Source organism: Liolophura sinensis, chromosome 1 (assembly GCF_032854445.1).
Source record: "Liolophura sinensis isolate JHLJ2023 chromosome 1, CUHK_Ljap_v2, whole genome shotgun sequence".
In the NCBI taxonomy this organism is placed as follows: Eukaryota; Metazoa; Mollusca; class Polyplacophora; order Chitonida; family Chitonidae; genus Liolophura; species Liolophura sinensis.
The window spans coordinates 77,094,305-77,153,635 of NC_088295.1; the positions used below are offsets into that span (position 1 = coordinate 77,094,305).

Genomic DNA, 59,331 nt, shown 5'->3' on the forward strand with positions numbered 1-59,331 from the left:
ATAGACAAAGCGAACTTTTGGAAGTTAAGAATGTGTCTGAGCTAAGTTGTTCCTAGTGATGTGGCACTTACATTTAGCATAGTGATGTGCATGTATGTATAGTCTTGGCATTCTTCATCCTACTTAAACATTTTTCAGTCATATGGCACCAAAGTGTCATTATGTGTGAGTGCTACCAAAGTGCCGCCTCATAGTATCTCGTCAAAAACACCAAACATAACCTCAAACCCAGTCACATTATACTGACACCAGGCCAACCTGTCCTGTTTCCTTGACCTAACCTCTCAGTGCTGAGTGCCAAGTGAAGCCTTTTGTATGACCCGGCCCTTATTTGCTTTTCACAGAAATTTTTATTCAACCTTAAAGGTGAAGAAAACACGAACATAAAGTATTCTCAGATGAAAGACCATTAAACACTGTCCAGGAAAATAGCTTTAATTATTGTTTTACAATTTTTCAAAGCAACTAAAATGCATTTAAAAGCTAGGATTCTATGGTGATTTGTTGGGATCCAGAGCATATCAATGATGTCACAGCCCCAATATTTTTGGTTTGAAATTTTTTGTTTCAACGTCCATTTGTTGAATGCAGAGAATCCAAAGTTTTAAAGGCATTTTACTATGTTGAAAATTATTCTAAAAAAATGAATCAAACTATTTTCCCAGACAATACATGATGGTCTTTGATTTGACGTACTTCGTGTGTAGCCTGTTCTTTGCCTTTAAATCTGGTTGCTATAGTGACAGATTAGTCAAGTAAATGTACTTACATTTTAGTCTGTGATGTGTAATTATAAAGTCCTCCTGCAAATACACTGTTTGGCTTTGAGCTGGCCTTCGTTTTATTCATGTAACACCACACCCTTATGACACACATGTAGGCCTAGATCAAGGACTGTACCCTATCTTATAGTATAGGCACTCTCTCACTTCTGTGCGTATAGTTGTTGTTGTATACTGAAATGTTTCAAATGCAATTATGGCATTGACTTCAATGCTCACAGTTACTGCAAACTTTAAGGAATTCACTTCAATGCTCACAGTTACTCCAAACTTGAAGGCATGCAGTTCAATGCTCACAGTAATCCTCTGATGTACAATACAGTACAATATATGCACGACCAACCACTAAGACTAGCCCCCTTGTCCAGCTGTTTCAAATCAGCCTGTGCTTTAATGTGACTTGATAACTGTAGTATGTAAGCAAAATGAAATCCCAGCCACTAGCATCTCACTGTAAAGTATTGACGTTGGACACAGTGACATCCATGCTGATTTTTCAGCAAACTGCTTGCATGTCATAAATATTACCTATTTAGCAGTTGAGAAACAGATCCCAATACATAACTTCTTCCACATATTTTCAAATCCAAAAGCAGATATGATTTCACTATTAACAATACTTACAATTTACAATAAGATTTTAGTGTAGGTTTATGTACTTTTTCATACGTTCCATTTTCCATGAAGACTTATACACCAAACTCATGAGTATTTCACTTAGATGACATGCATTATGAGTGGAGGAAACCATCACCTGGTAGAGATCCTCCCAAGTACGACTGGAGAAGCTCACATCAGGCCCCTGTGTTATTGTGCTGCATCAACATGTACCTAGTGGTTAGAAAAAAAAAAAGATTCTTAACATGTATTAAATGGCCATTGATATTTTTGATTGGTTATGTATTTACTTATTTGATTTGTGTGTTTGTGCCGTGCTCACTTACATGATGGGGGTCAGCATTATGGTGGAAGGAAACCGGGCAGAGGGGAGAAACCCACAAACACCTCCACAGGTTTTTATTTATCTGGTGTAACAATAATTGCGGTCAAGTTTGAAAGTGGCCAGAGGGAGGGGGTGGGTGGTTGGGGTTGGTCAGGGTACTTTATACTTCTCAGTATTAAAGGAGAGCAATATTAAAGGGTTTTAAAGTATTGTCATGCACATGTATCACCTAGATATTCACAAGAACACAGGCCCTGCAGCCCTTAGTCTAATAATACAACGAACACTATATATCACTTCGCAGTCAGAGAGATTGGAGTTCAACAGTGGCATATCGAGTAGGAATTGGCAGAGTTCTGTTACACACAATTGACGTCAAATCACAGTTTACGTGCTCCACCCAGTAAACACAAACAGAATGGGGCATACCATTCCAACAGGGCTGAAAAACATATTGGCCACAAATAACTGGAAATGTGTAAGACAATCCCCAAGGACATTTTTCAAAGTCATATAATTATTTTGGATCTCATTGTTCATGGGGCTGTTTGTTCAACTTCTTTCAACCCTGTCTGCCAGTGTGGCGTGTACAAGCCTGTAGGTCATGCAGGAGGAGAATTCCCAGGTCAGTGTTTTACCCTGGGCATTTAGGTTTTCTCCACGATACTCATAAAGCTCATCATTACATATATGATTCAAAAGTTTGAAAAGTCATCAGGCGACCTGCATTGTAAATGATGATGCTAATATTTTTGAATGGCAATTATTTGCGCTATTCTAAAACAATAGCACTAGATTGGATTTGCACTGATCAAATTTTTGGCCAAAAGTCTCTGGTATGGTCTTCTCTAAAAAACAAAACAACAAAATAAATACGTGACATGTGACACATACTGTACGGTGGATAAAATGATCCAAAATTAATACCTGCATTATTAATACAGTTAATTTATTGAACAAACTTCCTAAACATATGTAGCACTGTAACAGTAAGTCAAAGTAAGAGTATATAAATGAACAATTCTGAGTTGACTGCACATATAGAAGTACATGTTGTAATAAGTGTTTGTCAGGGGGAAAGATAATCTTTTCAGCTACAGCTGAGGACGAGAGCAGATGGAGCAGACTGGAAAACAAGAATGCTTTGTAAAAATCCACATAGACCTCAACACAAGAAAATACTGATGAGATGATTATTAAAGCAGTAAAGCCACATACAATTACATTGCTCTAAAATGTTGAAAACCAAATTCTAAAAGTGTATGCAGCAGTTGTACATGACCTTTTATGCTTATTTAAACAAGTTTCACTATCTTCACTGTTCAGTTCTAGCATTGTGGTGATCCCAAATACATTCATCAGTAAAGCTGTGACTCTTAGCTTACGCCTTAGGCCTTTTCTGTGACAAGGCACTGAGCTGCATAATTCTTACACAGAAATCAGTGGCACACCACAGAAACAAATTCATTCTGGATAAACCAGCAAATTAACAAAGTTTACCACCTGAAATTCAGAAACATACATCTTTCAATATCCTTCAACACTGTAATATTAACCATCAACATTTGTTTATATTACTGGTATGTATTAAATTACATGTGCATCTATGCCCATAACTGAGGAATGATATACTGGTATGTCCATCACAGTTCATGCTGTTGCTGGTAGGCCTATACATGTACTGGATGTACTGGTATGTCTCAACTTAGCTGAAAAAATAAGGCGTTATTTTTCTGAATAATCTTGTAGAATGTCCTGTAAATGCTCATTGTGCTTTTTGAAATTGTTGTTCCGCTTTTTCCGATTAGCTTTCCTTCTTTTCTGTACGGGAGCAGTTTTCAGGCCAATGTCCTGCATGGATTTGATCCCTTGCTTCTCCAGATAGTCATCTATTTTCCCATCATCAACGCCTTCAACTGTTACACTTCTCCACAGCTTCTTAAACTCATCGTCCACTGTGAACTGACAGTCTGCGTCATTATAGAATATAATTTTCTTTTTGTCAATGGGACGTGTTATGAATGTTATTTTGCTCCCTAAAGCCTTCACAACACTATCACAACGAGGAAGGGCCTCTTCGATGTCCTCAAGCAATATTCCACCAAGTCCCTTCAAATCATGTGTTCGTAAAAGCTTCAACAAACTGACCTTGTCCCGGACTCGATTATATTTGGGTTTAAAAGCAAATTTAAATCCATCTGTGACCTCCACCTTGGGGTTATTGAGAAGAGCCTCTGTGGAGAGCCAGTGTTTTTGACGCGCACCGATGTCCAGCTGGTTGGTTTCATCCAGGATTTCATCAATAGTCAATGGATGATAATCACCAGCTTGGTGACGCTTTTTCAAATATTTCACTATCTTTGCCAATATGCTGAACTTGTACTGGGAGCTACCCTGCATTGATTTATAGTCAACTCGGTCGCTAGCTGGCTTTGGTGGAGGAAGTTTTGATTTCTTTTTCTCTGGCCTGTCATCTCGATCTTTGTTCTTCCTCTTCTCGGGCTTTCTTTCTACGACTGGGCGAGAAAGAGCTCTCTGAATGAAGGCATTGCGGTCCTTTAACAACTCAGGATCCATTCCTACCTTTCTTCTGCCAAAAAACAAACAAACAAAGAATTATTTGAATATTTCACGAATACCATGACAGTAACAGCATTAGCATTATTTGGCATTACTCTTTTAGATAACAATGATAATACAGTTACTTAAATATCCACCTGCTAAATGACAGATCTACCAATCTGATATACGATGATAGTTTTATGAGTGAAGGAAAGCACACTATAATAAGCTCTACAAAACAGCTTAAATTCGCAACACATGCATTTTCCATAAAAATTAAAAATACATCACCCAGTGCAAACTGGTTTAATTTAACATGAACATGAACCAGGACAGAAGAAGCTGTTTTACCCCCACCAACAGCAAGTTCATTAATTCTAACAAATTAAGTCTCATATTATAATTAATGCAATCTTTGCCAAATTAAAGTCAATTTTAGACCAAATTCAAAATTTTTCATTTTTCTCTTGATTTATCTTCAAGGGTATTCATAGGTGACATTTGTCAGAAAATCTAATATCTTTGTCCCTCCTCTGCACAGCACCCCACCTTCCCCCACTCCCCCTAAAAAAAAACACCAAAAAAAAAACCCCACTAAGATTTTTCTAATATGGGAGTTCGAATTCGAGCTCTTTGGTCATTAAAGGTACAAATATTCCGACTGTATCATGTGAGCTGTGAAAAATGTTTCCCAATCAGTTAACTTACTGAACAGCTATCTTAGTAGGTTCCAGAGCCACAAATTACACCTCTTTCCTTTAGAAACTTCTCCAGTTCACATATATTTAGCTCCTCAGTTTTTTACATCACTTGTCTACTATATTTTACTTTCCATGACACTTTTTCCATACCCCATATTATAGTAAATGTGATCAAGAATAGTTGTCTAACATTTCTGACAGCAGACCATTTTTACCTTTAGCGCTAAAAGAGTTCAAACTTGAAACTCCCTTTTTCTGTCTGATCATCTTGTAAGACAATGGCTTGAGCACACATGTACATGTACTTAACTTTTTAGATATATGTCACTTAACAAGCAAGCCTTCTACTTTGTCCCTATACATGAAGGCCACTCTATCCACGTTTCTGGAAATGTGTGTCAAAAGCACTAGCAGATCAATCATTCAAAATTTACTGTTTATACTAGGTATATATCTTAAGTTGTCTAACGGTATAAATTATGACATTTTCATTAAAAGAAAAGAATGGTTTCCGGATGGACACATGAGAATTGTTGTACATGAGAATTTGTACATATATATATGGGGAATAGAAACAGATCTGCATGTTTTCATTCATGTCACTATCATATTAGGTTGACTGCCTGTTTTAAAGATAAGGTTATTGCATGTGTATGTATGTAAGTATGCTTTGAGGGGCCTCCGTGGCTCAGTCGGTTAGCGCGCTAGCACAGCGTAATGACCCAGGAGTCTCTCACCAATGCGGTCGCTGTGAGTTCAAATCCAGCTCGTGCTGGCTTCCTCTCCGGTCGTACGTGGGAAGGTTTGTCAGCAACCTGCGGATGGTCATGGGTTTCCCCCGGGCTGTACACGGTTTCCACCCACCATAATGCTGGCCGCCGTTGTATAAGTGAAATATTCTTGAGTACGGCGTAAGACACCAATCAAATAAATAAATAAATAAGTATGCTCTGGGTTTAACACCAAAATTTTTCAGTCATATAACAACAACAAGCCCTTGGGTGTGTGTGTATATACTGCATAATGGAAGTTGAACTTGTTGATGTATGAATGGATATGGCTGCGGAGGATAGTAATCGACTGCTTTCCACAACTTCACAATGCATCCTTCCGGGGTGAATATGTCATGAACATGAGAGCATCGCCCAAATATAAAAAGCGAACATAGACATTCAGGGGCAATTAAGACGATACACTAATTGAATCCTGGTGAAGCAATGACATAAACAAGAAGTAGAACAGGAGAACTTTTTTTAATTTTCCATTTAAACACCCAAACCATGACATAAATCAAGCTTTTTATGATCTGACCATACGGTTAAATTGAGGTAGATATTGTGGTCTCACTATAGCTCTGAGGTTTCATTCACATGCTTCGTGACGTAAGTCAAATTTCTCGTACCGGGTAATTCTTTTTCAATAGACCGAAAATTTCTCACCATTATAGGCCTTCGGCTTTCACCATTCACTTAAGACAATTTACCAACTTTTTCGGTGTATCCACCATAAAATCATGCATTTAGCACTGTTTCGGGAACTTTGAGTTCATGACCTGACCTAAAAATGTGAAATACCTACATGTAAGCTTCTGTTGACTACCCAACGCTGCAAAAGCCAAAAACTGTCAAGAAAATTTCCATCGGTAATGAAAAATAAGCGTAATTTGTTAAAGAAGTATTGTAAAGAAGTGTATTGTAAAGTGAACGTTGTTGAACGGTTTGGGGAAGTGTCTATTGTGCCATTTCACATATGCTGATTTTCTAATAAAAATACACCGTGAATACCGAAGGTTACCCAATATTTCCGATGCACTTCTTTGTGCGCTACCCTTCTCCACCGTGCTGAGGAAATCAAACAGGGCCTGACCTTTTATCACCTCCAGCGTTGAAGAGTATTCAAGCGAGATAACTCAGGATGAGACCTATTATCCGAATTGTTTTTGACTGATTGTCCAAATCGGTTACTTCTAAATCAAAGAAGAGCTAATCAATCGAGGTGTAGTAAAGCCTTCGATACATTTCCATATATGGCGATGAGGAGAGGAGGGGAGGGGTGGTGTTAGTGGATCACAACCGAGTGACGAGGTTCCACGTAGGCCTACGTGTTCTATAGACATACAGTGTACTGTATTATCTGAACCGGCGTTGGAGTTCGAGACTCGTATTCGCACTCAGATTAGTAGGACCTATAAGTGTTTACTATGCTCAAACTGAACTGAGCACAACACTGTCCTCTTGTTGGACCTACTTGTAAGCCTTTATTATCGCCAGGTATGCTACTTTTACATTTACAGGTAAAGTATAGCTGACCTACAGACAAGCAAATATAATATTTAAGAATGATTTAACTTCAGCAATTGCACATGTATACGTTTTATGTGAACATTATATTTCCCTAGCAATAAAGTTCTTAAAACACTTGAAATCATGACGGATAAAATATGGAAACTACATCAATGTTTCCAATATCCACTGTAAGGCATACAAATCCATGCATGCATCCCTTTTACACGATGTCTCTTCATAAGAAATAAAAATACACCCGCACCCCTCCTTGCGCTTATTATTCATGTCTCATGGAACCTATATGGTGTCAACCATGCATGACAATACTTATTGCCCAGTATATATATATATATTCTAGAAAGAACTCTATTCCCCTTGTTTCTTGCCAGCTCCAGGGCGTAACACGAGCCATCAAATCTTATTTCTGATATTTACACGAAATAACCCTATACATGTTTAAACGCGTCCTTTCAAATTTTCTTAACCTTGGGCATATGGTCACGATTGTACAGTATCTTGCACGTTGTTCACGTGAAGTGTTTGGGCCTGTCAGTTTTTTGCTTTGTTTGAATCATTTCGGCTGTGGTAATTTTGAAAGAAATATTGCTTATAGCAAACGTGGTATCATGTTTCTAATTATACAGACCAACGCGATGTCTTAGTGACTTATATGCCTGTGACTGTGATTAGAATTCTGCCAGCCAGACGCTAGCCAATCCCTCTTTTAAACGTTCCAATCAAAGTGTTCTGCGTGTAGATTGAGTTACTCCATTCTTCAACTGATATTAAGAATTTGTAAGTGGTCTGGTCCAGTATTCCGTTGTCATTTTACTTCTTTATTTTACCACCGATATAGGCCTACCTTATAACTTTTTTTTATGTTATACTGAACTGGCTTCTGAAAAAAGAGAACAAATATATTAAAACTTCAATGCCAGGTATAGAATGAGCCGTGCTAAAGAAAAGATCCATACATTTTATGGTTGTTATGGTTGTTGCATTCGTTAAATTCATTGAAAGGGAATGTCAACATTTAACTCTTGCAACATAAACATGGCTGGTGATGTTTTGTACCCTAGACACGTACCATATATATACATAGCAGCTTGACATTGACCCTTATCATTTGTCAGGTATGTAATTGTTACAAATATGATGCCATGTAACACTATATATAGCATGGCATATCATGCAACACAACCTTCTATAATTTTAATACTTCAGCATATATTAACATAAAAGAACCCAGACCATACACTTAAAAAGATCATCCTTTTTGTATGTAGTATTATACTTTTGCTTGAAATCCATGAGGTCACTAGTGTTAATCTGTACATATATGATTTTCTTTTGATGTATTGTCTTTTCACCGATCCGTGCACAGTATCATCCAGTCCTACAAAGCCATGATAGATCACAGAGTAGTAAACCATCGACCTTTAACAAGTTACTAACGAACTTCCTCACAATTGACGTTCAGATACATGTGCTCACCAACTGGTGGAAAAATGCTGATATTCAGCGAAGGTTAGACTGCACAAAGGGCCACACGAGCGTCGCCAACGGCTTTTTATACCCAAGGTTCCACAAGTGGCGACATTCGGGTATAATTATTGCGTTGAATGCATCCAATGGCGAAATATATTGCGAAAAATGTAATGGCGTCATTGAGTACAACGTGATACCCAAGCCATTGAGTAATTTTGCACACATTGAAGTATATAACTCATATAATATATGAGCGGTCTTATCGTACCGGTAATTTACTTCTTTCACAACTACATATGACCACTATTTCAACACTTCAAATGACATTGCTTTACAAGTACATTGTTCCTCTCCGGCCGTAAGTGGGAAGGTGTGCCAGCAACCTGCGGATGGTCGTGGGTTTCGCCCTGGCTCAGCCAGGCTTCCACCCACCATAATGCTGGCCGCCGTCGTATAAGTGAAATATTCTTGAGTACGGCGTAAACACCAATCAAATAAATAAATAAATAAATAAATAAATAAATAAATACAGTACATTGCGGGTACATCTGAAACTGTCATCAAAACATAGGACATCTGAAACTTAGCTTTGTATGCTGTTTACCATGAGCTGGGTGTTCCATGCCAAGTATTGGGTGTTCCATTATGATGTTCTGTCATGGACTGAATGCTGTGTACCATGGCTTGGGTGTTCCATGCTAAGTATTGGGTGTTCGATTGTAGTCTTCTGTCATGGACTGAATGCTGTGTGCCATGGGTTGGGTGTTCAATGTCAAGTATTGGGTGTTCCATTATGGTGCACGATCCAGGATGGTTCGATCCTGGATTCCATGCTGTGTATCTTGGGTTGGGAGCTTTATGTCCCATTTGAGGTGGATTGGGTGTTCTATACCGTGTAATTATGTGTTACATGTCATAAGCCTGGACAAAAATCTCTTTAGTTCCACAAAAATGGACAAAACTTTGGCATTGAAGCGTATCGAGTATCATGGTGAATTTTTTTTCTCTCCGGTCCAATTGGAAACCTATCGAGTTTGGTAAATGTTGGACTATGTTTTTCCTATCTAAGCTATGGTGAGCAGAGTGTGTCGAACATGTATATATTTGTGCCTAATGGACATTATTGTGAAGAGCTCCAGAGCCGAAGGGCTTTGGTTACCGCAGTTTCATGCTCACTGATATATGATTGTTGTCTGTTTCGTGACTGAGAACTGGACTAAACCACAAAACATTGGGCGAATCACTGACAGACTTTCCCATGTGTGACGTACAGACTTGCATGTCATATAGTTTGGCTTCCGTAAGATGCACTCCGTATAGAAGCAGAACGACCGTTTTATCTGGCAAAGTTCAATCCCGTGACTGTCTAAACCTCTGACCCTAAATCAACCACTTCTCCGTTTGGTGTGCGACATATGACACTAAACTCTTGTCAGTCCGATATTATTTAATCATTTGATTGGTGTCTTACGCCGTTCTCAAGAATATTTCACTTATTAAGTCCAATATTAGTGTATTATGATTAGGCACTTACAAATATACTTTCATTATTTCCATACGACACCGTCATGTGCAGCAATGTACATGGTGTATAAAGAAGCGTAATACCCGCAGCTAAACTTCTTTATGTGAAAGTATTAACTGCAAAAAGTAAATTAAAACTTGGGAAACAATGTTTGCGCCTCCCAGAGGCAAACTATGTTTCTGCCTTAAGGCAAATGGGAATTTAGTCGAAAGTCCAAGCCTCCCTATAGACTATAAGCTTCTCTTATGGGTATACCTGGAATGCCTCACTAAGGTGGATTCACAATATGTGCATAAGTTGACAATGTAGTTTTGGTCAGTTTCAAAACAAAAGGAAAACCAAATAACTGAGTTATAACTTGTTTTCTCTGTTTTCTCGGTTGGGTAAGAAAGAAGTATATTTTTTCAACAAATGTATGAAGTTGAATATTTATACGGGGAACATTTTCAACATGTTATGCTGTTACACAGAAGAGAAAAATAAATGGATTTCCCCCAGGTTCCAATGAAATAAATGAATAGAATCAAAGCTTTTGAAATTTTGCATGGATCGGTATTTTTTTCCAAGATGACATTTTGATTTATTTATTTATTTGATTGGTGTTTTACGCCGTACTCAAGAATATTTCACTTATACGACGGCGGTCAGCATTATTGTGGGTCGAAACCGGGCACAGCCCGGGGGAAACCCAAGACCATCCGCAGGTTGCTGCCTTCCCACACACGGCCGGAGAGGAAGCCAGCATGTGCAAGACTTGAACTCACAGCGACCGCATTGGTGAGAGACTCCTGGGTCATTACGCTGTGCTATCGCGCTAACCAACTGAGCCAAGATGACATTTTGACAGCTAATACTTCTGTATACAATGGTTAATACGTTCGTCTTTCTGGTATGTGGTAAGTGCAACACTTCAGGTTTGGCCAAACCTGAAGACATATAACCTCTATAATATATATTGAAATGAATTAATAAATAAATAAAACTTCATTAAGGTTGCACATCTTTGTCTTCCCTTGTGAGACAACTTACAGAAAGACTGTGCAAAGGGAAACAGGATTTATGCAGAAATGCAGTCTTTATTTCTAAAAGGTCCGTCAGCAACCTGCGGATGGTCGTGGGTTTCCCCCGGGCTGTGCCCGGTTTCCACCCACCATAATGCTGGCCGCTGTCGTATAAGTGAAATATTCTTGAGTACAGCATAAAACACGAATCAAATAAATAAATAAATATTTCTAAAAAGTTTCATATCAGGGCAACAGGGCAGCAGGCCAAATATCGTGGTATTATAGAGACGCAGAAGATCTGTAATTCTATACAAGATGTTTGCGTTGGTAACAAGCGCTTAGCTGTTATTTTGGCTGCTCCCTGACAACACTACCAAACATAAGGGCGGAACAGACAGGTGGCAAGCATACGGACAACAAGACGCGGTTAGACGAGCAGGAAGGACAAGCGCTGAGCCCACAGAGGTCAGCCAGAACGTCAGGTAAGGCATTGGCTCGTTTGAAAGAACTGTGTATAGAGGTAAGGAGGTGAGGAATGTACACCATCACCTCGTGTCTTACGGCGATTAGAAAACAAAAAAACACAACTAAGTGCACAAATATGTCTCGCAATTACCTAGAATATTTTTTTTTCAATTCAGTGTGTGCCAAAGTAGTGAAAGTTTCTAAATGAGCCATTACTAACTGCAAAAAATCCTTATCTGACGTTGACATTTGCTTACGGCAGCAGACAAGATATTTAGAATTTAGTCGGATCACGTGTTCATGTGTTCAAACTCATTTCCTGCTGTCTCAATGGCGCCTTTACATCGAACCTGTTTTCGGGTACTTTGTGAAACATACGTTGGTTTCTTCAGGGTTTTGAAAGGTTTCCTTCAGTCATGAAACTAACCACCATCATCGGATTGAAATACCATGCATGGGGACGAAGTGTAACACTAGTTAAAATAGATCACTAACTAAAGTAAATACCAAAATTAAATAAAAAACTAAAATAAATAAATATTTATTTGATTAGTGTTTTACGCCGTACTCAAAAATATTTCACTGAAAATAAATAAATAGCCCAATACATACAAAAAACACTTGTTTTGAAGTCTAACGCAACAATTTATGTTGTTTGCGCTCATCTCGGAAATGTGTTACCCAACACAAACTTGTGTTAAATAAATGTGAGGCACACATGTTTGTGTTACATAAAAATAAAACACAAACTTGTGTTGACTCAAAGTGAGTTAATTTATGCATACGGCCATTTACAAGGGTGTCCCGGATTTCCCACCCGAACACTTTGTATAACATCCAATGTTCAATTTTCAATTCTTTCAAGACAAGATCTTGTGTTAATTCAACACAAGATGGAGTTATTCAAATATGACTCAAGGCTCGTTTGAAAGAACAGAAGCTTGTGCTCACACAACACAGGTGTTTTTTGTGTGTATGTATATGGCATGTTTGCTGAAAGAAGTGTTTCCTAACGAGCTTTTATAAGGCCATAAAATCGTATGACCAATGCACCGAGAACTGTGTATAGAGGTAAGGAGGTGAGGCATGTATACCATCACCTCGTGTCTTACGGCGATTAGAAAACAAAAAACATAAGTAAGTAGCATAGATATGTCTCGCAAATTTACCAATACACCCTTTTAAAATAATAACCCCAAGAGGTGACGTTTTTCTGGGTAAGTGCGACAACGGAAGTGTCTATTTGATCCAAGATAAAATTGCAAATAAAACGATATATATTTTAAATAGCCCAAAATCCTGTTGAGATACACCATTATCAAAACCTTTCATGTGTCCGCCTATAGCGGATCTTTTAATCCGAGTGTTAAATGTAAATATATGATGGTATCGCTTTATCCGATTAATATATACCTCTGTGTCGTTTTTGGTTTTGTCAATCGATTTTTTTTATTTACTTCACAATAATTTTTATTAGTGTATACGGTGATAGCTTCATCTTTTAACTGGATTTATTAAACCACTGCTTCATTAGTTGTGGAGCATTTGAATGGATGACTTGTAGGCTCTATAATTTTCATGTCGAGTTTACATTTATTACATTGGCTTTATTTCAGTCAGAAAATCTAATTAGTAAATATTAGTCGATACTGAGTTTTTGACTGTGACATACTGCTATAAATATGAATTTCAATACATGTTTTGATGTGAAATGAGGTTTATAACGCGAGAGTGTCTATATATTTTGGGTTTGACCAATACTGTAATCAGTGCCCAGGACCTGGTTATTCAAAAGTGTATACCGCTTGTGCCGGTATTAAGTCGTGTTCTATATTCATGATTTAGCAAAACCCAGCAAGCAGAGGCTAAATAGAACAGGATCAGACGTAGTTTATATCTAATATACTTTTATACGATTATTTTGGGGCCAAGTACAAAACTGAAGCCTTTGTTTAAAGTTAAATCTATAGTATTGTCTTAAGATACTTTTGAATAACCGGGCCCATTAAAGGTGGTGAAAACATAAAAATGACATAAAGTTCAGATGAACGAGTGCGAAAAGTTATTCCTAAATGTGGTCCGATTTTTCCTTAAAGAGAAAAAGACGCTTGAAAATAATTTTTTGTATAGTGAGTGTATGGGACCACCTTTTGGTATTTATAGTCTTTGTTTAATAGTGTCATAAATGAGGATGTAACACAGGTTTAATAAATATTTTTGCACTAGAATTTGTTCTTTTCGGCTATAAATGTATTAAACTTCAATTTGGATGATCCAAATTGAGGTTTAATATTTACATTAAAATTTCAATTAAATTTATATTTTAATATGCTCATAAATATTATCATAATTTAGGTTAAATTCATATGTTTCGATCTAAACAACAAATTTACATTCATCACATCCTTATTTAGAACATTATTATGCAACGACGATAAATACCAAAAGTTGTTCTCAAATACCCACCATAAAGAACTATTTTCAAATACCCCTTTCTCTTGAAAAAAATGCCAAAAAATATTAAAGATCATATTTGCAAATAAGTTTTGATGCTCTTTCATCTGATTTTGGCGTCATTTTTATGTTTTCTTCTCCTTTAAACTCTATGCTGATGTGTTCATTACTGCCATGAGAGCGGCTATTGGGCCTGTCATTGGGTAACCTGATCGTTCTACGCAAAATGCATTTATGACAACGCTTTGTAGTCAACTGTCCAGACATTCCTGTATGGATTATTTGTGGAGTTATATCTTATAGTTATTGACAGAATCTAATAGTGACATATCACGACGCAGCACGTTTATTGTGATGCAATGCCTCGAAGAGAATCGTATCATTTAATAATTTATCTGGGATGTGTTGAGTAGTTTACTCACTCTTTCTGCACTTTTTCAGGCCAACAGAGATGGCGTCCAGGTCGTTGGGGATGGGTATTGCTGTGTTAGGTAAGATACATGGATCTGTTTTCTCTTTTTTCGCATGAATGATTTGTTATAGTTATTATTCTGAAATGTGTACATTAATGTATTGTTCCTCTCTGACCTTCAGCAGATGATATTAATGGCAAAGATTGACATTATGTGAATATTAAGCATGAAGAAAGACTACATGTAATGGTTGCCTTTCAATTGGTATATATAACATATAAGGTGCGTGTTCAAACCCGGCCTGGGACGTGGAATTTGTAGACAATTTCTTAACCCTAATGGCCGCGACTATACTGTCTTAACTCTAAAATGCACAAGTGTATCTATAGAACCAGAAAAACTCTTCTGAATGAGAACGACCAGCATTATGTTCCTATACAACCTGTAATGACCCTGCATCAAACACGACACGCGTGTGATCGTGGGTTTCTCCCGGGCTCTAGCCTGTTTCCTCCCACCATTATGCTGGCCGCCGTCGTATAAGTGAAATATCTTTGGGTGCGGTGTAAACACCAATCAAATAAAATGAAATCAAACAAGCTATGTCACACTGATGGCGTTATAAGAGTATCTTTTTCGCGCAGAATAGCGACTCGGATCCAACGTGAATTCACCAGAGTTGTCTTTCGATGCAAATGCTGTATTCAACAGCAAATCAATTCATCGCAAAGCTGGGGCCTCCGTGGCTCAGTTGGTTAGCGCGTTAGCGCAGCGTAATGACCCAGGAACCTCTCACCAATGCGGTCGCTGTGAGTTCAAGTTCAGCTCGTGCTGGATTCGGTTGTATCCAAGAATTTTCAAACGATTTTTTTTACCCTTGCGAGATACGACACATATGCAAATCACTGTCCCTATCTTGGTAGTGGGTGATTGTGCATTTAGCTGTTGTGGAAATTTACGCTCCTTTGCCCAGGAAGTTTTTAAAGATACTTCACCCTTGATTGCCAGATGAAAAGATATTATGCCCGGGATTTTGGCTTACATTGGATAACAAACATTTTACTTACCTGCTGAAGAGAGAAGTGATTTATATATCGCAGAAAAACTAAAGAAGATGGCCTTTAATAAGTTTATTTCACTATTTTAATGCGCTCTCGCATGTCATTCAATGTGTCGGTGATGTTAATAGAGATTCGTATACCACTCGTGCATTACAATGACTCAGGAGCCTCTCAGGATCGCTGTGAGTTCAATCCAGCTCGTACTGCCTTACTCTCTGGTCGTAAGTGGGAATGCGGATGGTCGTGGGTTCCCCTAGGCTCAACCCTGAGGCCCCACTGTAAGAATGGGGTACCGTGGGTAAACAGAATATGGATATAGATTTGTGAATGCATATATATTAGTAGAGAGTCACCCTGTCTATTTTCTAAATAATAATTGTACATTTAACTTAGGCGCACATCATTCGGTAGCATGAAGCGGCCTTCAAAAGAAATCATCCTCACCATATTTTTGGCCGTCATCGTAAGTGAAATATTCTTGAGCACGGTGTAAAATTCTCAATCAAATAAATAAATATACCACTAGTGGGTCACAGAAAGGCGTTTGAAGCCGATAATCGTAAGACCCATTCCAAATCACCAGATTCCCAAATAATGTAGACGAAATAATATATAAATATCAAATACAACTGGTAACATGTAAGGAATAATACATTTAAAACTCGTAGTACGTGAATGTTATTTCCTAGTCAAATTCATATATAGGTATCTCAGTCTCGAACGATCTGAACATCATCTGTAATTTCTCGGCGGTAACACAAAAAGATATGTGACACCCAAATTAAGTATTATTTGGAAACTAGCGAAAAGAGTTGTTTGTCTGCTAGACTGTGCTATTTTGTGTACAAGCCGGTAATGTCAAACGTTTATTCAACCCTGTATCTCTTCGGACAATGTTCATCTGGATTTAGTTAGTCATTTGATGTTTTACAGCCGTACTGATCCTTGGGCAAATTACAATAAACACTGAGGCGACTACAACGACAGATTCAGTCACGTTAACAAACATGACAACTACAACAGAGGAGTCGTCAACTGTCCAGACAGCCCCAGGGGAGAACACGACAGTTTCTGGTAATAGTTCAGTGAGCGGAACGACTGATTCAGTCACTGTAACAAACATGGCAACTACCACAGAGAAGTCGCCAACTGTCCAGACAGCCCCAGGGGAGAACACGACAGTTTCAAATGATAGTTCAGTGAGCGGAACGACTGATTCAGTCACTGTAACAAACATGGCAACTACCACAGAGGAGTCGCCAACTGTCCAGACAAATCAAGGGGAGAACACGACAGTTTCTGGTAATAGTTCAGTGAGCGGAACGACTGATTCAGTCACTGTAACAAACATGGCAACTACCACAGAGGAGTCGCCAACTGTCCAGACAGCCCCAGGGGAGAACACGACAGTTTCTGGTAATAGTTCAGTGAGCGGAACGACTGATTCAGTCACTGTAACAAACATGGCAACTACCACAGAGGAGTCGCCAACTATCCAGACAAATCAAGGGGAGAACACGACAGTTTCTGGTGATAGTTCAGTGAGCGGAACGACTGATTCAGTCACTGTAACAAACATGGCAACTACCACAGAGGAGTCGCCAACTGTCCAGACAGCCCCAGGGGAGAACACGACAGTTTCAAATGATAGTTCAGTGAGCGGAACGACTGATTCAGTCACTGTAACAAACATGGCAACTACCACAGAGGAGTCGCCAACTGTCCAGACAAATCAAGGGGAGAACACGACAGTTTCTGGTGATAGTTCAGTGAGCGGAACGACTGATTCAGTCACTGTAACAAACATGGCAACTACCACAGAGGAGTCGCCAACTATCCAGACAGCCCCAGGGGAGAACACGACAGTTTCAAATGATAGTTCAGTGAGCGGAACGACTGATTCAGTCACTGTAACAAACATGGCAACTACCACAGAGGAGTCGCCAACTGTCCAGACAAATCAAGGGGAGAACACGACAGTTTCTGGTAATAGTTCAGTGAGCGGAACGACTGATTCAGTCACTGTAACAAACATGGCAACTACAACAGAGGCGCCGCCAACTGTCCAGACAGCCCCAGATTCAGTCACTGTAACAAACACGACAGCTACAACAACTGTCCAGACAACCCCTGCCGCTCTGATATCTGAAGGTAAACCCGAAGGTTTCACAATAAAACTCCACAGAAAAGTTGTGTTTCCAAGAGAATATCTGATGAAGTACAAAATATCACAAGGAATCCATCGTTTAGACGGTATCTTATTAAAGGCTTAGATATTTTTCTATTAGACAAAAACAAATCCATCAGACCACAATAATTGTTATTTTCTAACTCTATATTTATCTGCATGTTGTTCTTTAATTGGTTAATTTGTCAAAACAGTTAAACCTTTGCTTCACAGTATGAACAAGACTACAAGTTCCTCGGTGCACATACTAAACATGGAACTATACGTTAGTAATGCTGCATAAAATGGCTAATTGGAGAAAGTAAAATTTCGAATGTTTTGGAATAATGTTTAAAAGATCTAAATGCCATAAAACAATGCAAGAAATAAAAACATGAATGTGGGGCCACTACACCACGGCAGTAAAGAAGGTGACAATCCCATACATTGGAGAGATTTTCTGTCCTTGTTGTAGCCCTCTTTGATTACGGATTTGAGAAAGGGGACAGTGCTTTCTATGGCGATGATATCTTGCGCTATATTTACATGAGTCGAGGATTCCCCACGGACTCCAGTCGGGAATTCTACCTTTACGTAAGTATATGTGTACCAGTAAGTGACCAATACTACTGAAGTTTGATTATGGGCCATCCGGGAAGCATGCATGAACATGTACGTATGACCACCGTATTGGCATAACCCTGCGTAACGTTAACGTACGCTTTTCTATGGTCACGATTTTTTGTTAAAATACATGCAAATATGAGACCGAAATATTCTTCACTGACAACTGTCATTTCACTCACTTGCTCGGGAATTAATGATGTCACTGCCTAATAACGTTAGTGAGATTAATATTTGTGCCAAGCAGGATGGCCAAAACGTAATTTTTATGGTAAAAATGTACACCCAAAAATTAATATGTTCATTTTAACAGAAAGTCTGTTGTCTGAGTGATGCTAGAATATATCTTGCTATTGCAACAAATTATTCTGTTAAATATAACATACATTATTCAACATTACTTCTGTTACTGACAGGATATTATGTTGAATAAGGCACAGTACTATGTTAAAGGCTGTCACAATACGTACCTGATGAACACGATTTTCCGCCATTTTTGGACCAGAACGAGGCATTTGGTATAACGTTTCCACCTGAGTGAAAAGGTTTCCACCTGGATGAAAAAAGTCTGCTACGGCACAAAAACGTTTTCACCAAGTGGAAACCTAGGGAAAAGTTACAAAAGTTAAGAAAAATGGAAAATGTCGTATATGGGCCACCTTACTCATGTATCATAAGTGCCCGAATAGATTTTGGTCTCTGGGGCAGATCGACTGTCACGGCAAATCCCCGCAGAAGGTCCATCGGCCGCCTAGACCCCTGAAGCCGCACACTTTTAGGTCGCCAGAGAGAACCTGTGGCCAATTCAGGCCAATGTATCGAACAACTGAAAAAGTTTTATATGTTTTGTACCAATGGATTGTGTATTAATTAGGTTACATAAAAGAATTCGGTCAACTCAACTCATTTCATCTAGGAGACGAAAAGATTGACTGCTTTATATTCAATACTCCAGTGTATACAATAATATACAATAGTTTAATCATTTTAAACAATTCTCCACGGCCAAACAGGGATGGAGCGGAAAGACATCACTCTGCATCTATCACCACCGCCACAACCCTCTCCGCAACCCTAATTTCCACACAGGGTATGTTTGTTTCATCTTGTGTACAGTACAATAATCTGAACTCTTGTTTCGTCTTCAGATTTCCACAAATGGGTACATTGTTTTCGGACGTTACTACAACAGCTTCCATCCGAGGCGACTCCCTCAGTCTGATTTGAAAATTGTGGCGCCATTCTGGGCAGACGCAACAACGTACTACTACAACTATTACAGTTCGTACTACAGCTACTACAACGCAAATGACGCGAGGATATATTACCAAGTTTACACCAATGGAAAGGGACAATTCGGCGATGACGCAAAAGGGCTGTTTCAGAAAGTCAATGATATGATATCTGAAAAGAAACACGTTAGCCCCTTCAAGGCCAGGTGGATTTTAAAAGCAACGTGGCACAATGTCTTGCCACACGGTGGACAGGAGGTGAGCATCTATAAATACCGACAACAGTCATTCTACTAAGCTGCCAACCGGCCTACGAGTCATCAGCCATACCGGTGGGGCCCAAACACTGATTTTCAGTATTCAGCTACTTGACTGAATAACTAACTCTCTGCATTAGTGATGACCACGGACAAATCACCCCATTTACATACTGAATAACGGGCCCACCACAAAATCTACAGACATACCCACCCTTCTCTGATAGACTGAATCAGTAACTCACCGCGGTGACTGACTACAAATAAATCACCCCGTTTACAGGCTGAATAACCGACCAATCACACAATCTACAACGCTGCGAAACGCTGATAATATTCTGTCACGGTATAAGAAAACGGTGATAATGTATGATAATGTATCATTACAGTATCAGACACGATTTTAGAGGTGGTGGTAATGTATCATCACGGTGTCCAACACGATGGTGATAAGCGATGATAATATTATGCTTTATCATAGTGATAGCGTCTATTTGGAGCATCAGTAAATGTGAAAAATATTCAATAACAGTATGAATAACGAAGCAGTGCAGGCATGGGTCTGTAGTGATGATAACGGTGTGATTGTTAACTCTCCGGCCGTAAGTGGGAAGGCAACCTGCAGATGGTCATGGGTTCCTCCGGACTCCGCCCGGTTTCCTCCCACCATAATGCTGGCCGTCGTCGTATAAGTGAAATATTGTTGAGTACGGCGTAAAACACCAATCAAATAAATAACGATTGTTTACTTCCATTTACTTCCAACTTACTTCCATTTCAGACCAACACGTTCCAGTGTATACTGGCCACGGACTACCAGCGTTCCTTCACCATCTACCTGTATGACAAGGGAAACATGAGATGGTCCAAAACAAGCTTATCCAACGCCCCCGGAATTGGCTTCCAAATGAGCAGCGACAAATACTTCAACTCCCCCTATTTCAAACGCCTGGAAGCCATGAGGATTGACGGCATCAAAGAAACGTCGGTAGGTTAACTCACGATAACACGCCTAATACTGTCTTAGAGTGAAGTGTAGGTCAGATGAAGACGATTAAACACTGCCCATAATAATAGTTCGAGTTATTTTTTAGAATTTTTTCAACCTAGTAAAATACATTTGAAAGTTTGGATTCTGCGGAGACCTTTTCTGACAATACTGGGATCAGTGACATCACATCAGGTTTTTCCCACTTGACACACTGCTAGATTTCATGATAATAAATACATACAGATATAGATCTATGAATGCATTCACCGACTGGACTTTGAGTCGAGCTATTTCAAGCAAAAATTATGGATGGGACGTCTTTGATACCGTCAAGGTTACTACAGATCACAGTAGAATCCATTTTAAAACTATTTTATTCGGTTGGAAAAGATCTAAAAAAATAAATTTAACTCTTTCCTTGGACAGTGTTTAATGGTCCTTCATCTGACATATACTGCATTTTAGTGGTTCACTTTCCTTGGAGCGCTTTTCCCAAACCCTGTTGAACAACACATACTTGTGACATCTTTATTTTACGCAAACTTGTTGTCATCTTAAACTATAGCGCAATAATATTGCTTTTCATTACATATACTCATATTTTTCATGTCGATTGATGCCATTAGAAGGGAACTATGCCAGCATTGTGTTACGACCCAAACTGCCTGTATTATAAAGAGATTTCTTGTTCGAGATACACGACAGTTTAGCCGCACAAAAAAGTAACCAAAACCAGCAGATTTTATTTTTCAACAATTTATTAGGTTTAACAAGAACAGATAACAAGACTTATACAAATACTAAAGTACTTAAGTTTAACAAGAAAGGATAGCAGTATCTATACAAATACTAAAATGCTTACATGTACAACGGTGTTAAGTCCAAACGGACGCACAAACTCCACAATGCTTAAAAATGCACAGAGGCAATATTCACAAGAGGGAAAATCCACAGTATAACTCAGTGTTTGACGAAATATACACAAAATTCCACAGAAAGGGTCCGTGTACTAATAAGCACTGTGTATACAAGAGCACAAATTAAATATACAAGTTCAGACTGAACAAGTGCTCGGTGGAGATATGATATAACAAAGCCAGAGGCTATAAATACACCAAAATTCAGCACAAAAGGCCTACTAAAGTAACACACAGCGAAAGCATCCGAAACTCTCAATACTTCTCCTTTCTCCTCCTTTGACCTGCTTTCATACGTCTTATATAGACTGGTGGAATTTTCTAGAATAAGAAAAATCTTGAAAAATGTTGTAAACAAACAGGCCCCGAACTGAGCGTATTCTGGAATATTCTAAGACAGCAGGCCCTGAACTCAGCATATGTAAACAGTGGCAAGCTAAATTTAGAAACTGACGGCAGCTGTCCACATAACAATTGTGACCTATTTTCAAATACATTAAAAGACTCTTAAAATATTGAATATTTTTTCGACAATACCTCTTCATCTTACTTAGCCCTTTTCTTAAGAAGTCAATATTTTGACAATCTTCCAACTCATTAATTGTGGTGCATGTTGCAAATCTCCCTGGTTTCTGTTTGTTTTTTCTTGTCTCCCTAGGTAAAGCGGGCTTGTGGATTTTCCAGCTAGATGACAACCGTGCCAAAGTGTCACCAGCCTTAAAGTGTTTGAACTGGTACGAGGCTCAGACCACAACGGACCACCAGCAAATGGTGGAACTCGACTCTCTGCTGTCCCCATGCCCATGTAGTATACGGGAAGCCTTCTTCGACCCTCGCTTTCGATTCGCTTGGTGGGAGGGTGGATACTATGAGAATAACTACTGCTTCTACACCATCCTCTCTCCACGGGGGAGGACCGGGGCAAGGGTAAGCAAATTCGTCTGCTTTAACTCCCGTGCCATCCTACATTCAAATCGTGCAAATCATGTTTGAAAAAACGGATTTTGTGACGTCATTCTCTGGGGAGAATACCTGTTTACCGAGGAAATGTCGTGAAGGCAATATGGTCGATTATGTCTGCAAATTTGGCCCTCATAAAAATGATGCTAGCGTCAATAAAGTCAATTAAATTGCAATATAAAATACACGTCGGCTATTATAAAAATATTGAGAATGGTGTTGAATTGTCATGTTTTAACAAGGAGGCTATAGTTATATACTGGCAATTCGCGCGTTATCGCGGGAAGAGCTTTTTGGGGTGTATATTACAAAAGTTCACTGCTTCATCAAGTGAAAAGTAAGGTTGATGAGGATTAACAGAGAGAATTACAGACATTAGCATCTACCAGTAATGGGACTGATTTACAGCACTACATTATGAAACTTCTGTATATTTCAAGTTATTCTGTAAATAAAATTAAAAAAAAATAGAAATGAAATTAAAATGTTACAGAGGGCACAAAAAAACTCTGCAACTGCCTGGATTAGTCTGGTCCTGTTCTTTTCTGGAGCAAGCAAGCTGTATGTTGTAAGGTGCTTAACACCAAGTGGATAAACCAGCCGTTGCAGATTAAAACGAAATTGTCTGAACTAACTACTGACTACTGACTACAACGAAGTGAAAAGTGGTCCAAAGATTCTCCCACTTGGCAATGATCACATATAGTCCTGTAGTGTGTAAATTTAATCTATGTAGAAAGAATTCTAAACGCAGCATATCAGCCTTAAAGTTGTGTAAAAGCAATACAAACAGGCGGTTGTAAATCATGATAAAATCACTTTCACTTGCTGCCAAAAGAAACACAATAACTTTTTAGTGCAGGAGACAAAGTATTCAGTCTCAAGTTTAACTGACACATCAGGGAGTAACAATGCATCTTTAGCGAACCCAGGCAAAACAACTCCTAATGAAAACAAATTAGATATGGACCGACCACGATAGCACAGTCGGTAGAGCCATGGGAAATCCTGGGTCGAGTCATCCCTAATACCCCAAAAGAGGAAGCTGTAACTTCCTCGCTTGGCGTTCAGCATGAAGGGGATAATGCAACGACTGGTTGACCCGTATCAGTATAATGGCTCTGGCGGGGTCTTACTTGCCTTCCGTAGGCGTCTCACTGAAGCAGTACTAGATACAAAAAAGGTGGAAATCCGACCACATTACATTACATTCACGCTAAGGATTCATTCCTCGTCATATACGTTAAGTACGACGTTAAACCCCAGGCACTCACTTATACAGAATTGGTGATGCCCCCTGCCCCAAAAAATTCTTGATTGATTTTTAAGAGCACTGAGCCAATCAGAAAAAATACCACTTCAAGAGGGCGAAAGTCGACAAAAAATTGTAAGGAAAGGAGAACAGCTATGTGTTTGCATGTAAATACAGACAGATTATTAGACAGCCTAAAGTGTTTTGAGTACCTCAATTGGGGTGTGTTTAAGGCCGCGGAGCACTTTCGAGAATCCGGACAGTGGGATGCACCCGTATAGATCTTTAAATACCCACCCCAAGTAGAACTGACAAACCAGTAAAAGACATGTCAATAAGGTTCGGTTTTTAACTTTATCTCTAACATCCGACACGATTTGGAGTTATATAGCCTCGATGTCTCTTCATATGCACGAAGTTTTAAAGTTAAGTATTAGTTTGGTCTCATTCGGTTGGAACTATAAGCCCGGCAGAGTGAATAATGAGGGCAAAGTTTAGACAAGATTAGGTGATACTGTGGGGTGGCTATAAGCTGATTGTTTACACATTGTAACATAATGTTAAGACTACACGATTTTATAATGCGGAACACATGTTAAAAGAGTTAAGTTTACTAAAGATAGTGATAAATAATTAAAGTTGTATACGACCTCTTACTTTCAAGAGAGTGCGTTAAATAAATAAGAACGAGGTATTAAATAAAGAATCGTGCATCTTTTTCTTTTCTTTCTGTGCAGTGAGTTTGGGTTGTGCAACCTTGGCCGAGTTGCTGAGAACAATGACTGCGACCGGATGGTGGTTGGTTTCCACGGAGTTCGGTTTCCTCCCGCCATCATGTTGGCCCCATCGTATAAATGGAATATTCTTGAGTATGGCTGAAACACCAGTTAAATAATAAGTTTGATAGAAAATAATTTTAACATTTCAGAAATGCTGTTACTCTTTTCGGAGAGAACGGCGTCTGTGGACGTGGGCTTGGGGATCACACTGGGGTTGGCGCTACATTTACTTCCTGAACACAGATGTCGTGACTGGGGGTGGTTTGGTCAGTTACAACCCTCTGTCGTTTAGCCAGTACCGCAAGTATCTGGACAACGACCGAGCCCCGTTTGAGAACTGTTGCTTATTGTCCGGCCTATGTAGATACTATCGCCAGTATAGACAGTTGGACAGATGCGAAGGCTACCGCCCACAACGCAGAGGTGAGAAGTATCAGAAGTCTACGCTTCTCTTTGTCTTTCAAGCTTCACATTCGCAAAACTTTGTTAATCATGTCGCATGAAGGCTATGTCGAGATGATGTCTATTATGAAAACGCTACGAGAAATCTGACATATGAAGAGTGGTGAAAGTGGCCTCTGTGTTCCCATAAAACGCACTAGGGTTCCACGCCCTTGATTGTTATTTCAGTGTGCTTATTGCCATAGCATTAGGTGAGTTTCGAGCTCGAACATCAGCCGTTACTGTGTCCTATGACTTGTGAAAAATGTTAGGCAAGTTTATTTCACAGTTTTGGTATCTTACCACCATTTTCTGTTTTCTGATGTGTGTCATACTTCTGTGTATCAGATTAGGCTTCAAACGCTAGCTTACTTTCAGTGCTGTTGGTATGGACATATGACCTGCTTATCCAATGGGGTACTGCCATTGTATCAGGAATAAAAATAAATATTGATGAAATATGCCGTAAACAAACGTCTGTCTGATCATTAACCGAATTTCAACGGGTTCCAATTGTAGCCCGCTTCTGGGGTGACCCGCATATTACTACCCTTGATGGTAAAGGATACACATTCAATGGTTGGGGAGAGTACATTCTGTTGGAATTAACAAATAAAACATCCGATCAGCTGAAGGCGTCAATTCAAGGACGCACAGACCGTGCCCTGAATAGCACTGGTCACATGACAGACGCCACCATCTTCTCGGCTTTTGCTGTCAAGGACTATGACACGGGTGCCACGATGCAAGCCGTGCTGAATAACAACAAAAGCGGTGAGTTATAGTACCTGCCCTCGGCAAGGTCAGCGGTCAGATGTCCGTGTTGCTGAAAACGGGTGCGCATATGTATATTTGAACTGTCATCGCACTTTAAAGTTTAAACTAATAATTATTTCAAATGAAAGCCAGCAGAATACTTTAAATTATTAAAGTTAGGAGTCAGGAGGTTAGTCATTAGATTAGTCGGGAGGTTAGTCAGGAGGTTAGTCAGAAGGTTAGTCAGGAGGTTAGTCATGCACATGCACCATACATGACTGTAAAAGAAGCCGAAGTTGTCTTTTAATTCAGGGGAAATTTGAAATGTGTGCAAATATCATATAACTGTGAAAGAAGATCTGAAGTGTTTCTTATTAGAGTTGTCTGTCAGTAACCTGCGGATGGTCGTAGGTTTCACTGGGCTCTTCTGAGTTTCCTCCTGCCATGATGATGGCCACTGCCGTATAAGTAAAATATTCTTGAATATCGCTTATATCACTAATCAGTTTAAATCAGATCAAATATTTACAGTCACATGATGTAAACTACAACAAACTAACATTCTCAATATTCACTTTGAATAACACAAAACAATAGACCTGTGTTATTGCTATTTCTCGACGAGATAAGTTTAACTGATTGTTTTACATACATAATGGATCATCACTTCCACCAATGACTAAAGATTTATCAAGAATGATAATTGCTCCTTTAGACAGACTGTTCCTTCTACAAAATATTATCCTTATGTTTCTTCGAAATCTTTCTACAAAGACATAGACTATAAGGCTATAGGGTTATACAGCACTATAGGCTATTTTTTCCTGTTTTTTTTTTAAATTTATGTATTAAAGTTTTAGCATCTTTAGTTTTCTTATCATTTACAACACTGTCCCTACCTTCCCTTTTTTGCTGTCATGCAGCCGTCTGGTGATCAAGAAAAAGAGTTTTAAACTCGAGATCACGTCATTGGAGAATATCTGATGGTTAAAAGTCGACTTTCACACCACCACAAAAGACACGCCGAATCATGAATATTGTTGCTTTGTATTTGCAGATTTAAACGTGTTCTGTAACTCAGTTGACTACACTGAAAGGTTTCAAAACCGTTTTGAATCATTTAACATTAATGACGACAACCTGGCCTGCACACGTCCGGAAAACAACACTTTAGGCGTGACTTTAACTTCGGGTAAGCTCGGTTTTGCGTTCCATATTCTAATGCGTCGATGTCGCAGTGTTACATTATTGTAAACGTAAGGATCTGTATATCTGGTGTATTCGTGGAAATCTCGGTCTTGTATTTTAATCATATTAGATCTAACACAATGTGTCTCATTGTTACATTACTATAAACGTGAGAGCTCGCTTAATTAGTGTATATCTGGTCAACTTTATTCATGTTTGGTCTGTTACTACATGTTGTTTCTTTAATATTCTAATACCTTACACTGCAGTGTTACATTATTGCAGACTAGAGGAAACCGGGGACTATAAATGTGGTAAACTTAAGGCATGTTTTTCCTATTATCGTAGGAATTGGTCTGAACGTGTCACTGGGAGTGGAATCCTTGGAGATATCAGTAACTATTCCAGAGGACATGGCGTCTTCTGTTTCTACAAAAGGGCTGCTGGGTGTCTTCAACGATGACAAATCCGATGATTTCATGCTTCCTAACGGCACTACAATCCATATTAATTCAACAGAAAAAGCCATTTTCAACGACTTTGGACAGCATTGTAAGAACAAAAAATACTGAGTCATGTGATATTGATTAGTGCACCGAGACGTGTACTCTACCCATATCGCTTGTAAGGGTGTTTTATATGTGCCCTCATGGATGATATTATGGCTGCGTACAGTTAAACGTGTCTAAAATATGAGTTACCTACTGACGTCATTGTGACATCACAATGTGACGTGTATAATCACGGTCTAATGTCATTCTTTGACATCACTGGAGTTATTCATGTTCTTTGTTCTGGACATCTAAGCCAAAAGCAGCTGTTTTAGTGTCGGATTTGAGAATACCAACAATATAATTATTTACCTTTGTACATTTATGACTGTTTGTGGTAACGAGTGTTTGTCAGTGACGCATACGTTGTTTATATTATACAGGGTTAGTGAGCGACATTAACTCGGTGTTCACATATCGAGCTGGTGATAATGCTAGCAATCATCGCCACGAGGAATTTACCCCCAAGTTCCTAGACGACTATCCCCAAGACAAAGTGGACAAAGCCAAAGAGTTCTGTGGAGATAATAAAGAATGTATGTTTGACTACCTGTCTACGAATCGAGAAGACGTGGCTCAAGACACGCTGAATACAGCGAACGAAACAGCCGAGGACGATGAAGCATTCGGTGAGTTTTAAGTGTCTCAACACTAACCTGGGCCCGCTTTCACCAAACATCCTAAATCCAATAAGTTGCTTTATAAGATGGTAGTTTTTGAGCATGGAGTGTTTCTCAAACTCAAAGGCTATTTAAATAAAACAATTTGGTTTTGCAAAATAACTTATGAAACTTTTTGACAATGGGCTCTACATATTCAGTGAAGCATATGACAACATAGAACAAAGAAACCATAAATTCTCAAAATGGATTTGTTGTACTTTGATTTATTTTATTTATTTATTTGATTGGTGTTTTACGCCCGTAATTAATAATATCTCACTTGTACGACGGCGTAGTCTGTAGCACATAACAAGGCATGACGTGCGGAATATCTTTGATTTGAATGTGCCTTAAAAGTCTGCAATGCTTCATAAATGTCTTTAAACGGCTATCCGTCTGCAATGTAACCTTTGATTTACACAACACTGAGCACATAACGTGATTTTGTACGGCTTCTTAATAGTTTTCAGTATGCAATCATCAATTTCAGTAGCCTGACATAGTCTTCTGAAATCCAGTGGCTACGTCGGGCTACCGAGCAATGGTATCGACTCAGTTATAAAGTGTCTACATGAAAACATCATAATGTGTATCGTGAAGTGTAGTATTTTGTACACTAGAGTTAACCAATACACTTCGTAAAACTGTATTACTATAACCAGTAGACGCTAACAAATGAATTTATTCCAGTCTGTAGCCGCAGTTCTTTGTCCAGAATTGTCCGTTCCAACTACAGGAGATTAATTACCAATTCATTGCTTGCCGCAGGCAACAGTTTGCCGAATGTCACCGTAGATCAGACCGTGGTCAAAGCCATAGTAAACCAAACAACGTTAATACAGATTTCAGCCACTGATGATGACAACGAAACTGTTGTTATCTACATGATCAACAACATCACAGGCCAGACTGTTCTCAATCAAACCGGAAACAATGCCTATCTGTCATGGACTCCGGAATCTCTTGATCCTGTCGTTATTAGGTAAGAAAGAAAAGACTGACACATTTTAGAAAATAAGTTTTTGAAATGCAGCATGGATTATTTTACGTTCTTTATGATCAATTGCTTGTAGATTTCAGGCTACGCTGACCCAGTTATGTGCATCATAAGTTGGGCGAGTAAGCATTGGATAAATGTTGGACACAGAGATTGGATTTGTGGGATTTTGCAATGCTGCTGCGTCTGCAGGGTCCGTCATATGATCTGGAAGTGTTACTCTTACAGTTCCGCTTGTTGTTATGTTAAAAAAGGCTATGCCGGAAATTGTTTTTGCAAAAGTTCGCATTCGATAATTAAATCAAACTTTCTGAATTTACCAGAAATGGCTCAAATTATTGCATTTCAGTGAAAATCAGACTCGTTACTGTACTATTTATACTCTTAAAATGACTCGAAAGTAATATAGTGCGACCCTTATATTTTTGAAAATTTAGGTTACAAGAGCGCATTGATTATCCTTACTATTTATGTAATAAATTTGGCAGCTTCAATCTAAAAAATATATTTTCTCTAACTTTCGCGTGGAGCAATGCCATACCACCACATGCAGCTTGCAATTTTCTCTACAACATATCAAATAATCAACCTAGCATGACCACAATTTTTTTCAGATGTGGTTGCTGGAAGTGAAATCATAGCATTTTGTTACCTTGTTTACCTCCAGTGGGTGGGATGTAACAATGGCATGAAAGTTTTCTGGTCTATCCAAAACAAACAAAGTTCTGATATATTTTAATTAGGTGCAATCTAACAGTGGAGAAATTTATAGTACATCAACAACCTAAAATTGTGACAGTATTACCCAATCAGTGTTCCTTAAATCTTCATCTCGGAGGCAAATCTTGGATCCATTTGCGTGAATTGCTCATGTGTAACCTATTGTACCGTACCAATTTTGAACGTCAACACATTCACAGGCGATTTTTTTGCCGAAATAAATCTCCAGTATAGTCCCTTTAAAGGGATACAGGATCGACGCTGATCGGCAGACAGTGGAGATAAGGCTTCCTGGGTTAAACCCAGCAGCCTACCACGCTTGAATAAATCTGCCATACCTAAACTTCAGATTAAGGCGGACAGAGCGTGGACTTGCCTATCTCTCAAATCAGACAATCAAAATCGATTCTGTATGTCTTTCAGTTAGTGTCACTTAATCTCCGTAGTGAATATGAAAACGTACATCCACGTTATTCCACAGCATATCCGCCGTGGATCCAAAAGGCGCCGACGCTCCAGTGCAGCAGGTTCAGGTCTTGCTCTGTAGCGGCTGTAGTGGTCGTGGGGAATGTGATTTTAACCAGACGGACGCCAGCTTGGATGCCACTTCCAGTAACGGGACAGCATTCACCGTTGTACCATGCTCCTGTAATTCCGGATGGATTGGTACGACAACATTTCCAGTTGATCCATAGAGCTATATTGAGTATATTGTATACTTGATTATAATTTGACTATTTGATTAATCCAGCTTTTCTTTGACTGCCTTTCGTGCGACGTTCACACAGAACAGATTGCAGATCACAAAATACATATGTTGGGCTATACTTTGTGCAAATCCACTAACTAAAAACTCCGTAGTGCCAAAGTGCGGCCATTTTTTACTAATCAGTGGTGTCATTTTGTATGGCTGAGTAGTAACTCTTTAATTTGTGAAATTGTATCGAATAAATTGTTAACATGTTTTTTATTTTATAAAATTTTCTGTTAACATGATATATATAATCCTGAGCCCAGAAGATTAACATGTTCCAGGGGACTGATCTTGTTTATTTGGAGATTTATCATTATGTCTGGATCCACTTTGTAGTGGTGATGTAGACTGTGGAACCACTCCTGCAATCTAAAATCTAGAGCAACAAAATGTGGACAGCCGCGACCGTTTGATTTTTGCAAGATTTAAACTTTTACTTCGCTTGCCATACCATGGAAATATTTAGGCTGCTTTACGGGCTTCTACTAGCAAGATAACGGTCATATGTCCATTGCGTCTTCTCCCACCGTATTCGTTAGGCAAAGTAATAATTATACTGACGTCAGCTTCATGAAATGTACTTAGTGTTAAGTAGCCGTTCAGCTACGAGCATTTCATGTTTCTACAACGTTTGTTGTTATGGTACATGTACGGTCACTGATATCACGTGTGTTTCTACATGTATTTGTTTAGTAGGTAAATACTGTGCACTTCATGTAACCGGTCACTGATATCACATATGTTTCTACATGTAATGGTTTATTGGGTAAAAACTGGGATTTTGGCCTGTGAGAAGATACGAATGTCAGACAGCCTTCAAATAATGTCGTGTTAAAAGTTTTTATTATTATATTTATTCATTATTTGAGTGATGTTTTGGCCCATAGTCAAGAATATTTCACTTATATGATGGCGGCGTCCGGCATTATGGTTAGAGAAAACCGGGGAGAGAAAAGCCACGGCCACTCGCAGGCTGTTGACAAACCTTTCCACGTGAGACCGGAGAGCAAGCTAGCGTGAGCGAGACTTGAACTCACAACGGTTATAGTATTTGGTATGACCGTCATGGTGTTCTCCAGGTTGATATTAAGTGCTCTTTGTTCAGGTGATAACTGCAACCAAGACTACAACGGGTGTGCAGACGAACCCTGCCCCAAAGGAACTACGTGTACAGACCTATCCCCAGACCAGCAGCTCGCCATGAACGACACGGCCTTCAACTGTAGTGACTGTCCAGATGGGTTCGAGAAACGTCAGACAAAATGTTTCGGTAACAAAGGCCTCTCTGCTCTTCATCATTTTACATACACCCTTGCAATTGAGTTAAAATACAGCGCGACTGCCCAGTTTGACTGGTTATCATATTTTTCAAATTTTCATCTCTTGTCAGGTGATGGTGAGGCTGTACGCAAAAAGTTACTACCCTCTGATTTCTTCTCACAAGTGTTATTAGTACATGTAGACTTCAGAGACTAGGACTAGATCTTTGGGAAATAAGACATATTACACCCTAGTTTTTACTTTGATAGTCGGAAAGGAGCAGATAAACAGAAAGCAAGACGCATACAATGTATTACGAAGGTGATGCCTTACATGTACAGTTTCAATTAAGAAACGTCTTAATTATGGAATGAATCTGGGCCCGTTTCACAAATGCTCTAAAGGCTAACGTTAGACGGTTAACTCAATCCCATTATTGAAAGTTTTTTTGTTGATAAGGAAACAATTGGAATAAATCAGCTTCTATCAGGAAATGAAGGTTTTTTTAAACCTACAAACTCACCCGTTGTTGTTTCCCTTCAACTGTTTCTTTTACTGTTATGAGCGTTATGACCCTTGCAAACTTTGTCAAAAACGAAAATAAAGAAGAAATTATCATGTATTCTTGTTATTTATATATAGTAATTTAATTTATTATATTTTGAATCCAATTTAACAATGATCATCATGGATTCTACCAATCAAGGTGTTGCAGTGTTGCCAAATAGCCGGCTATTTTAAGCCAGCCAAGCTTTAGAGAGTTTTACTTTTGTCAAACGACTGATTAATTTTTTTCACAACCTGCTAACGGCAGTCTGCTTAATGACCCTTCACCGGCTAGATTCAGGGCTTCTTCCAAGGTTGGTTTTTAACTACCAAAACTGATCAAGAGATTAAGGTAGTTATGTGACGATTGCTGTCAACGTTGCAAGTTATTGTACACGATGGAAATACGGATTTCATTCATTCGCCTAGATCATTCCTTGCGTCTTTCTAACATCATTAAAAGGTGTTGACTTTGCATGTTGTCTTTGCATGATTCCATCCTAGTTTGTGTTTTATATAATTTCTGAGTTCTTTTATTGATTTGTGTTAAACGTCGTTTTGGGAATTTCCCTTGTGATTATTGGCCCGCATCGTCCATTTCGTTGGACGGCTGGTATGTGTGTTTCGACGCAAAGATCGATAATGACATTCTTTTTCAAGTTATTATTGGTAGATTTAAAATAAAACAGACGTCCAGGTGTTATAGAATCTCATTTGACATGGTTTGTAATTATGTTCACAGATATAGACGAATGTAACAGCACTCAATCCGTCTGTACCCAAATGTGTTTCAACACCGAAGGAAGTTTCTATTGTGCCTGTATGGACGGCTATACTTTAACCAAACAGACTGACTGTGTAGGTACGTGAGGAAGGTGGTAGATAGTTCTATCCAGAGCAGTTCATAAAAAAAATAACTGAAATAAAATGACAAGAAGCCAGGTGGTTATTTGCCATCTACATGTATCACGCTTCAGCCTTCCTCTGGTTTTACTCTATTTTATGTCGTCAAGATATATTACACTGAAACACAGTACACACTGTGTGTGGGTATGCATTGCTGAACCAGACCATTCTCAGTCTCGGTAAGTCATCATTTCAGGACACATTTCAAGTTTGTCCGTGAGTTAACGGAAACCTCCAGGATTATCAGTCCGTAAGCTAATCTCTTATGTAAATCTCCAGAATTATCAGTCTGTAAGTTAATCTCTGAGGGAAACCTCCAATATTATAAGTCCGTAAGTTAATCTTAAACGGAAATCTCCAAGATTATAAGCCCGTAGTCAGTTATCAGTTAGTTATACCGTTATACCCTTATGTGTTAGCTGTGCTAAGGTTAGACCACGATTGACGAGGACTACACCGCAGTTATCAGTTAGTTATACCGTTATACCTTTATGTGTTAGCTGTGCTAAAGTTAGACCACGATTGACGAGGACTATACCGCAGTGCATTGATGCAAAGCCGAAACACAGTGTTGTGTTGTCCAAGTAAGTTAAGGTCTAGCCCATATCGTCATTTTCGAAGAACAAAATATCAAAATCAACAAGTGGCACAGCAGAAAATAGAGCTCTCATAGATGATGGGTACTATGGAGATATTCTGGGTGAGCAGAACGAGAAAAAAGACGGTATATGCAGTAAGTTTTGAAAGACTGTTTCGACTGACAAGAACCGCACAGTTGCATTTACAAACTGTACTAGGTCTATTTTTGTTTCAGATATCGACGAATGTAAGGATAGATCGCATGACTGTAATCACAAGTGTACCAATACACAGGGTAGCTACAACTGTTCATGTGAAACTGGCTATTTATCATCAGATGGCGGGAGAAACTGTACGCAGGATCCGAGTAAGTAATGACCATTCACGACGCTGAAGCTGTCTTAGGCTTTACCGCCAGACTGTGACTTAATCGCCCGAAAACTTGGTCTTCTGATTCTTTATTTAATACTTAGAGTAGTGTTAGACCTTCATGGCAAATCTTCAATCAGCATTAAAATTCAAATCAAAGTCAACGAATAATGGTGTTCTTTTTTTCCACTTCGACTCGGGCCCAAGCTGAATTGTGAAGAGTGAGTGAGTGAATGCATAGGGTTTAACTTTGTACTTAGTAATTTTTCAGTCATATGACGACGAAGGAGTCCTTAGAGTGCATGTAATGTGCCTTCTTGATGCAGGACGGATATCCGCCGTTTTTTGTATCTAGTGCTGCTTCATTGAGACGACTTACCGAAGCCTCCCCACCGAGCCATTATACTGATACGGGTCAACCCGTCGTTGCACTATCCCCTTTATGCTGAACGCCAAACGAGTAAGCGACAGCCTCCACTTTTAAGGTGTTAAGTGTGACCCGACCCAGGATTGCCCCTGGCCCCGAAGCCGACGCTTTACCAACTCAGCCATCAGGACCGGTCAAGCTGAACGGGTCATTGCTCTCTAACAACTCATGAGTAATATGTTATCAGTTTGCTCACAGAACGACACGGTGTGCAACAAAATGTGAATGTAGCTAGTTGCCTAGATAATGACATTTTTGATAGCTAATTGCCTAGATAATGACTATTTTGATTTTGATTTTTGATTTCTAGATAATAATCCATGTGCTGGTTCGAACCTAGAATGTCAGTACGGATGTCGCAAAGTAAACTCTGCCTCGGAATGTTTCTGCCAGTCTGGTTTTGTTCTGGAAAACAACATAAACTGTACAGGTACGTTTGCCCGTCGGAATATGTCCTTGAAATGGGCAAAAAGTGTACGGGTAAGTCTGCCAGGTATCTAAACAAAACAACGTTGATTGTTTGGCGTAGATCGTATCTATACACGATGAGGCGATCACCAAATTGCTACAGATATTGTGTGTCTCACACAAGCTAAACGCTGAAGTGTGGTTAAAAACCCGTATAAGCTGATGTCTGTGTTAGACAAGCACGGCAAAACCATAGGCATTGTGTGGGTAAAAGCCCCAATATGCTGACGTCTACTCAAACCCTAGGGTACAAAATCATTATCCCATATATGCCGAAGGTTAGACCATTACTACAAAAGCACAGGGATTGTGTGGGTAAAAGCCCCTACATGCTGACGTCTACGCAAACACTAGCTTACGCCATCACTAGGTCCTATATGCTGATGTTTACGCAAAAACTGTTGGCGTTGGCGGTTAGACCCTTGCTACAAAACTACAGAGATTGTTTGTTAAAAACAAACATATGCTGACAGTTAGACCATTACTACAAAACTTCGGGATTGTTTGTTGAAAACCAATTTTTGCTGGCGGTTAGACCATCACTACAAAACTAAAGGGATTGTTTGTTCTAAACTAATATATGCTGACGGATAGACCATTACTACAAAACTACAGGGATTGTTTGTTAAAAAACCAGTATATTCTCGCGGTTAGACGATTACTAAAAAAACTACAGGGGTTGTTAGTTAAAAACCAGTGTATGCTGGCGGTTAGACCCTCACTACAAATCTACAGGGATTGTTTGTTAAAAACCAATATATTGTGGCCATTAGAATCAAACTATAGGGATTGTTTGTTAAAAGCCAATATATGCTGGCAGTTAGGCAAACACTACAAAAGTACAGGGATTGTTTGTTAAAAACCAGTGTATGCTGTCGGTTAGACCCTCACTACGAAACTACAAGGATTGTTTGTTATAAACCAATATATGCTGACGGATAGACATTACTACAAACTACAGGGATTGTTTGTTAAAAACCAGTATATTCTGGCGATTAGACCCTTACTACAAATTTATAGGGATTGTTTGTTAAAAACAAATATATGCCGAAGGTTAGACCATTACTACAAAACTACAGGGATTGTATATTCTGACGGACAAGGCGTTACTACAAAAATACAGTGATTGTTACAAACTATTGCACTGTGACGGTTAGATCCTAATTACAAAACTATAGGGATTGTTTGTTAAAAACCAGCATATTCTGGCGATTAGACCATTACTACAAAACTATAGGGATTGTTTGTTAAAAAGCTAAATATGTTGGCGGTTAGCTCCTACTACAAAACTATAGGGATTGTTTGTTAATATTGATTACATGGTGGGAGTTAGACCATTACTACAAAAATACAGGGATCACTTGTTAAAAGCCAGTATATTCTGGCGGCTAGACCATTACTACAAAACTGCAGGGATTGTTTGTTAAAAACTAATGTATGCTGTCGGTTAGGCAAACACTCTAAAACTACAGGGATTGTTTGTTAAAAATCAATATATTCTGGCGGTTAGAACCTTACTATAAATCTACAGGGATTGTTTGTTAAAAACCAATATATTCTGGCGGTTAGACCATCACTACAAAACTACAGGGATTATTTGTTAACGACCAAGGTATGCTGGCGGTTAGATCCTCACTACAAAACTACATGGATTATTTGTTAAAGACCAGTGTATGTTGGCGGTTAGAACATCACTACAAAACTACAGGGATTATTTGTTAAAGGCCAGTGTGTGTTGGCTGTTAGAACTTTACTACAGAACTACAGGGATTGTTTGTTAAATACCAGTGTATGTTGGCGGTTAGACCATCACTACAAAACTACAGGGATTATTTGTTAAAGACCAGTGTATGTTGGCTGTTAGAACTTTACTACAGAAATACAGGGATTGTTTGTTAAATACCAGTGTATGTTGGCGGTTAGACCATCACTACAAAACTACAGGGATTATTTGTTAAAAATCAATATATTCTGGCGGTTAGAACCTTACTACAGAAATACAGGGATTGTTTGTTAAAAACCAGTGTATGCTGGCGGTTAGACCATCACTACAAAACTACAGGGATTATTTGTTAAAAATCAGTGTATGTTGGCTGTTGGAACCTTACTACAGAAATACAGGGATTATTTGTTAAAGACCAGTGTATGTTGGCGGTTAGATCCTCACTACAAAACTACAGGGATTATTTGTTAAATACCAGTGTATGTTGGCGGTTAGACCCTCACTACAAAACTACAGGGATTATTTGTTAAAAACCAGTGTATGCTGGCGGTTAGACCATCACTACAAAATTACAGGGATTATTTGTTAAAAACCAGTGTATGTTGGCTGTTAAAACTTTACTACAGAACTACAGGGATTGTTTGTTAAAGACCAGTGTATGTTGGCGATCAGACCATCACTACAAAACTACAGGGATTATCTGTTAAATACCAGTGTATGTTGGCGGTTAGACCCTCACTACAAAACTACAGGGATTATTTGTTAAAGACCAGTGTATGCTGGCGGTTAGACCATCACTACAAAACTACAGGGATTATTTGTTAAATACCAGTTTATGTTGGCTGTTAGAACTTTACTACAAAACTACAGGGATTGTTTGTTAAAGACCAGTGTATGTTGGCGGTTAGATCATCACTACAAAACTACAGGGATTGTTTGTTAAAGACCAGTGTATGTTGGCGGTTAGATCCTCACTACAAAACTACAGGGTTTATTTGTTAAAAACCAGTGTATGTTGGCGGTTAGACCATCACTACAAAACTACAAAGATTATTTGTTAAATACCAGTGTATGTTGGCTGTTAAAACTTTACTACAGAACTACAGGGATTATTTGTTAAAGACCAGTGTATGTTGGCTGTTAGAACTTTACTACAGAACTACAGGGATTGTTTGTTAAAGACCAGTGTATGTTGGCGGTTAGACCATCACTACAAAACTACAGGGATTATTTGTTAAAGACCAGTGTATGCTGGCGGTTAGACCATCACTACAAAACTACAGGGATTATTTGTTAAATACCAGTTTATGTTGGCTGTTAGAACTTTACTACAAAACTACAGGGATTGTTTGTTAAAGACCAGTGTATGTTGGCGGTTAGACCATCACTACAAAACTACAGGGATTATTTGTTAAAGACCATTGTATGCTGTCTGTTAGAACCTTACTACAAAACTACCGGGATTGTTAAAAACCAATATATGCTGGCGGTTATTCAAACATTACAAAACTACAAAGATTGTTTGTTAAAGACTAATATTTGCTGATGATTAGATTTATTTATTTGTTTCCCTTACCATTTATGCCAATTATAGGTTTATTCCTTGGGGGCTTTTGATAACATTTACGCCGTACGTTAACAGGCAGCTTGTTATTGAAGTTCTGTCATGTCTAACATAATTGCAATCCTGCTATGGCTAGGTCTGTGCTATGTACAGGTGCTAAACTTTGCGAAACCTACATTATTATGTGTGATTTTTTGGCTGGAATGGCATGTTTTATCGGATTACATTGTTTCTTTATTTTCAGACGTTGATGAATGTGCCTTGGTGAGCTGTAGTCAAGAATGCTCTAACAGCGATGGAGGATTTAGCTGTCGCTGTCGCTCAGGATATAAGCTTCTCTCTGACAAATTTACCTGCGAAAGTTAGTAAACGCATCGAACAATCACAGTAAACGTCTCGATCAATCAAAGTAAACGTCTCAAACTATCAAAGTAAACGCCTCGAAGAATCAAAGTATGAGCCTCGAACTATCAAAGTAAACGCCTCAGACCATCAAAGTAAACGTCTTAAACAGTCAAAGTAAACACCTCAAACAATCAAAGTAAACGTCTTAAACAGTCAATGTAAAGGCATTGAAAAATCCCATTTCATTAAACGAGTAAAAATATTGCCTTTGTTTTGACAGCAGTAGAATGGGGACTTTGGATAAATAACGTTTTTGGAGAAGTCATTTGTTCGTGTTTATTATGTGGTGGCAATATGCTGGGTATTCTGCAGAAGCTTATTTTGTTTTCATGTAAATGTTCACCGGTTAGTATGGCGGGTATCATTGACTAGTAGGGAAGGTGTCACTGACTGATGTGGTGGGTAACACTAGCTAGTAACACTCGTTAGTATGGCGGGTATCCCTGGCTACTTGGCTACTATGACGGGTATTACCGAATAACATGGCGGCCTTCACTGGCTAGTATGGCGGGTATCACTGGCTGGCATGACGGGTATCACTGGCTAGTATGGCGGGTGTCACTGGCTAGTATGGAAGGTATCACTGACTAAAATGGCGGGTATCACTGGTTAGTATGGAAGGTATCATTGACTGATATGGCGGGTATCACCGGCTAGTATGGCGGGTATCACTGGCTAGTATGGAAGGTGTCACTGACTGATATGGCGGGTAACACTGGCTAGTATGACGGGTGTCACTGACTGATATGGCGGGTAGCACTGAACAATATGACGGCCTTCACTGGCTACTATGAAAGGTATCACTGGCTGTTATGACGGGTATCACTAGCTAGTATGGCGGGTATCACTGGCTAGTATGGAAGGTATCACTGACTATATTGGCGGGTATCACTGGCTAGTATGGAAGGTATCACTGACTGATATGGCGGGTATCACTAGCTAGTATGGCGAGTGTCACTGGCTAGTATGGAAGGTATCACTGACTGATATGGCGGGTATCACCAGCTAGTATGGCGGGTATCACTAACTAGTATGACAGGGTATCATTGGCTTGTATGGCGTGAAGCACTGCCTAGTGTGGAAGGTATCACTGACTAATATGGCGGGTATCGCTGGCTGGTATGGCGGGTATCACTGGCTGGTATGGAAGGTATAACTGGCTAGTATGGCGAGTATCACTGGCTGGTATGACTGGTAGCTCTGGCATGTATGGCGGGTATCACTGGCTAGTATGGAAAGTATCACTGGTTAGTACGACGGGTATAACGGGCTAGCGTGACGGGTATCACCGGGTATAACTTTTAAAGGGTATAAAAGCTCTATTCCGGATTTTAGGGGGATACTGAGTCAGTGCTCTACTAAGCATTTTGTTTTTAATACTTTTTTTTGCAATGAAATGGTTACCGTTGTGCTCGGGTACATGTAAGTGTATTGAAGTGTATTGTAATATTTTTATACAGAGTGTGACGGTTTGCACTGGGGCGATAATTGTGCCAGTGAGTGCAACTGCACCGAGAATGCTGAGAGGTGCGACAACCTCAAAGGGTGTGTGTGCAAACCGGGCTGGCAGGGCGCTGACTGTGACGAAGATGTGAACGAGTGTGACGATAAACAGTGTAAGCTGTTAGAGGAGTGTGTCAACTTGCCTGGGAGCTATGAGTGTGTCTGCTTGGACGGTTACAAGCCTGTGGCAGGAGACTGTAAAGGTAGGCTAAGATCTAGACCAATAAGATCTAATAAGACCAATCTACATCTCGCATAAACATACTGTACTGTATTAAATGATTTTGTATGAATTAAATCCAATGGGTAATTATTACAGCTTTATAGGAAACGTATTTTCAATATTTTTACAAAGAAATTAAGATCTTTGATAAACGTACAGTTCTTTATCAAGTCCATGCCCCTAACAACAATACCATGAAGAAATTCGTGAAACTGTTCAGTAAACAAGATTTCATTTAGGAGAACATTTGTCTCTGTGATCGGTATCTTGTAAAACCAAATTTTTCAGACATTGATGAGTGTGCCAGTGACCTGCTGCATACCTGTGTGTATGACTGTGTGAATGTAGCTGGCCACTTTTTGTGTAAGTGCCCTGCCGGCTACACGGGAAACGGCACGACTTGTGAAGGTACGTAACCATGGTTACCATGCTGTATGTTCAACTCCTTGTCATCTCTGAGATGTCGACGTTAAAAAAGTCATAATTAATGGAGAAATTATATAAACATTTCTTCATCATAGCATTATGAAATAATACTAGAAAAACATGGTATGCGTAATCCGAAAAATGCGAGTATAAATCATATATGAACATTTCGACTGTGGTCTCCCCTCTACCTGTTTGTGCAGATATTGATGAATGCACCGAGCTGGTTCCAGACTGTGACCACAAGTGTGTTAACACAAAAGGGAGTTACAACTGTGAGTGTTATATTGGCCATGAGCTGGCAGATGACCGGAAGTCCTGTGTCGATGGTATGTTAAGCTTTTTGTTATAATCAAGTAAACAGTGACCGTTTGCTGCAGGTATTGCTACCCCACAGTTACACGTAAACACTATGCTTGTTGCCATAATGTAAACACTATTGCCAGTGTCAAGAAACGCTGTTCACAGATATCAGTTATAAAATGCCAGTGTCAAGAAATGCTGTTCACAAATATCATTTATAAAATGCCAGTGTCAAGAAACGCTGTTCATAGATATCAGTTATAAAACGCCAGTGAACGTTATTCCCAGCAGCAGCGTTAGCTATAAGAGCTTTCATTCTTAACAACTTCGAGACTTCCGTTAGCACACATCTTATATGTTTTATAACAAACATATATGTTTTACAGTATTGGCTATGAACAGATTGCATTTAAATATTTTAATAACAGTTGTATTTGTAACAGCCTATTTTCATACAACGGGCGATACCATTATTTTAAGTTTCTTTTAAGATTTGATTGCTAGGCACATCATATATCAGCCAGTCGCCTTGCTATCGAACACACAGACTTTCTGGAAGTTCCAGGCAGGTTGGTTGTTTTAAGAGACATATCATATGATATGTTTGTTACTTTTTCAGTGGATAAGCTCTGTGAGAGCAGTGGAAAGACCTGTAACCAGATTTGCATCGTAAATGAAACTACGTCCCAAGCCCAATGTTTATGCAGTCCGGGCTACGAACTGTTGAACGCGACCTTCTGCCAAGGTATATCTTTGTTGATAAAAGAAAAGTAAAGGATAAGTCTATATTAAAAAAACTTCTCACCATTCTGCCCTCATTTATATATCTTTATTTTAATTTATTGTGGTTGTCAAATTGTGAAAATCGGTGAATCCAATCATAGCACCTTGGCTTTCTATAATTGTCAGTAAAAATATATATTTGTTTTCATATCAAACTGTGATATATCATATTATATTTTTTTCTTGTTCAGTCCACTTTCCTGACAATTTCATGGCCAAACAGGCCAAACAGGTAACATTTTGCCTCCTGGAGGCTGTGTTTTGCCATATACCTGATAAGGTCTTGCCTGAACAGATGAGAAGTAGACTTTCATTCAATAGTTATGTTCTGCCACATTCCTGCAGATTCATGTCCAAGCACCTTAAGCACAATTTAAACTGGGGTCTCTTGAGGATGAAGAACATGTTATATACTCAGCCACATTCCTACAGATTCAAGTCCAAGCACGTTAAGCAGAATTTAAACTGGGGTCTCTTGAGGATGAAGAAAAGGTTATATACTCAGCCACATTCCTGCAGATTCATGTCCAAACACGTTAAGCAGAATTTAAACTGGGGTCTCTTGAGGATGAAGAAAAGGTTATGTACTCAGCCACATTCCTGCAGATTCATATCCAAACACGTTAAGCAGAATTTAAACTGGGGTCTCTTGAGGATGAAGAACATGTTATATACTCAGCCACATTCCTACAGATTCAAGTCCAAGCACGTTAAGCAGAATTTAAACTGGGGTCTCTTGAGGATGAAGAAAAGGTTATATACTCAGCCACATTCCTGCAGATTCATGTCCAAACACGTTAAGCAGAATTTAAACTGGGGTCTCTTGAGGATGAAGAACATGTTATATACTCAGCCACATTCCTGCAGATTCAAGTCCAAGCACGTTAAGCAGAATTTAAACTGGGGTCTCTTGAGGATGAAGAAAAGGTTATATACTCAGCCACATTCCTGCAGATTCATGTCCAAACACGTTAAGCAGAAATTAAACTGGGGTCTCTTGGGATGAAGAACATGTTATATACTCAGCCACATTCCTGCAGATTCATGTCCAAGCACGTTAAGCAGAATTTAAACTGGGGTCTCTTGAGGATGAAGAAAAGGTTATATACTCAGCCACATTCCTGCAGATTCATGTCCAAACACGTTAAGCAGAAATTAAACTGGGGTCTCTTGAGGATGAAGAACATGTTATATACTCAGCCACATTCCTACAGATTCAAGTCCAAGCACGTTAAGCAGAATTTAAACTGGGGTCTCTTGAGGATGAAGAAAAGGTTATATACTCAGCCACATTCCTGCAGATTCATGTCCAAACACGTTAAGCAGAAATTAAACTGGGGTCTCTTGGGAATGAAGAACATGTTATATACTCAGCCACATTCGTACAAATTCATGTCCAAGCACGTTAAGCAGAATTTAAACTAGAGTTCTTGAAGATATCTGTACATTTGTCTACAGATATCGACGAATGTGACCATAATCTTTGCAATGATAAGTGTACAAACACGGACGGTGGTTACACATGTGCCTGTGGTAATGGCTATCAACTCTCCAATGACCAAAAGACGTGCGAAGGTAAGTCTGAAATACAAAACTTTTGTTTGTAACACAATCTTTCTGTTCACAGACGGGCTTCACTGTCCCCTGTCGACATTGTCTTCCTATATATATAGATATATTTCTAATGTATGCTTTTAAATTTGGGGGGGGGGGGGGGTCAAAATATGAATATGTAAACAATGGAAAGTGATAAACGGTTAAAATTTTTGTCCTTCTCTCATTGTAATAACAAATTGTGGAAATGACTGATCAGGGCTCATGTAGGTGAAATGGCTTCAAACAGATCACATAAACGTGTTGACTCTGACTCTCAAGAGCTAGATGCGTCGACTCTTCATCTGGTGAAGTTGGCACTACCTAACTACCTTGTTTTGCAGCTTTTTGCTTGCGCCTTTCCCACGTCAGTTAGGTGGTAGCTGACTCCATGCATGCAACCCATTTTCTTCAGGCTAAAACCTGATCACTGCCCTGTCAGATCAAACAAACCCTGATCAAATAAATAGATGAATGGCTCTAATTTTTCCCGGTGTTCTGCAACACCAAACTTGTTCCCATTGTATGTACGTGTGTATGCAGGTGGTTTGTTAATCCTTATGCGTGTGCAGTAAAACACCGAAATACTGAGTGACAATGAAGCTATGGGCTTCGGTTTAACACTACATGTACTTGTGTATGTCTGAATGCGTTGTGGAATAATAAATTAATATATAAGATCACAGGTGTGCTGAATGAAGATTACTTCTTTGTCGCCATCTTTGGGTGAAAGTTTTTATTCATATATGTCCATCACAAAGCACTCTGTATATTTATTTTTGTGTCCCCTGAGGAAAGAATCAGTACCAATTTCCACAGAACTTCAAAAATTGATTTTTCGTAAAAATATACTTGGCCATATAAAAACAAGTGGAAAACAAAATTTGAATTTATGAAATGTTGTGTATCTTGGTCCAGCAAAATATTCGTAATAAACATTGTTTGTGAACAGCATGCGACGATTACCACTACGGTGAAGGCTGCAGTCTGGAATGTAACTGTGCGCCCCATGGAAAATGTAACAACACTGAGGGGTGTGTATGCAGTTCTGGGTGGGAGGGGACACACTGTGAAAAAGATGTCAAGGAATGTGATGACAAATCTAAATGTGATCAAGAGAAACTGTGTGTTGAGCTGTTGGGTTCCCACAGATGTGACTGCCCGCCCGGCAAGAAGATGCTAACGAACGAAACATGTGCTAGTAAGTTAGGGAAATATATTGTCATATGGATTGGTTAGATAAGTGCGCAAAGATATATGAAGGATATTGTACAAGGTAGTTTTTGTGGAGGATAAGACTTAAAGTGTTAAACGTTGTTGTGGAAATGGATCTTGCGATTATCGACTTGGAACGCACTTTACGGACTACGAATGGTATAGGAATGTCGGACTTGACGTTTATATTTAACTGTTTTGTCTTCTCTTTCTTTAATTACCTCTCGATAAAGAAATCATCATATAATATTCAAACTTCGTAGTACAGTATTCCATTTATACGGTACACCGACCATTTTTGTATGGATTTTATGAGGTAAGATGTCAATCAGTTATTGCCAATCGTGTAATAACTGATGTAATATATCCAAGTTTGAAGCAATGTTGCTACATGTATTCAATGAGAAAATCCTACTGTTTCACAGCTATGAATCAATTTTATGTGTAACAAATATACCGTATATATAAAATTCGACTCCATCATTCATCTATCAGGACAAATGTGTAGTTTCCTTATCATTAAAGCTGATATATTGTCTTATGATGACTTGTAGATATTAATGAATGTAGCGAGGGAACTCATGAATGTGCCCAGATTTGTGAAGACAACGACGAAAGTTACACATGCCGATGTTACCCAGGGTACAGGAGTCCTGCAGGCAACGATCGAGTTTGTGACGGTAACTATATCCTACGATACCAGTGTTTTCTTTTAATCCTTGATCATGTGGGAGTGTGAAAGGCAATGACGCTTTGAACATATTTTTAAAGATAACGGCATAATGTTTCTGGATTACAATCATTGTAATCCAAGACGATTACAGTCAAATTGATTCGTTTCCATTCGAGTCTACAAGGATCTTACCTCTTACATAATGGATAAGATTGCTTCCCCAAATTCAGTCGAAAGTATCTGTCAGAACATACTTCTGAAAAGGGAAAAGATTAAAGAATATGGTTCTTACCAGTAATTTATTTGATTAGTGTATAGCCGTACTCCCCAGTCAGTAAGGCAGAACATGTATTGACGTAAATGTCCACCGTTTTCCGCCTTACCTTGAATATATGTATAACGTTCAGGAATAGTTAGAATTTTTTTTTAAAAATGATAATGTACCCGGTCTTGTTTCGCCAGACATCGACGAATGTGCAGAGGGCCACTTTTGCGAGTCCAACTGTATAAACACAGACGGTAGCTACACGTGTACATGCCCCCTAAACTTCTTCTTGGCCGAGGACAAGCTGAAGTGTGTTAAAGGTAACCCATTCTGCCATGTCACCACTAGGCAGTTAAACGAAGGCATTCATGGAGTCAAACTCCAACCAAATAAATAAATAAATAAATAAATAACTACAAAGTTGATGATATAGAGCCATCTTTATTCTCTTTTACCAAAAACTTCAGACTCTTTGCATATATCTACGACTTCAGAACAATGACTTTGTCACCAAACACAAATAGGAATGATTCTTATTTTAAATGTCGGTCTGACAGCAACCTGCGGATGGTCGTGGGTTTGCCCGGTTTCCTCCCACCATAATGCTGACCGCCGTCGTATGAGTGAAATATTTTTGAGTACAGCGTAAAACACCAATGAAATAAATAAATATTTTGAATGTTTTGCTATGAACTATTTTCTGAGCTGTTGATTAGCACAGGGTCAGGGTAGTGAGTGTCTGGCGTATTGCAAGCTGTGTGAACACGCGACATCATGTGGTTGTATAGAAATGGTTGTCGTTGTTACCTTTAGTTTTAAACTGGTCTTTATATAGATATAGTGGTGGGATGGACAATGTGTTAGCAAAAGTGCTACCCCCCCCCCCCCCCACCCACCCACCCACCCACCCACCACCCTCACTCCCAAAATTCAGGACGGTAAAGGACAATCATAATTTTGTGATGTCTAAACAGCATTTTGATTAATTCTAGACATTTAACCTCTAATAAATTGCAGCTAACATCAATCAATTTTTACACCCATGGAGGAAGTTAAGCTGCTACTATGCAAACATTCACATGGACAGTAGCAATAAAACCCTGACTGAAATCAACTGGGAGGACGCCGAGTTTTTACTTGTGAGCATGCGCCAACTATCGCCATGTCGTCACTGCTTTCGTTTATATTCTCTGCATTGTTGTATTTTATGAAGTAGCTGTAGAGCGGGCGACGATTTCATTTTCTTAATCCACAGAGTGCACCTCACTTGGAATGTGTAAGTTGACGAACTTTGCTGCTATCTTGTAACATCGTCTCTTTTTCTCCCTAGGATCCAACTACTCGCTTTGTGGTGACGCTAAACTAGACTGCTCCTATGCATGTGACAGAAGCAGCGGAGGCTGTTTTTGTCCCAAGGAGCACGTGCTTGAACCGGATAAATTCTCCTGTAGACGTAAGTGGTGTTGTTGAAAATCGCTATATTATATGTAATGAATAATGTAGACGCGAGTGACGCAATTGTAAGTCTGTACGCGCGTGTATTAAATAATGTAGACGTTAGCGGCGCAAATGTAAGTCTGTATGTTCATGTAATGAATAATGTAGACGTGAACGGCGCAATTTTAAGTCTGTTTGTAGGCCCACGTGTAATGAATAATGTAGACGTGAACAGTGCAGTTGTAAGTCTGTTTGTAGGCCCACGTGTAATGAATAATTTAGACGCGAACCCCACAATTGCAAGCTTGATTATAGGCCGACGTGTAATGAATAATGTGGACATGCGCGGCGCAGTTCTAAGTCTGCATTTACATCTAATGAACAATGAATAAGGCACACGTGAGCGGCGCTATTGTAAGTCTGTACGCGCGGGTATTAAATAATTCAGACGTGAGCAGCGCAAATGTAAGTCCATTTGCTCATGTAATGAATAATGTAGACGTGAGCGGCGCAATTTTGAGTCTGTTTGTAGGTCCACGTGTAATGAATAATGTAGACGTGAACTGCGCAGTTGTAAGTCTGTTTGTAGGCCCACGTGTAATGAATAATGTAGACGTGAACGGCACAATTGTAAGTCTGTTTGTAGGCCCACATGAGCCGCCCAATTCTAAGTCTGTATTTACATCTAATGAACAACGAATAATGTATACAGGGGTGGCGCAGTTCTAAGTATGCATATACATCTAATGAACAATGAATAATGTAGACGTGAACGGCGCAATTATAAGTCTGTTTGTAGGCCCACATGAGCCGCCCAATTCTAAGTCTGTATTTCCATCTAATGAACAACGAATAATGTATACAGGAGTGGCGCAGTTCTAAGTATGCATATACATCTAATGAACAATGAATAATGTAGACGTGAACGGCGCAATTATAAGTCTGTTTGTAGGCCCACATGAGCCGCCCAATTCTAAGTCTGTATTTCCATCTAATGAACAACGAATAATGTATACAGGAGTGGCGCAGTTCTAAGTATGCATATACATCTAATGAACAGTGAATAATGTAGACGTGAACGGCGCAATTATAAGTATGTTTGTAGGCCCACGTGTAACGAATAAAGGTAGACGTGAACGGCACAGTTGTAAGCCTGTTTGTAGGCCAAGGTGTAATGAACAATGTAGACGTGAACCCCACAATTGTAAGTCTATTTGTAGGCCGACGTGTAATGAATAATGTACACATGAGCGGCGCAATTCTAAGTCTGTATTCACATCTAATGAACAATGAATAATGTAGACAGGAGTAGCGCAATTCTAAGTCTGTACGTACATCTAAAGAACAATGAATAACGCAGACGTGAGCTCTACTGTGAGAATCTTAACCTTCTTCCCTATGCATAACGATAACTCACTCAGCTCGTAAATAAGAATGTAAGAAGATAAAGATTTCTCTTGCAAAACTAAACTGATGTTAGAATATTCGCATAAGGGCTGGCGTGCTTCGATTGGCAAACTCTTGACCAGTGCCATCGCTGTTTCGAATCCACGTCTTGCTGTGCTTTTATGTCTGGGAATAATTCTGTTTCTTCCTTCCTGGTTGAAAACTGCATGATTTCCTGTTTAAAATAGCCTGCGACGACAAAATAATCTCTTAGATTATGCCCCTATTTGTGGTGTTGCTGTTACATATCGTTAACAGTGTATCTTCAGAACAGATTTAAAATGACGGTTCTGATGTCCAGAAGCCTTTTGAATACTGTTCATCTCCATTTCTGTCTCGTATGCTATGGATTTCAGCATATTTTTATGGATGCCTTGATTAAGACACATCTCACTAATTTGTTAAGCAAATCTTCTAATTGTAATAGTTTAAACTGTCATCACGCCATCTTAATCTGTTCTTGACAGTGGAGAGATACCGGGTTAAAGCCAAGATAACGTTTGATTTAGAGTTCACTAAGTCCCTAACGATGAAATACACAGATGAATACAAGAAGATGGTCTACGACATCCAGGAAGCGGTAAGTAGATTCAACGTTCAGTGAGCTGACCCGCGGCTGAGTAGTTAGGATGCTAACACAACACATCTCTTCCATAGGCTCTGCCCAGCTTCGTCCCATAATCCTGGTCGCCGTTGGATAAATGAAATATTCCTGAGTGCTTCGTGAAACACCAATCAAGAAAAGAAGTAAATAATAACATTCAGCTCTTCTCTTGTATATTTGACTCTGTGGTTCATCAAGCCATCCGATTTGGAATGCCATTCCTCAACGTAAAATGGACTTTTGATGAGACGCTTGTCACCTTGGACTTAATCTTTAATGAGTAGGATGGATTATCATCATTAAGGTAGAAGGGTGTTTCTTGTCGTACTATGCTTGTAGGTATGCACCTAGCCTGTGATTTAGAAGTATGTCATGGATGTATTTGCGTGGTCTCCAATACAACATAGTGTGTCATGTTCGTCACTTTCAAATAATGATGTCAGCAACCTGCGGATGGTCGTGGGTTTCCCCCGGGCTCTGCCCGCTTTTCTCCCACCATAATGCTGATCGCCGTCGTATAAGTGAAATATTCTTGAGTACAGCATCAATCAAATAAATAAATAAATCATTCAAATAATGAATTTAATCCAAATATAAGTATTTTTCCGAAAATGCATTTGTACCTGTTTCCCTGATTCATATACTGTAATGACATTTAACCATTGATGTCCCTTTGTCAAACTATCCTCTGCACTTCAAAACATGGCTATGAGCTTGTATAAACTTACATTTCAGCTGAGGATAATTTATAAAGACGTTCCAAACTTCTCCACTGTCCTCGTCACTAAGCTGGAGTAAGTATGAGTATGAATTAACTCCCTATATTTAGTATAAAACTCATGATTAGACACTGTGACTGTCGTGTGACGTGCATGCAGCAAATTGCCGTTTCGTCTGCTTAATGAGGTGTTTGCTCTTAGTTACGATGATTATTTAACGTACAAGATTTCGTCATCAATTGTTGGTGTAAAAATGGCATGAATATTTGTCAGACTATCCCATGATGTTACATTCGTTCAGTTTAAGTTATACAAATGACCTTGGCCAATTCATTCATATCCATTTTGAATAATTTGGCTTTAACGTTCAGCAATTTTATAATGATGCAATTTTTTTTTAAATATATATAATTCATTTTTCTGGATGTAACTATGTGTATTCTGAGTGAATATCTGCATGACCCTTAGTTCTTCGTGGCATCCAGGTTTGTATGATATCAAAAGCTGCTCGTGAAGGAAAAATTGTTTCCATACAAATAAGTCAAGTAAGCGAAGATCAAGGTTGATAGATGACTTGTACCCGCAGTTGTGTTGGGTTTCATGTTCTCTCCTGTGTGATCTGAACTGTGAACACTGGACCATGAAATTATTTTGTTAGAGATTTTGACTCAGGATCGCTTCTACGTCTCAGGTCCGGCTCCGTCGTAGCACTCCACGACGTGGTGTTCTCTATCCAGGCCAGTCTTGACCAGACCAAAGGTGTAATGGTGGCTTTGAACTCAGCTTATACCACCAACACGATTACAGTAGGAGGGAAATCTGTGAAAGTGGAGGAGGTGCCCGTCCTCATCACAAGCCAGGGGAATGAATGTTAGTACCGTTCTTAATTTTCTCTTTACGTATAGTTTTGCTTAAGATGATAAAAAGGCATCATTTCATTTATTCACCAAGGTTTTTTGTGATTCTTTCATTTTACAGTTCATAAATAAAGGCGGTGATGGTCATTTTATTGTTAAGTGGAACTCCTTGTAGGATAACATAGCCAAGCGTAAACTTTTAGTGAATGAAATCAAATCAGATCGACTCAACTTAAAAAATCAATTAAATACAATATAATATTTCTTTTTAAGAGAGATTTTAAATATGGGTTGGCAGCTGGTGGACCTCTAGTGGGTAGAGAATAGAAAGGCTGCTCTGTTTTATAGTCTAATCTGTAAGCTATAGGTCGAAATATGAATGTAGAAAGTACTACTATTGCAGCTGTCTCACTGAGCCGCAGCTACATGAATGCATTAAGCCATATGTGCCAGACGCGGCGACCGTGACACTGTATGCACACTCTTAATTCGTTTTCGATTTTCCTCTAAAGAGAAAAGGACACTTTAAAGTGTGTGTGTGTGTGTGTGTGTGTGTGTGTGTGTGTGTGTGTAATGTCTTACCGTTTATAAATGAGGATGAAACATTTGCACTAGAATTTGATCTTTTCAGCTAACAAATGTTTTCAATTTGGATCATATTTATAATTTTGATATATTCATAAATATTATCACAATTCCGATTGAATGTAGTTGTTTTGGCGTAAAGAACAAATTTACATTTAAAAAATTTATTAATGATGCATCACGTCCTTATTTATAACATTATTATGTAGAGACGATACATACCAAAAGGTGGTCCAAATACCCACCATCAAAAATATTTTCAAATACCCTTCTCTCTTGACAGAAAAAAAAGCAAGAAAAATATTTCTAAATATATAAAAGACCGTATTTGCAAATACGTTTTCATGCCATTTCATCTGGTAATTTCTATGTTTTCTTCTCCTTTAATACGTGCATGACTATACCACCTCAATTTGTTATTACCACATTTTGAGGCTAAACATAAAGATCTTTCCACAGTTTGTAAATTCAATATCCTTTTCACTGTTATTTATCTCTTTCACATAGCACTTAAATTTTCTCGCGGGAAACTTCAGCTGTCACAAGTACACAGTATATCAGCTGTCGCAATCACACAGTATATAGTCTGTCACAATCACACCTGTCAAAGTCACACAGTTTATCAGATGTCACAATCACACGGTATATCATTTGTCACAATCACACAGTATATCAGATGTCACAGTCACACAGTTTATCAGATGTCACATTCACAGTATATCACCTGTCACAATCACACAGTATAATTAGATGTCACAGCCACAAGGTATATTGTCGGTACAATCACACAGTATATATTGGTTACAATCAGATGTCACAGTCACACAGTACATTACCTGTCAAAATCACACAGTATATAAAATGTCACAGTCACACAGTGTATCAGATGGCACAATCACACAGTATATAAGATGTCACAATCACACAGTGCATCAAATGTCACACTCACACAGTATATCACATGTCAAAATAACACAGAACATCAGATGTCGCAATCACACAGTATATCACCTGTCACAATCATATCGTATATCATCTGCCACAATTACATGGTATATGATCTGTCACTATCACAGAGTATATAAAATGTTACATTCACACATAATGTCAACTGTGACAATCACTCAGTATATCAGCTGTCACAATCATATTGTATATCACCTGTCAAAATCGCACAGTATATCAGATGTCACAATCACACAGTATATCACCTGTCAAAATCACACAGTATATTTCCTGTCAAAATCACATAGTATATCAGCTGTCACAATCACACAATATATCAGCTGTCACAATTTTACTGTATATCACCTGTCAAAATCACACAGTATATCAGATGTCACAATCACACAGTATATCAGATGTCACAATCACACAGTGTATTACCTGTCAAAATCACATAGTATATCAGCTGTCACAATCACACAGTATATCAGATGTCTCAATCTCCCAGTATATCATCTGTTACAATCACATAGTATATCACCTGTCCCAATCACATATTATATCATCTGTCACAATCACAAAGTATGTTAGCTTTCACAGTCTCCCAGAACATCAGCTGTCACAGTCGCATAGTATATCATCTGTCACAAACTCCCAGTATATCGTCTGTCACAATCAAGTAGTATATCATCTGCCACAATTACATGGTATATCATCTGTCACAATCACAGAGTATATCAGATGTCACAATCACATTGTATATCAGCTGTTACAATCACACAGTATATCAAATGTCAATCACAGTACATCAGCTGTCACAGTCACACAGTATATCAGCTGTCACAATCACACTGTGTATCAGATGTCACAATCAATATGTCATCTGCATGTCAACATTATTGGGCGTTTTGTTACAAAAATAGCCCACTAGAGCAACACACCGACATTCCAAATGCATTTATAAATCGAGAAGAACGGTGAAAGTGAAAATCACAAATTTAGGTTGTAGAATTGTCAGGCGCCGTCTCAACTTCTCTACGCACATAAAGTATGAAGTTAGGGACAACTGCACATAGTCATATTCATAGTTTATATCTTGCGGTCTGTAGGCTGTTTAATACACATACTGTACTGAAATTTATCCGTGCATATCCGTTTGTCAAGCGGTCCTCTGTAATTTCAAAAAAGCGCTATAATCTTACAAGTGGTCTCTAGAGTCTGTTTTCTCTAGACTTTCCACATCAGTTACGTATTAACTTTTTAACGTCAAACTTACGTTTGATTTCCAAAGGGTCATCTATGAGGCTTTGTGATAATATGTGTTTGTTTGTAGTTCTTGTGACAGACACCCTGACTTGTGCTGCTGAACCGTGTGGCTTTAACGACGTCTGTTACGAAGGGAAGGGTGTGGTCGAATGCCACCCGTGAGTAACAATAATGTTCTATCCACTTCCGGAATCTGTTCTTTTTTTTCAGTATGAAAGACTACAGCCTTTAGGGTAAATCCAGAGACGACAGCGTGATAGCTGGCAGATGGTCACATGTAAAGCTGAAATCCAGCCTCATGTTAATTTACCTACATTAGGATTTTATTCTTACTATAAAATGCTTGTAAAAATATGCACATGCTTGAAAAAAGGTAACTCAGACGCTCCCAGCCACAATGGCAAAAGCTGAAATAGTTTCAAAATGATGTGAACTAGAATTTATTAGACGCCATTGCCTTAAAATTACTCAAAATGCTGTGTTGTTATCACATTTATTAAACATTCCGTGAAAACAATGTTAAGGGACCAAGTTTTAGGGACTTTTACAGTCCGCCATCAGGACTAGTTTATGTATATTTTATATACCACCTCTTCCCATGCTTGACAATTAGTGTTTATATTTTGCCCCAGGAAGGCCTGAATAAATTAACAAGAATAAACAGGTTGTTCATATGCATGTTTTACATTGCGTGTTTTAAACTGCAGAAGACTTTCATAAATAGTCAAGTATTTGAATATCACTCAGAAGGCAAACAAACATGTTCAGAATTTATAATAAACGGTAGAAATCAGATATCTCGAATGATTTATTTAATGTAGCATTTGAAATTCATATGGGCACTAGTAAGCACAAGACTTCAGACCGATTCAAACGTTACATGCGCATTCTTGTGTATGGTGTGAAACAACAATGAAACAACAATGAAATCATTAAATAATAATTAAATCAATTATTACCTTATTATTACAATTAAGACCTTTCTTTGAGTATATTTAAGCCTAAACAGAGATATCCTTCACATAGGTTAACCCCGTACAAATGAAAAAAATGTAAAATTGTTCCTTTACATATTGTGAAGTATTTAATTCCTTGCCTTGTTCTTGACCTGTAGTAAGCCAGATGATGTCAGTAATGTGTAATTCATTTTCTAACAGGGAAGGGACAACGTTTGTGGAGGAAGAACAAGAAGGAGAAGGAGAAGGTGCAGAACGAGACATAAGCTGTAAGCCAGTATACCACACATCGCTAACAATCCAGTTGTTGTAACTGACTGTATTTGACTAAACCTTCATGTAGTTAATACAACATATGCTGTTTGTGCTCTCAGGCCGTCTGTCCGTTCATCCACAAGAGATTTTCTGTTGTAATCGTGAACACTTCTCACAAGATCTCCAAATAATCATGTTTTCCATGATGTATTTACATGGGCTGAATTTTTCGCACTTTATAAAGTTTTTCGTCTGACCTTGGATTTTTTTCAGTGGCCCTTGGACTAGGTTTGGGCATCGGTCTTGGGGCTCTACTGTGCGCTGTGATCATTTTCCTGATGGTCAAAAAGCCCTGGGCCAAAGGCAGCGGTGAAGTGACAACTATATCCGCCAGACAGCCGTACGTAAATTTTTACCATTTCTTTTTGCAATTATTAATTTTTTCTTCAAGTCTTGTCAAAAAATTTTAAATCTTGTGATACACTTTTTTTCGTTATATATGTTATTTCTTTATACATTTTATCAGACTTGTGTGTCTACTTTTCATTTATTAGACTAACTGGATCGAAAGGGTCGTTGAACGGAAGACGATCGTCTCGTGTATCACCAACCTAAACAATCCAGCATATAATGGTAAGCCTCGAAAGATCATTTCTCACTTTCATGAGTTTTAATTGCCATATATACAGATCCCACGATGGGGATCAATCAAGGGTTGAGATTTGCGACCTTAGGTTCATTTTGCAAATGCCATTATGTTGGAAATCGTCCCACGCTATAGCTGTTTAAATTCAAAGGCAACAATAATTATATCACTTGTCGTTTTCGTGTATGAAATAAGTATTATATTTTCAATCACAAACAAGCACAGGTTACAATCGAGGTGTGCACAGTCACAAAACTTGGTAAGTCATAGTTCCCGTAACTTTTTCCTAAATGTTGTTGTTTAAGCTATAGCGCCACAAAATGATGAAACATCCATGTAAGGGGAGCTAACTATGTTGTTTAAACAGTTAATCCGAACAAGTCTGTTAATGTACCTCAACCAAAAGCTGGCTTTTCAGGCCGCTCTTCGGACTCCGTTAATGTTAGAAATGTCAGTCTTCTCGTATAAATATCATACTTACAAGTAGTTACGCTGCTCTGGATAAGACACTTTGGACTTTGCTCGAGTATTAAAACTTAAATCACATGTGTCTTGATCATCTAACGAAGCCGAATCTATTTCTATCTGATTTAGGGGAATATGTGTGGAGTGGACGAAGCGGGAGGTAATCGCGCAGTGCCTTAACTGCAGATGAAAGGTCTGGTACCTGGATAACCTCTATTTCGTCGTCGCCATCTACTTACAGTGTTCTTCCATAGCGTTGACGTTATCTTAGAAATAAGTTATATAAAAAATAAACAATGTCATATTCTGACTGTTTGCCGACTATTTGCCGTGTTTTATGGACATATTGGTGTCATTATAAGAAATTGATTTTGTTTTATTACTTTTTGACAATGCTTTCGTTTTCTAGAAAGTATCCACACAATATGAATACCGTTGAAAGTATTACATTTAACTTTGTATTTGGTGTTTTTGTGGAATAATTCAATCTGATGGACCCTTTTTAAGGAGGGGGGGAGGCATTTCAAAAGTCCACAAAACTTAGAGTGTTTTGTATCAGAGTGAGAAATTGGACAAATTTTGACACTTCATCGAAATGCAAAAGGCTTACTATAAATCAATTATATATGTATGTTTACAAAAATATAGGTTTGTGTAAAAAAAAATATGTGTGTGTTTAGGAAACTTGCTATTCCTACGATTTTTGTGTCATGTTTTCTATTCTTAGTTTTGGTAACTGTATTGTTTCTATATATAAATTTTGATATTTTCCATGGTTATACAAAAATGTGAAACGCATTTCCAAAATGTGTCCTCTAGAAATGCGTGTAACCTGCCCTTTGTCTTAGCGTTACAAACTTTGAAAAAAGGCATTTCTTTATTGTGTAACCTGTTTTCTTATCGCCTGCATGTTTTAGAACTGCAGAAGTTTGTTTTATAAATAGTCAAGTATTTGAATATTATTTTTTTTCTCAGGCGCTCCCAACTACCATGGCAAAAGCTGACATAGTTTTAAAAGGATGCAGGGATGTTAATTGGAATTTATTCGACGTCATTGGTCTAAAATTACTTAAAATGCTGTGTTGTTATCACATTTATTAAACATTCCGTGAAAACAATGTTAAGGGACCAAGTTTTAGGGACTTTTACAGTCCGCCATCAGGACTAGTTTACGTATATTTTATATACCACCTCTTCCCATGCTTGACAATTAGTGTTTATATTTTGCCCCAGGGAGGCCTGAATAAATTAACAAGAATAAACAGGTTGTTCATATGCATGTTTTACATTGCGTGTTTTAAACTGCAGAAGACTTTCATAAAAAGTCAAGTATTTGAATATCACTCAGAAGGCAAACAAACATGTTCAGAATTTATAATAAACGGTAGAAATCAGATATCTCGAATGATTTATTTAATGTAGCATTTGAAATTCATATGGGCACTAGTAAGCACAAGACTTCAGACCGATTCAAACGTTACATGTGCATTCTTGTGTATGGTGTGAAACAACAATGAAATCATTAAATAATAATTAAATTAATTATTACCTTATTATTACAATTAAGACCTTTCCTTGAGTATATTTAAGCCTAAACAGAGATATCCTTCACATAGGTTAACCCCTTTACATATTGTGAAGCATTTAATTCATGAATTCATAGTAAATGAAATCATGTCAGTAATTAATTTTCAGGAAAACAGGAAAGTGACGATACTTGGTGAAGAAGCTGCAGAAAAAGAGATAAAATGTAAACCAGTTAACCAGATATGCCGTTAATTCGTTGTAACTGACTGTAATTGCCTACACCTCACTGTGATTAATACAACATTTGTGGTTTGTGATGTCAATCCATCTGTCCGTTCGTCCACTAGACATTTTCTGGTGTAATAGTAAACACTTTTCACAAGATCATCTCGAATTAACATATGGACAATTTCTTATTTGCATCTTAAGTAGGATTTGTTTATCGAGTTGTATGATTGTCCACCAATGTAGTTAATTCATCTAGATCTGGCTGCTCAGTTGTACATACATTGCTTGCAGCGTATCTCTAAAAACTTACAGCCACTGTGCTCATACAAATTTCCTTACCGGATCGTCACTACAGATTGTCTTCTAGAAAGAGGGAACATTTCTCAGCTGTTTGCTGTGGTACTCTATAATGGTAAACTCAGACATGAACTCTGAAACAGAAGGCTCCTGTGAACTAGATGAATTTTGGATTGGTTTTTATATTTATTAGAAAGGTGTACGCAGCACTGAAGAATTCTTCATTTATATATGACGGTCAAATCACAGCACATCTCAGATTTGAAGAACATACAGATTTATGTATATGTTTTCCCCTCTGACCTTGAACTCTTTCAGTGGCTTTCTTGGGGTTCTGCTGGCCGCTGTGATCAGTTTCCTATTACTGAGAGCAGAGAGATCTACAAATTCCCTGCCCAAGGCCGGTTGCAAACCTGCATCTCGTGTGTCCCAGCGATTGAAAGCAACCATCTATATAACCTTTACACCACAGCCCGCTCTCTGAAAAGCTTCCTTGAGCACTCCCAATCCTAAATACATAAAATGTCTTTGATTTATTTATTTGTTTGATTGGTGTACTGAAGAATATTCACTTATACAACGGCGGCTAGTATTATGGTGGGAGGAAACCGGACAGAGCCTGGGGGAAATCCACAACCATCCGCAGGTTGCTGGGGGGGGGGGGGGGCTTCCCACGCACGGCCGGAGAGGAAACCAACATAAGCTTGACTTGAACTCATAGCGACCGCATTGGTGGGAGGCTCCTGGGCTATGGTGCTGGGTTGGTGTGCTAGCCCCCTCAACCTATCGAGGCCCAGAAATGTCTTTGACTAACGTGTAAAAAACCAATAGAAAAAATAAATGATTACAAATGATTGTGATATAACTGTTGTGGCATCTTCTCACTCAGACCCCACAGAAAGTAAACTTGAAGTGTGGTGTTATTCAATAAATAGT

The 59,331-nt window shown here is 38.7% G+C and overlaps 3 protein-coding genes across 4 annotated transcripts; 2 read left to right on the top strand and 1 right to left on the bottom strand.

Annotated features, from left to right (window-relative positions):
• Positions 1-2,657: 2,657 nt before the first annotated feature.
• Positions 2,658-6,916, bottom strand: LOC135461581 (general transcription factor IIE subunit 2-like). Of its 2 annotated transcripts, none has more exons than XM_064738746.1 (2): positions 6,783-6,916; positions 2,658-4,315 (listed from the first exon to the last, which is right to left on the bottom strand). In XM_064738746.1, the coding sequence occupies exon 2, from the start codon at positions 4,300-4,302 to the stop codon at positions 3,451-3,453; it is 852 nt and encodes a 283-aa protein (XP_064594816.1). In that variant the 5' UTR covers positions 4,303-4,315; positions 6,783-6,916; the 3' UTR covers positions 2,658-3,450. The 2 variants fall into 2 exon arrangements, with proteins under 2 accessions (XP_064594816.1, XP_064594817.1); XM_064738747.1 differs by lacking the exon at positions 6,783-6,916 and adding an exon at positions 5,204-5,223.
• Positions 6,917-11,668: 4,752 nt separating this feature from the next.
• LOC135461566 (uncharacterized) lies at positions 11,669-22,571 on the top strand. Its single transcript, XM_064738723.1, has 6 exons — positions 11,669-11,772; positions 14,651-14,700; positions 16,617-17,834; positions 18,326-18,444; positions 19,623-19,964; positions 20,745-22,571. The coding sequence occupies exons 2-6, from the start codon at positions 14,661-14,663 to the stop codon at positions 20,958-20,960; spliced, it is 1,935 nt and encodes a 644-aa protein (XP_064594793.1). The 5' UTR covers positions 11,669-11,772; positions 14,651-14,660; the 3' UTR covers positions 20,961-22,571.
• Positions 22,457-58,936, top strand: LOC135464192 (mucin-like protein; the record flags this gene model as incomplete). Its single annotated transcript, XM_064741700.1, has 30 exons — positions 22,457-22,798; positions 25,012-25,285; positions 25,823-26,077; positions 27,117-27,251; positions 27,596-27,799; positions 28,182-28,427; positions 29,229-29,442; positions 30,659-30,843; positions 32,037-32,201; positions 33,480-33,599; positions 34,458-34,589; positions 35,329-35,448; positions 39,018-39,134; positions 40,639-40,884; positions 41,193-41,312; positions 41,534-41,659; positions 42,253-42,378; positions 43,875-43,991; positions 44,962-45,210; positions 45,779-45,904; positions 46,360-46,482; positions 47,493-47,615; positions 49,513-49,625; positions 50,385-50,443; positions 51,060-51,238; positions 54,089-54,179; positions 55,179-55,246; positions 55,506-55,632; positions 55,787-55,865; positions 56,473-58,936. Coding segments are annotated over 29 exons (4,563 nt in total), but the record flags the coding sequence as incomplete, so codon positions are not given.
• Positions 58,937-59,331: the final 395 nt, after the last annotated feature.

What these genes read in the sequence shown, in the direction of transcription:
- LOC135461566 (XM_064738723.1), top strand. Translation starts at nt 14,661, where the DNA reads ATGGCGTCCAGGTCGTTGGGGATGGGTATTGCTGTGTTAG. An exon ending in GATGGGTATTGCTGTGTTAG is followed by an intron (nt 14,701 to 16,616) that starts GTAAGATACATG and finishes GATGTTTTACAG; the next exon opens with CCGTACTGATCCTTGGGCAA. An exon ending in TGCCACACGGTGGACAGGAG is followed by an intron (nt 19,965 to 20,744) that starts GTGAGCATCTAT and finishes CTTCCATTTCAG; the next exon opens with ACCAACACGTTCCAGTGTAT.
- LOC135461581 (XM_064738746.1), bottom strand. Translation starts at nt 4,302, where the DNA reads ATGGATCCTGAGTTGTTAAAGGACCGCAATGCCTTCATTCAGAGAGCT.